Source organism: Nicotiana tabacum, chromosome 24 (assembly GCF_000715075.1).
Source record: "Nicotiana tabacum cultivar K326 chromosome 24, ASM71507v2, whole genome shotgun sequence".
In the NCBI taxonomy this organism is placed as follows: Eukaryota; Viridiplantae; Streptophyta; class Magnoliopsida; order Solanales; family Solanaceae; genus Nicotiana; species Nicotiana tabacum.
The window spans coordinates 92,510,254-92,582,342 of NC_134103.1; the positions used below are offsets into that span (position 1 = coordinate 92,510,254).

Consider the following 72,089-nt stretch of genomic DNA (forward strand, 5'->3'; position numbering starts at 1 on the left):
TCTGGGAGTCATCATCAACAGGATAATGTGCATCATGGGATATCAACACAATATGATTTGGATGAATTTGAGAGACTCGTTATTTTATTGGTTGTGCAATGAAAACGAGCAACTTGAAGGTCATGTCTCTTACGCTCCGCAGTATTTTATTACGACGATGTTACACCTTGTAGTATTGTACGTTGAATTTGTCGTAAGACAATTGACATCAATTCAAGGACAAGGTTATTTGGAGATTATAAGTATTATGCTATTTCAAATAAGTGATGAGTAAATTCGTGAAGGAGACAGGGTAAGCAAATCGAAAAAAATGAGTTTCGTCGAAGTTTGGGAATTTGGGATAAAATACGGTCCAAGCTATACTACCCCATGTTCATGGACTAGTGCCATACAATGTACCACATGACCATGATAGTGAGGTGTATAAGGTGTGCTAAAAATGAGCAATATTTTAAGTATTTTGAGATAATTCTTAATTATATAGGTAATTGATTAAATATTAGATTAGTAGAGAATTAATAAGTTGATTAAGGAGTTGGTGGATGGTTAATTAAAGTCTTTGGATAAAGACTAAGGGATCTAACGTGGCAGCAATACCTTGTCCAAATTATGACTCTTATATTATGAGTGAAAAGGTGGCACATTCAAGTAGTATGTGGCTTAGTCATACCATTAAAAGCCTAAAACCTCTCTAATTCAAAAGAAAGGTCTTACAGCAAAGTGTTAGGCAACGGATATTCATGTAAGGATTCAAGAATTCAAGCAAGAAAATTCCTTAAGCATATTAGCAACGTGACTCTAAATAAGCCCGGTATAATCTTTCTCAAGAATATCATACGGATATTCTCTACTCCGATCTTGCCGTCACGAATTTTGTCACAATTGTCGTGTGTTAGAAGGATTGTCCAGAGAATAGGCTCAGGTAAATTAAGGCTATCCCTTCTTTCCGTTTGGCATGATCCATACGATACAAATAAAACGAGCAAATGCACAACTTCCATAAATGACTATATTCATAAAAATACTAGGGGTATCTATATTCTCGATTTTCTATGTGTCTTATTATTCTATCATATGTTCATGGGTCTTAGAAAATACGTAAGTTGATAAAGTTTATTTCATGATATTAATCAGCGGCATAATGGTCTTATGATGTTTCGAGAGATTTTATTAACGAAATCCTTATGCATTTCATGCATTTATACATGTACATTGACTCATGACCAGATGGCGTTATATACATGTATATTATATGTATATGGGATATGCGAAAAGGTTACGGTGTTATATACGTACCACCACCTGATCAGCTGGTATACGTTGATGATTTGCCCACAGTGGCCGAGATGATATGATGGGATGCCCTTAGAGGCTTGATGATGTTATGAACGCATATACCTATGCATGGTATGACATTTATACGCATATGCATGACATTATAAATATGAAATGATTCACAAAGCTATTCAGACATACATGTTGAGTCTTTTACTCCATGTTTCTCTCGTGTTTATTATTTACTAATTTTTATTCCTTACATATTCGGTACGTTATTTGTACTGACGTTCCTTTTACCCGGGGACGCTGCGTTTCATACCCGCAGGTCCCGATAGACAGGTCGAGAGTCCTCCAAGTAGGCTATCAGCTCAGCAGGAGGTGTTGGGGCACTCCATTTGCTCCCGAGTTTCTTGTTTGGTCAGTATGATTTAGATGTGTATTGTTTGGTATGGCGGGGTTCTGTCCCGACCTTTATAATAATTATGTATTCTTAGAGGCTTGTAGACAGATGTCATGTACATAAGAGATTGTATGGCCTTGTCGGCCTATGTTAAGTGTACGAGTAGTTATTTTAGTCTTATATGCCCGTATGTCTTATGTATAAGTTAGTATTACATGTTGTATTCTACTTATCTCACGGTAGCTTCTCCGGCTCAATTATCTATGATAGTATGATACGAAAAGATATGTTATGTTGGTACTCAGTTGAGTAAGGTACCGGGTGTCCGTCGCGGCCCATCGATTTGGGGTCGTGACAATGTCCTTACTCAATTGCCCGAAGATGACATATTTAATCGGGATCTGGCAGATGCGTAGAGTCAAGGAAGAGAATAGTGATTATGACAACAATGTTGATGAGTCTGGAGATGACACACCCTTCCCTAATGAGGGTGATGATGATGATGAGAACAAGAATGTTGAACCTGATTTGACGAGGGAGCATACTCCACCTCCCGTTAGACCAAGAGTGTACGAGTCCCATGTGTCGTTTCATCCAAGGGAAATTCCCTACCTTGATCATTTTCCAAGTATGCCGAATGTGGATGCCCTCACAAGGGATCTTGACAAAATTCAGACAACAATGTGGGATGAATCTAGAGAAATTATATTGTCAAAGGGCATGATTTTTGCTGATAAAGCACGCCTAATCAGGGCGGTGCGAATGTATAGCATAAATGAGTATCGTGAGATCTTGGTTCATGATTCATCTCCAGAAGTATACAAGGTTATTTGTCGTAGATGGTTTCAAGGTTGTAATTGGATGTTGCGTGTGAGGAAGCTGAAAACAAATATGTGGGTTGTGGGTAAATATATTGGCACCCACAATTGTGAAATCACACATGCAGTGGGAATCATTTTAACTTGAATGTTGACTTGATTTCTCTTGTCTTGATTCCACACATTGAAGCGTCCACAAGGTAAAAGATCAAAGAGTGTATAACATCTGTCCACTGGGTATATGGATGTACCATTACCAAAAGAAAGGCATTTCTCGGGCGCAAACGTGCGTTTGAAATTGTTTATGGTAACTAGGATAAGTCCTTTGCCTCTCTACCCAGGTACATGGCCGCCTTGCAACACTTTAACCCCGGGACTGTTGTTGAATGGAAGCTTGATCGGAGTCCGGGAATACCAGAACACGTCTGGGCATTTAAACTAGCCATTGATGGTTTTGTACATTGTCGGTCAGTAATATTCATAGACGGCACTCATGTCTATGGAAAGTATGATATTAAGTTGTTGATCGTCGTTGCAGTAGATGCTAATGGAAGTATATTTCCCCTAGCATTTGCTATTTGTACCAATGAAAGCCAAGAGACGTGGACATTATTTTTGTACCACTTGAAGGAGCACGTTGTTAGACAACGTTCAGGTATTTGTCTAATATCTGATCGGTATGGCGGTATTTTAAGTTATGTACAGAATTTGCGTGCATGGCAGGAAATGTATGCCTACCACCGTTATTGTGTGAGGCACCTGAAGGTCAACTTCTAGAGGGCTTATCCGAACAAAGACTTGTATGATTTAATGTGGATGGCTGCAACAGATCACCAAGAGTGTACATTCAAGAGGCGGATGGAATTGATCAGGCAGGAAGACCAATGAGCCTATAGTTGGTTGATGCGACATAAGCTTGACAAGTGGACTTTGCATGCGGATGGTGGCAGAAGATGGGGAATTCTAACTACAAATGTGCCAGAGTCTTTCAACAGGTTATTAAAGTCTACACGTGGATTGCCTGTCATTGCCATGGTGCGGATGTCATTCAAGCAGATGGCGGAGAGATTTGTTGAAAGATCTAGAGGTGCATCGTCATTGATGGAAAAGGGTGTTGAATTTATGCCAGTACTAATGAAAAGATTTGAGAGATACAGGAAGCGAGCACAGTGACATTCATTTTTACAGTGTTGTAACAAGCGAAATATTTTTGAAGTTCGCACTACTTTTTATCATAATCGGGGGAATAATACACACACCGTCAATGAAGCCAAAAGGTTATGCTCGTGTGGGAAATGGTCCATCTATCACATGTCGTGCTCACATGCCACGAAGTGCTTTCAACATACAGGTTTCTCGGTAACGAGGTACGTTGATAAAGAATATAGTGTTGCTGCATACTTAAACACATATAGTGGACAGTTGCAGCCACTGGGTGCTGAGCATTATTAGCCGCCGGAACCATTTAAAATTATGTGTAACAAGGATTATGTGCGTCAATGACAAGTGCAAAAATGTGACATATGTTCCTAAATAGGACACGACCGTCGTAAATGTCCTTCAGCTGGTTTGGATAGCAGTGGTAATTCATCTCCCGGTGGAAGTTCATCCAATGTGCCCAATTATCAAGGATACACGTAGTGTCTTGTTGCAGTAATTTGTTGTAATAAATGTATGTAAATGTTCAGCTTGTAAAATGTATGAAATAAAATTATGTTTCCATTGAGGTTAAATATAATTGATATTTAGCATTAATACTTCAGTACAACAATTTAACATACACCCCAAGAAAAAAAATTGTCATTCGCCATTATCGTCGTTGTCTAGCATTATTTCATTGTCACTATCTTCATATTCTTCATCAATATTGTGTACACACCCTTCAAGACCGAGGGCATCGTAATATAGGCCCCAGTTGACACATATTTCTCGTATTTCATCGATATCATCAATAAGACCATTTTCTTGATTTTTACAATAATATGGGACTCCTATGTCCAACGTCTGTGGTAGAAACTTAGGTAGTCCCTCCCACTCGACAACTGTTGGATAATTATTGTCTTTATGTAATTTTTTATTTTCTAATAAATCCTAGTATTGATCCTCCGTTCCTCCCAAGTAGTTAAGATCATCCATTGCATGATGAACAACTAGTGCCTTTTCCATCTGTAGAATCTCCTTCATCAAAGGCCGAATCACTTCTGGTTCATCTTTGTGTGTGTTTGTTTAGAAGGTTGCAGACAGTGCTTGTGACACAACAAGCCCATGCCAGCGACATAGTACTTCATAATCACATCGTTTTGAGTAAAAGAGAACCCATTGTAGTTTTTTGCCCCAAATTCACATACCTTCAGGCTTTGTAGAATACGCTTCGCCCTCAATAATGTGCCTTGCAACTTTGAGATCAGTGTGTATATTGAAAGGCTTATTTTTCAAGGGACGCAGAACACCATACCACTTATCATCAACCAAATAAGTATAGCAACCTACCATATTTTTTTCAAGGTAGGGATCGATAGTGTTAAGACGTGTTCTATGGGGATCTGTTGAACCACCTTCACCTTTTTGCCTCTTCTTGAACCACCTATTAAATGTTAGTGGCATTTTTGAAATGGATGTTGTAATGTTTCTTTAAATGGTCTTTGAATACATATCTCTTGGTTCAATTTAAGAATATGTCTTATGCCCTAAAGAATTATAGCGCGCCACCAATATGCGTTATGTGTATTGTCTTGTCGACCTGAAAAAGTTATCGTTCTGGAAAAGCTATCTTGTACCCTGAAGAATCATTATCACGCGAAACATAGCGCGCCACCAATATGCGTTATGTGTATTGTCTTGTCGACCTGAAAATGTTGTCATTCTGGAAAAGTTATTTTGTACCCTAAAGAATCATTATCACGTGAAACATAGCACGCCACCAATATGAGTTATGTGTATACTGGTGCATTGGTTAGGACAAAAGACATAACAAGAAACTCGTAATGGTTGTATCAGGTCCGAAAGGCTATCTTCGGAATGCCTTTGTCCTTGACTCTTAGTTAATGATACCCAGATCTGAGGTCAATCTTTGAAAAATACCTTGTTCCTTGCAATTGGTCAAACAAGTCATCAATCCTCTTAAGTGGGTACTTGTTCTTAATGGTTACCTTGTTAGCTGTCGGTAATCAATATACATCCTTAGCAAACCGTCATTTTTACAAACAAATAACACCGGAGCACCCCATGGGAAGAGCTAGGTCGAATGAAGCCCTTATCTAGAAGATCCTTCAGCTGAACTTTCAGTTCCTTTAACTCGGTAGGAGCCATCATATACGGAGGAATATATATCGATTGCATATCGGGAAGCATGTTGATTGCAAACTAGATTTCTCTTTCGGGAGGGATACCAGGGAGCTCATCAGGAAATACATCGAAAAATTAAATAATAATCGGGACCGACCGAAGGCCTGCAGGCTTTGCTTTCGCGTCCAGCACTCGCACTAGATGATAAATACATCCTTTCAAAATCATCGTTCAGGCATTATGGTAAGAAATAAACTTCCCTTTAGGTGCTGCAACATCACCCTTCCATTCAATAACGGACTATCCTAGAAAGTTAAAGCGAATAACTTTTTTCCAACAATCCACATTAGCATAACAAGAAGCCAACCAATCCTTTCCCATAATAACAATAAATTCTACCATTTCTAATTCGTTCAAATCAGCTAAGATATGACGATCATAAATCATCACATCGCAACATCGATATACCCGCCTAACTATCACTAACACACCTACGAGCTTAGAAATCCTTGGACGACGATAAATCAGACAATAAAAAAAAATATAACAAAAGAGACACAAACATTTAACGCGGTTCGGTCAATTGACCTATGTCCACAGGCGTAGATGAGCAATCCACTATATAAAAAAAGAGTACAAAATATCAAGAGAACAACTTCATAAAGCAGCACACACAAGTGGCAGTCTAGCACTTGTCCCAAAATTCTCCCCCTAAACAAGACTTTTGAACCCTTTATGGCTATATTGTGGATGCTACTAAATGAGAAGAGGATCCTCAATTTAGAGAAATCCAAAACTTTTTCCTCCAAGAAAAGGACTAGCCAAATATGAAAGAATTTTTTTTTTTCGTAAAAGTAAAATCAATTATGGTAAATATGTTGTTCGTCCTTCCAGAGATAGAAAAATAAAATATGGTAAGAAAATCATAACAAACACCTAACAATTTGATCATCCTGTTGGGAATAAACCCCCATAAAAATAATATTTACGGTAATAAAAGCGAAATAATAACGTAGCACTGAGATACGGTAATTAACAAGAATAAAAGAAAGACAACGATACCAAGATTTTTACGTGAAAAACCCTTTTAAATAAGGGAAAAACCACGGCCCCGAGATGAGCAACTGATATCACTCTGGCAAGGAATTTTACACTTTGCAGGTCCGAGTAAAATACTCCAAAGACTACTACAACACTCAAAAGAAATAACCCTCTTTTGATATTCTCACCTCACTACAATATCGTTCACTCTCTATTTTTCTCACAGACTATTTTTTTATACCCTGTCTGTGAAACCTCACTCTTTCTTTCTAACTCTCAGATATATTTTTTTTATGAGATTGGTGTATAAAATGAGAGTTGAAACTCTCCTTATATAGAGGGATGGCTGCCCCAATTAACCAATCGGAAGATTGGATCTCACTTTACAACTTGCATTATGTAATTTGCAGTGCAAGTTGGTTGCCAACTCTAAAACTTGCTCTTGTCATCATTAGATTCCCTTTCTTTTCTTTTTTTTCTATTAATGGGTGTGGACACTATCAATCTCCCCTTCCAGACTCATTCACCTAAAGGAGGTAACACAGGACTTCTAGCTTGAGTGCATGCCGACAAGTTCTTTGCACAATTCGAACTTGTCTCTTGATACCACCTTGGTCAGCATATCTGCGGGATTCTCACTTATAGAAATCTTCAAGGCTTTTAGAGATTCATTCTCTACCATTTCTCGAATCCAGTGATATCTCACATCGATGTGTTTGGTCCTTGCATGGTACATGGAGTTCTTGCTAAGGTCTATTGCACGTTGACTGTCACAATAGACGACATACTCCTTCTGATGCAATCCAAGCTCTTGAAGGAACCGTTTCAACCATATCATCTCCTTGCCATCTTCAGTAGCGGCAATATACTCCGCTTCAGTTATAAAGAGTGCGACACACGTCTGCAACCTTGACTGCCATGATATAGCTCCCCCTAAAAATGTAAACAAATATCCAGTAGTGGATTTTCCGTTATCAATGTCACCTGCTATATCAGCATCTGTATAGCCCTTCAAGATTGGATCAGATCCTCCAAAGCACAAACAATCTCCTGTAGTACCTCTCAGTTCCTGAGTATCCACTTGACTATTTCCCAGTGTTCTTTTCCAGGATTTTTAAGAAATCTGCTGACAACACCAACTGCGTGAGCAATATCAGATCTAATACCATTGAATACATCAAACTTCCGACAGTAGAGGAATAAGGAACTTTGGTCATGCTTTTCTTTTCCTCTATTGTTGTAGGATACATCTTCTTGTTTAACTTCATATGACTAGCAAGAGTTGTGTTGACTGGCTTAGCATTCTTCATGTTGAAGCGTTCCAGTACACGTTCAATGTACTTCTCCTGAGACAGCCATAATTTTCTGCTTGTTCTCTCTCGAACTATCTTCACACCCATAATTTGTTGTGCTGGGCCCAAGTCCTTCGTATTAAATAACTTGGACAAATCTCCCTTCAACTTTGTGATCAACCCCTTATTTTTTCCTACAATTAACATATCATCCACATACAACAACAAAATAATAAAGTTGTTGTTAAGAAATATTTTGAAGTATACACATGGATCAGAATTTGTCTTTGTGTAAGTTTGACTTTTCATGAATGAGTCAAACTTCTTGTACCACTGCCTTGGTGTTTACTTCAACCCATAAAGACTCTCTCTTATTCAATTTGCACACCATGTGTTTCCTTTCAGCTACTTCAAATCCTTCTGGCTACTCCATATAGATCTCCTCTTCCAAATCTCCGTGAAGAAATGCAGTTTTCACGTCCAACTGCTCCACTTCAAGATCTAGGCTAGCTGCTAAGCTCAAGATTATTCGAATATAAGTCATTTTGACAACATATGAGAAAATTTAGTCAAAATCAATACCTTTCTTCTGCTCGAAGTATTTTACCACCAATCGAGCTTTGTATCTGACCAGCTTGCCATTTCCATCTTTCTTGAGTTTAAAGACCCATTTGAATTTGAGTGGTCTTTTACCCTTTCATCTCTTATTGCATGGCTTTCATCCACCGGTTCTTTTCTGAATGGGACAACATCTCCTTAAGACTTTCTGGCTCCCCTTCATCACTGATGAAGACATAGTCTGTGGAAGGGTACCTACATGACTCTACCCTTGGCCTCTCTGATCTCCTCAGAGGTTGAGGTTGTTCTTCTTCCTGAGTGGGGTGCTCCACTTGCTCGACACCATTATCAAGTTGCTCCTCCTGCTCAATAACCTCATCAGGTTGCTCCCCCTGCTCGGCAACCTTATCGGTCGTACTTTCATTCTTTGTCTTTTCTAATTCATCATCTACATCTCCAACTTCACTTTCTTGGAAGATTACATCTCTGCTTCTAATGACCTTCTTCTTTATAGGATCCCACACTCTGTACCCGAACTCTTCATCTCCATATCCGATGAATATATACGGAACAGATTTATCATCCAGCTTTGTTCTCTGCTCCTTTAGTACATGTGCAAAAGCTCTGCAACTGAACACCTTTAGATGTGAGTAGGACACTTCCTTGTTAGTCCAAACTCTCTCTGGGATGTCAAACTCCAATGGAACTGATGGACTCCTATTGATTAGGTAACAGGTTGTCTGAACTGCTTCACCCCAGAATGACTTAGGCAGTTTAGCCATTCTGAGCATGCTTCTCACTTTCTCAACAATGGTGTGGTTCATCCTCTCGACTACTCCATTATGTTGTGGGGTTCCAGGAACTGTCTTTTCATGTCTGATCCCATGACTTGAACAGTAATCTTTAAATTCCCTTGAAGTGTACTCACCTCCATTGTCACTTCGGAGGCGCTTTAGCTTTTTGCATGTCTCCCTTTCTACCAGAGCATGAAACTTCTGGAAAATTTGAAACACGTGATCTTTGGTTTTCAAAATATAAACCCATAATTTTCGTGAAGCATCATCAATAAAAGTAACAAAATATTTGTTACCGCACATCGATTCAATTTTAATTGGACCACAAATATCAAAATATACCAAATCAAGTATATTCAATTTTCTTTCAGACGATGCCTGAAATGAGACTCTATGCTGCTTACCAAATAAACAGTATTCACAAGATTTTACCGTTGTACCTTTGGCATAATAAATGACTGATTTTTTGGCAAGAATCTGCAATCCCTTCTCGCTCATATGACCCATTCTTTTGTGCCACAAATCTGCAGAAATCTCATCTTGTGCCACGTTTAATTCACCTTGGCATATTTTTGCATTGTCCTGCACAACGTGCCACGAGAAACTCCCTTTGCAATTACCAATGATCCCTTGGTGAATCTCCACTTTTGATTTGTAAAATAGTTCTCGTATCCATCTCGGTCTAAAGCAATTTCCGAGATCAAGTTCATCCATAAATCAGGTACATACCGCACGCCCTTTAGAACCAATGTACATCCAATATTTGTCTTGATACAAATGTCACCAATCCCTGCAATCTTTAAGTAACTTGTGTTACCCATTCTCACAGTGTCGAAATCACCTGCTACATATCTGCAGAAAAGATCTCTTACCTGTGTGGTATGGTAAGATATTGTTGTATCAATCACCTATTATGATTCTGGACCTGACAAGTGCATGCATTCATCTTCCTCATTTATAAAGAGGACAATATTATCATTATTTTGCACCATGACGGTTATGTTGTCGTCATTCTTTTGGCCACTACTTTCACCATTGACCTTCCTTGGATTTGGGCAATCTCTTTTGAAGTGACCTGGTCGACCACAATTATAGAAATTTTTGGCTCTTAATTTGGATCGGTTCTTAGACTTCTCACGAACTCTGGATCTACCATAGTTGCTCGAACTCCTTTGATAACTCCTGCCTCTATCTTCTATGATGAAAGCCTGTCTTTGATTTTCAGGCTTCTTTCTCATCTTCTCATTGAGTAGAAGAGCCGATGTGACGTCTTTCAACTCAATGGTAGTCTTACCGTGCAGGATGGTTGTTGCCAAATTATCGTACGAAGACGGCAACGAGTTCAATAACAAGATGGCTTTATCTTCTTCCTCGATTTTCACTCTGAGGTTGGCGAGCTATGTGATTTGTCCGTTAAACACATTTAAATGTGACAAAAAATTCGTACATTCATCCATGTATAGGGCGTATAGCTGCTTCTTCAGGTACAATATATTTGTCATCATTTTGGACATGTATAGGCTTTCCAACCCTGTCTAAATGCCACGTGCGGTGTCTTCATCAATGATGTTATTTACCACATCATCTCATAAGTGCAACCTGATTGCACTAGCAGCCCTTTCATCCAAGTCAGCCCAATCCTCAGCTTTCATGGTATCAGACTTTTTGGCATCAGCATCTAGTACCTTGTGTAATCCTTGTTGAATGAGCAGATCCCTCATCTTTCTTTGCCATGTTGAGAAACCGTTATCTCCGTTGAATTTTGCTATCTCGTACTTTACTTCTGACATTTTATTTTCACCGAGTATAGTACTACCGATGGTGAATAGTACTTCTGTGAAGGAGCAGAACATGTGCTCTGATACCAGTTGTTGGGAATAAACTCCCACAAAAATAATATTCATGTTAATTAAAGCAGAATAATAACGTAACACCGATATACGGTAATTAATAAGAATAAAAGAGTGATAACGACACCAAAAATTTTACGTGAAAAAAACTTTTGAATAAGGAAAAAATCACGGCCCCGAGATGAGCAACTGATATCACTATAGCAAGGAATTTTACACTTTGTAGGTCCGAGTAAAATACTCCAAAGACTACTACAACACTCAAAAGAAATAACCCTCTTTTGATATTTTCATCTCATTACAATATCGCTCACTCTCTATTTTTCTCACAGACTATTTTCTTATACCCTGTCTGTGAAATCTCACTCTTTCTTTCTAACTCTCAGATATATTTTTCCTCTAAGATTGGTGTATAAAATGAGAGTTGAAGCTCTCCTTATATAGAGGGGATAGTTGCCCCAATTAACCAATCGGAAGATTGGATCTCACTTTATAACTTGCGCTATGCAATTTGAAGTGCAAATTGGTTGCCAATTCTAAAACTTGTTCTTGCCATCATTCGATTTCCTTTTTCTTTTCTATTAATGGGTGTGGACCCCGTCACATCCTATTTAAATTAAACTTACTGAAGATCAGTATTTGAAATAGTGATAAATTGTTTCTAATTACCAAAAAAATAGTGATGAATTATAAAATTTGTCTGATGATGAACTTGATTTTCGCTCACAAAACTTCAAATTTATTTTCAATCATATAAAATTTTTGTTTAAATACAGCTCAACATCCAAATACGATCTTTATTTTCAACTTCTATCAATATTGTCCAAACGCCTAGAATTATCATCTTTCTTACTTGGCCTGTCTTGGTGTCTCTCTTCCGTTTCAAAAAGGAGAAAATGACATAAAAACAAGACTAGTCTTAGACATCATGTTAATTAGAATTTAGAAGGAATTTGATGTTGTATATAGGAGTGTGCAAATAAAACCGACAAATCGCACCAACCCGAAAATTCGAGTTAAACGGAGAAAAAAAATCCGGCTATGATTTGGTTTGGTATTGGGAAAAAAAACCCGACCATAATTGGTTTGGTTTGGTTTTAACTAAAAAAATCAAACCGAAACCAAACCAACCCGACATTATAAGTATAGAAATTTTAAATATATTTAATACATAAAAATATTTATTGTAGGATAGTTTATAAATATTTTTTAAGCTTTTTCATAGTTTTATCTTTTAATGTATTATTTCAATCTTGGACTTATAATTTTTGGATGCTCCAATAAGTTTTATAGTCCATAACTGTTAGTAACTCAAATAAATCCTAAACCAAAATCAAATCAATATTAATGCTAATAAAAGACATTCAATTCAATTGTACTATGAATGAAAATAGTGTTGGATATCTATTTTTTAGTTTTTCCGTGGTTTAGATAAAATGCATCTTATTTTTCTTTTAGTATTTAGTCATGTAAATAATAGTACTTATTAGTCGTACTTATTCTTAATAATTTTAAATTATGTTTGTTTTCGTTATGGCATATTAATAATATTTATTTTATGCAATTTTATTATCTTATTGTTGAATATTTTAGTATAATGCCATGACTCATCTCATATTTATGCATGTTATTTTATTAAAAAATACCTTATATATTTCTGTCTTACTAGGATTAAAGAAATATTTGGATATGAAGAAAAAATCCGAAAAACCCGAGAAAAATCGAGATTAAAAAAACCGACTTTTATTGGTTTGGTTTGGTCTTTAGATTTAATAACACGATATAATTAATTTGATTTGGTTTGGTTTGGTTTGGTAATTGAAAAATCCGAACCAACTCGACATATGTACCCCTAGTTGTATATATTGATCTTCCTGCAGTGTACAATGTACCTTCCTAAGATGGTCTTCTTGCATCTCAAAATTAAAGTGATAGCATCTTTCATTTTCTTTTTTGTGATTCTAAATACAAGTTATAATGGAAAGAGAAAAGCTCAGATATCAGAAAAGAAACCTGGAAAGCGAGTGAATATGGTTCTTCTCCTTAGGCATAGAAAAGTTCGAATTGCTTGATTTTGATCATCAACCCTTTTTTTTTCTACAATAGCAAAAATAATGGCAATTTACAGGACGAAAAGTTGATCAGTTTATTTTGTTGACTTCCATACTAACACAAAGTTGTTTAACAGTCATCACGGTCTCATAAGGACTCTAAAGAGTTGTTTAGTATACTTAATATTATTAGATAATAGGATACAAACAACACGCAGATAAATATTGCCCTTATTTTTTTTTCAAGTTTTATCTTGAACCAGTATTCTAGCTTTTGGTGCGCACGAATCAAGTTTTTAGAATTAATTCAAGAAGCTTAACCTACTCCATGTACTCTTTACAAGCTTGTTATGTATTCTGCTTGAACTGAGAATGTTTCCAATATCGTACATTCAGTAGTCATCACCACCAAATAAAGAGATATGAAGAGGTGGAAGGAGAGCCTTGGAGCAACGATAAAGTTGTCTTTGTGTGATCTATAGGTCACAGGTTCGAGCCGTGAAAGCAGCTACTAATGCTTTCATTAGGGTAGCAGTGTACATCACAATTCACACACATGGAGTGCGACCCTTCTCAGGATACTGTGTGAACGCAGGATGACTTGTGCACCGGACTAGCTGTTAAAACAATTATAAAGAGGTAGTTCTATCAGTTGTTAAATCAAGATTAATACATAAACTAGTACGTAATACACAAAAAACTTAGTTCTAAAATCAATCAATTTGAGCTGGTGGAGAGATCTTCCACAACTTTTGAACTTTCTACTAGTCTACAGGCTTGTCTGAACATCTTAGTGAGTGATTGACATTAAACGAAAAATAACATGAAGATTACGAGGAAAAAAGGGAAAAAAAATGACACGCCCAGTGGGACTCGAACCCACAATCGCTTGATTAGAAGTCAAGCGCCTTATCCATTAGGCCATGGGCGCTTCTTGTTGTTAGTGCTCTTCAGTAATAACATATTTAGCTTTTTGGGCTATGTGGATACTAATATAATACGCAAAATTACATCCGTAACTAGTGGGAGTATTTGATATCCGTGATGTTCTCTACCAAAATTATTAGACTTGATTTCTAGTATGGTCATTGAACTAATAGAAATTGTCTATGAAAGTCACTTTACTTTGTTTTATAACTGAAAAGTTATTATACTTTGCACATTGTAATTTAAAAGTCACTCAACACTTTTAGGGCTTTATTAAATATTATTTTTCATATTTCTTTTCAGCCCAACCATTTAAATCATGACTCGACCGTTCCATGACCCGTCCCATTTTCTCTTATTTCTGTTATAAAAAACGTAAATATTACTTTGTTGTAGTGTATTATATTGGTTCTCATTATAGTTATACTGAATGTATACATTGGTTTAAGCAAAGTATTAAATAGAGAATAAGAAATTTATCTTAACAAACTAGAGGAGTTAAATTTGAAAGTGAAACAAGAAAATTAACAGCGTTGAAGTGGAAGAAAATAAAAAGGAGGAAGGGAAAATGAGAAAAGTATTTATGCTTGAAATTTTGACTGAGAAATATTAATATAAGAGTAAATTAAAAGACAATAGCCTTGATATTTTAGAACAAGAACGCGCATTGCTTATAGTAAAGATAATGTTACTAGACGATCATTTCTAGTCGAACTGATTTAATACTTTGCTTAAACCAGTATGTTGAAAACCAAGATAATTAACATTAAAGTAATATTTATGTTTTTTTTAACAAAAATAAGAGAAAGTGGGTCGGGTGAAAGAGCGGGTTGAGTCACGGTTTAAATGGGTATTTTTTTTATTGTTTAAATGATTGAGTTAAAAAAAATATAAAAAATAATATTTGATATGACCTAAATAAGTTGAGTGACTTTTGAGTTACAATGTGCAAAGTATGATGACTTTTCGGTTACAAAACAAAGTAAATTGGCTTTCATAAACAATTTCCATTAGTTCAATGACCTTCTGAGAAATTGATTCAAATTATTACAATTCAGTACTTGACATTCAAAAGTAATTCCAAGAATGTATGCCCATACTTCAGACAAGACATGGCGCAACTTCGGATTTTCGAGGACATGGTCCTGGATAGGGAGGTGTGGAGGTCGAGCATTAGGGTTGTAGGTTAGGGGGTAGTTGAGCATTTTTCCAGCTAGTCTGATAGAGTTTGGTCTAGGTCTGCTAGCGGTTGTTGTTCATCACACGATTTTTATTTCCATAATTTATTTTTCAGTTTTATTATTGACATACTTATTGCCCTTCCAATTATTTGTTGTCTCTTACGGTGCTGATTCTATTTGTCTGGTTTCTGTTGTTGTTACAGATATTTTCTCTTTGAGCCAAGGGTCTCCCGGAAACAGCCTCTCTACCCCCGGGTAGGGGTAAGGTCTGCATATACTCTACCCTCCCCAGACCTCACTAGTGGGATTACTATTGGGTTGATGTTATTGTATGCCCATACTGTATCATTTACAAATACGGGAGGAACTATCAAAAATTTAATCTGATAAAAAAAAATCCTAGCTTCTTCCTTGGAGAGGAGATCAAAACTTAACCAAGGCTTTATAATTGAGCCTAAACTGGCTTTGTAATGTTTGTTTCACGTGTACGAAATTAGATTGATGATTGCTATCGAAAAGTATAAGAATCAACCATTTAAATTGAGAATTGAATGAAAATGCGACAAAATTATAGTGAAAGCGCGAGAAATTAATTTATTTATGAAGTAATAAAATTATTTGACAACTTAATCGAGTTGAGTCAGCTCGGCCCGAGTTTTGGCGACCCAAGCTCGATTAGCAAACGAGTTGGGTTAAGCTCGATTTTCCCAGCAGATTTGTTACCCATATGTGCAGTTTCTAAATTTAAAATTACCAGAAAAGAGATACTATTCAATTAAAATGGATAAAATACACCCTTTCATCCCGGATATACACAATTTTATTAAATTTGAAGGCTCAGAAGATTGCTCATACATAACAGGACATTAAAACACAGGCATAGAATTATCTTAAAGAAAAACGCAAAAGCAGCACAACTAGCTAATTGGAGCTATAAGCTGATTTCTTCTTATCTGCACATTGGTGGACATAGGCAACATGTACAAAGTTACCTAGTGGTTGTATTGGTAAATGGTGGTAAATACCTTGGCTAATAGTCAATGAGCGTCCAACAAGAAAAGAATTAGCATAAATCGAAAGATTTTTACCCAAAACTCCGCTATGATACCTCCCAAAGCAAAGTACGCACAAATAGAGAAAGTCTGCCTAAGTCGTGCGGCAGCCCCATGTAACGCCTAATTTAGTGTAGCACCTTAGGTTCCGCCTTCTCCTTGTCGAGTTTCGATTCTAATCTCTCTCTCTCTATCTAATTCATTACCCTCTACTACCGATCTTCTCCCAGAGCTCATTCGTGCTGTTTTTTTTTATTTTTGAAAGAAGGGGCAGAAAAACACCGCCGCTGGTAACAATTCTAAATGAAAGAGAAACAAAAAAGTCCTCTCAACCTTAGACTAAAAGACTCACCACTAGAAAACGGCTAGAAACAACATACTTTAAAGGTTTTATTATTGATATTTAAATGGGCATTCAAGGTCTTTCTTCTGTTGAGTAAGTTCTGAACACAACAAAAATTAGTTACAGACATCTCCAAAACACACTGCTTTAGAAAAGCACTTGGAAGGGATACTGAGCACAGACTCCTACGAATGAACTATAGGGAGCCATTAGACTAATTTCATTTTTTCCAGTATAGCCAGTTCTATCAACAAGAATCGCCCGGTTTATGACTGTACCATATAACACATCAGAGTTACCAAAACATTTGTAGAAATGTGTGATGGCTATAACACTCCATCACATCCCAAAAAGATGTGGACAAAAATAGCAGCAGCTGACAACTGCAGTCTAACACCTTAATCTTCAAGTTCGATAATCTTAACCACTGAAGCATCTCCAACTTTCTGGCAAATGACAACACGGTCGTGAGATTTTATAACTCCTGATGCTTTTCCATGATCAAGAGCAACTTTCAGCACTGACTCATTACTTGCATTCGTAGACTCAGCCTATGAAAGAAAAAATCACTTGATTAAACACAAGCAAAAACGAAGTATATGAACATCCAATCAGCCATTCAAACTGACAATTCTCAAGTTTGAAATAGGCATGGAATATATTGACCTCATTAACTAATTATAAGTAGCACGATAAAATGGAAGAGGGGAAACCGCATAAGTATCCGTAGTAGACAGCAAAAACCCATACAGCAGCAGGCAACCAAACAAGTAGTCTAACTAAGAGGAAGACCTAAATGTAATCAAACATATCAATAACAGAACAAGGTAAGACAAACAACAAACATGAAACACCAAAATGATGAGAAAACATACGGGATGTCGAGGATCAGCCAGCATTGGGAAAAGACCTCGGACAATAAGAGATTGCCTTGCCTGAACATGAAGAAATTAAACAAAAGTTACACCAGATTAAGTAAATAAAAAAATTGAGGAAAAAGCAGATGAAGAAAGTAAAAGAACAAGGAGACAGTAGTAGATCACTACATTGGCAGTGAAACAGGAAAAATGTGATCAACAAATAGTGCAGAGGCTTCAATAGTTAATCGTTGCAATTTCAAAAAATCCCGCATATTGTCACATCAGGAAGAAGGAAAAAAAAAGGTGTGTGAGTGCGTGTGTCTGTTTGGGGTTGGGGTTTTGGGGGGGGGGGGGGGGAGGGGGGCACCAACTTCAGTATTATTATTAGAAGTATTTTATGGTGTATTCCAACATCTGATGGCATAATATCAGTTTAAATGAATAGATCAGTCGAACTACTTAATCAAACGATAAGTCAAAATAGGAAACAGAAATAAGTTTCACTAGTAACAATACTCAGTCTCTACTAATGCATTTAACAGACCATCGGCTGATGAACTAGAATTGATAATTAAAAAAACTTTGAGCTCTAGGTCGTACCTCAAATGCACCACTAAAACTCCACTTCAGTTGATTTGTCTTGAGTCGAGGAATTACAACAGACAATACTGGCATTGTTGGCCTATATTTAGCTATTAATCTGTTTGCATGAGCATAAATTACAACTCTTATAAAGAAAGAGCATCAATATCACAAGAAATATAGTAATAATGACAAACTCTACCTTGCTGCCCTTCCAGATGAAGTGAAACAAATAATTACTGATGCTTTCACTTTAATGGCGGCTCTTACCTAGAGAATAAAGGGATATAGAGTTATTGTGGCAAACGCATACCCAATTCAATTTCCAGAAATCTTTCTTTTCTCGTTTTAAGAAAGGCAGTTGCATTTTAAACTTTAAAAAAAAAGTACCGCTGATGAGGCAATGGATTCCAGGTGCGTCATGGGCTCTCCAACAAATTTGACTGTTTTCTTAAAGTACAAGTCTTGGTTGAAAACCTTCTCCGCCTGCACAGAAATTAATTGCTGATTAGTGCTGCTCGCCGCCAGTAGCTCAAGTAGGTCAAAATGGACAAAATGCTGACTAAAACTAGGAGCCATCGCAGGTAATGTCTATCGAAACTATAATGCCATAAATCTTTGCAACTGAAGATCAAACAAAGAAATGTTTCTTCAGAGCTCAAAGCAATAGAGTACCAAAGTGTTGATGACTGAGCAAGTACTATTGACAGGAAGACGGCTAATAAAAGTAGAAATAATGTCAAATGTTCTGAATGCAGGGAATAAGAATACTACAACAACAACAAACCCAGTTTGATCCCATAAATGGGGTCTGGCTAATAAAAGTAGAAATAATGTCAAATGTTCTGAATACAGGGAATAAGAATGTAATCAGGAATTTAAGATGAGTTACTGCTAAAAGGAAAATTTTTTGTGCAAACATGAGCCACACCACATAGACTGCAAAATGTCATCTTTGATAAAATACATGTTCTTCATTAATGAAAATTAGTGTCTATAAAGGAAGGGGAACTCTGGTAAATGAGAGATGAAAGAAGAGATTAAGAAAAGCATACAACAAAACTAAATATTTTTCTAAAAAAAAGAGCTCAAAAGTTGAAAAGTCGTCACACAAGTATACATTTATGGTTATGTAGTAACTGAGATTTGGAAGGCCCAACTAGAGGAGTCAAAAAGATGGATATGTCGATTCTGTTTCTATTTTAGGCTTCATCACACAGTTCTTTAAAAGATAGCTAGGAGACAATTTCCTAAACTCACAAATATCAGGAAAAAAATTACCTCGAAGCAAATTCTGCCAACAGTGGAAATAGTCTCGACAGGGTATAATCCACGCAGAGTCTCAGCACCAAGAAGAATAGCATCAGTTCCTGAAAGTGTTAAACATTAAAACCTCCAAGAAAAACAAGTTGTCTCAATTAAATATTAAAATGGTACATCAACGTATTCACGACTAATTAGATGTTATATAAAAGGGTAAAAGAACCTCAATCCTTCACATATTAAAAAGTGAGCAGAAAAAGTACCATCCAAGACAGCATTAGCAACATCTGTTGCTTCAGCACGAGTAGGCCTAAGATTGTCGGTCATACTATCGACAACACGTGTTACTACAGCTGGCTTGCCAGCCATGTTACACTTGTGAACAGCAGCCTTCTGGAACAAGAACACCTGCAAACCAACCGATATTAGCCTAGTGACTAGAAATTCTACCTGGAATATTACTCACAAGTTTCACAATGGAGTTAGTATATGTTAGTAAGAGAAACCGTGTCAGAGATGGAGCTTAAAAATAAGAGTGGATTGCAACGTGAAAAGTTTATCGTTTCCATGGGACTTGTAGCCAAGTACCTTCACCTCATATACTCCTAAGTTAAGGTGTAGAGAACACTGTTTGAATTCATAATTAATACCTTTTGGAATTCAAATAGAACCTCTCTAGCAATTCCCTAGTGCCAAATCTTTATCAAAAAACATATGTAAACATTAGTGTTGCAGAAGATAGTTTACCTTTTCAGGTGGAAGATCTATACCGAGGTTTCCACGAGAAAGGATGATGCCATCGGCCTCTTTGAGAATCTCATCAAAATGAGTCAAACCCTACATAGATTACACAAAGGAAGAAAGTAAAATATCAAACCCTTGTAGAATTCATTATATTCGTCATAAACAGAAACCTCATGGAAGTTGGTAAAAACAGAAAACAACCTCACTAAAAATACAAGTTTATCAACTAACCTCAACATTTTCGATTTTAGCAAAGATCTGAGTTTGACTTAGATCACCCAGCTTAGACAAGAACTCACGAGCCTGGATTTTAGCACAAGGAATGAAATCAATTTCATATTCTAATGGTCCACAATGAGTAGACAAATGCAAGCTGTCAATGACAGTAAAAGAATCTAAAAAGACATAGAGAAGATGAAAAGTAATGAAAATACATACCTCACGGACATCCTCAGCATGCCTTGTGTATGATAGTGAAATAAAGTCAATTTTGTTTTTCACACCCCATGTGCTTATAACCTGAATAATATTAACATAACCAAAAGTTCGAACTGAATAAAGAAGGATTCCTATAAAAATAACCACAATAGGACAGAAAACAAAGAGCAAAAAGTAGCTCTATCGAGGCAAACTCTGTATGATCAATGATATATGCTTGCTAACAAACTACAAGTAGTAAGATCATACACAATGTAAATGTTAATACAAGTAGTAAAAAAGTGGGACCTACTTATCAAATTCATATATGTCAATTACAACGTCCCAATAGTCCTATATCCAATAGACAGAAACATTTGAACCCACGCGTACTCAAGAATAAGCAGTTATAACTATGCTAAAAACCAAGTTCTCACAGAAAATTATCTTTAATAGTGTAACTTGAACTTCATTATCTGCAGAAGTGATATAGACATGGTTTTTTTTTATCAATGTCATGAATTTTGAATAACTTACCTCTTTGTCTCTATCAGTGAGGGTAGGCAGATCAATATGTACTTGAGAAGCATGCAGAGTGAACATTGACCCAGCTAAAGTGGCAGAGTTCTTTACCATGCAAATGACATCATCACCATTCACTTCATCTACCTGTGCAGCCACATAGAAATATCTAGTCAAAAAATGAACTTAGACCGCTTTTCTTAATCCAGAGTAGTAGATCGTACAATTACAAACACAATTGTTTAACAATATCGTGTTGTTAAACAACATACCTCGAGCCAAACGGATGTTGTTTCACTTCCTGTGAAGAGGTACTGACCAACAAAAATGGTGTCTCCCTTCTTTACAGCCTGTAAGCAAAATTAACAGCATATCTTAGTACGATGGGTCTAAATAAATACAAATAATTATCACGATGTCTATCATCTTGTTCTCTCCACTAAGTTTTACATTGCATTAACAAATAACTGCTCCCCTTTTGGTTCCTCTAAAAACATCAGGGTTTTACTATGAAAGTTCTATAGGAGTCTGAAAGTGGAAAATCAAAGACAACAGATGTGGGCTGGACCTTGGCTAATCCGCCAAAGTTAATTGGCAAAAGTTCAGAAGATGCTTCTTGGCCTTGATGAGGAGTCAGAGTAACAATTGCATCTGCCTTAAGTGAAATAGCTGTCTCTTTTTTGTTGACAACCTGCAACTCAGCACCCACAGTATCTAGCATAACCTGAACAGAACAAAACAACATCTCTTTTACTACCTTCGTCGATTATCGGACAATGCTCAACGTATCTGATTACACTGCCATCAATGTAAGGATTGCACACATAAATAGAAGTTAAGAAAGCACAAACCTACAACTAAATCTTTCTTACACATTAACTGCACAACCCCAAAACAATTATTTCTCCAGTCCAGTCCAATAAGTCCAATCGAGATGTCAATAAAGACCAAGACAACAACAGAATTTACAAATAACCTAACAGGAGGTAGATCCAGGAACTTAAGACCCATAGCGCACAAGGGTGTAATTAAGTAGTGGGATGAAAACCATGTGAGAACATAGTTCAAATCCAAGGGGAAAAAAGGGCAGTCCGGTGCAAAACGCAGGGTCCGGGGAAGGGCCGCACGGGTGTGATGTGGACAGTCTTACCAAGGGTTAGTGGCTGCTTCCACGGCTCGAACCCGTGACCTATAGGTCACACGAAGACAACTTTACCATTGCTCAAAGGCTCCCCTCATTAAATCTGCCTATTAGTCCACATATGTGGTACTCCTAAGTGCAGACTTAGCTTTAAAAAATCATTGTTTAAAATACTTGTGAACCTGCCATACTTCCCACAGAGAACCAGAGTCTAGAAACCTAATAAATCAACAACAACAACAACAACAAACCCAGTGTAGTCCATAAGTAGACCAAAAAAAAGACAAAAATATATTGTTATACATACAGCACAAAGCTTCTTAGTGGCTTTAATAGCAGCCTTCAAGTTCTCCAAAGTCTCCTGGTGATACTCTGAATCGCCCCATGAAAAATCAAATCTTGCCACTGCCAGAACATTAAAACAATCAAAGATACACCATTATACATCTTTCATCAATACAAATCCAAAAAGGGAAAAACCCAATAAATAAAAAGGCTTGAATTTCAATATTACCAGACATTCCAGCTTTAAGACAAGCAGAAATAGCTTCAACGGATCGAGATTTAGGACCCAAAGTCCCAACAATTTTAGTCATTGCTGGGAAAAAATTCTGCAAGATTAAAAAATAAACAAACCCCATCAATTAAAAAACAATCTTTAAACAAAAAACACATAAAATCACATGTAAACATAGATCTGACACAATAAATATGTTAAAAAGATGATTTTTTTAAAGAGACTTACAGCTTTAGATGGCTCTAAGATTGAGGCCATCCTGATGGGTTCTTCAAGTAGTAAGTGATTTGAATGCATGTTTGCTGAATTAATCAAAGACTTTGATGAAGAAAAATGAAAACTTTAATATACTGAGTTGTGAGGATTCAACGTTGAAAGGAGAAAAGAGAGAGAGAGAGAGAGGGGAAGAGGTCTTTTTCTGTTTGGGGTTTTGATTCTTTTTGTAGGGACTTTGTGGAAAGCTGGGGGCTGCTATTGGAATTGGAGTAACTAGAGTTTAGTGCATTCGTTTTCTTTTCCCCCAAGAATTAGAATTTTCTTGCAACTAGGGTAATCAAATTTTTAGGTTTTTCTTTAGTTTTTAGTTTAGTAAAAGGGGGTGCTATTTAGTCTTTGGTATATTCTGTGGATCTGATTCCAACCTATGTCTATACCTATAAAAACTATAATGCACACTTGTATAAAAATATCTAAATTCACTCCTCAACTATTAAGGATGTTTGAAAATTGCCCTCCCTATATTTAGCTTTGAGCCTGGTCAATGTTTTGAAATGATGAATTTAAGGTGTCGAAATACTTTTGGAAAAAGATTTAAATTTACGGGTGTGTTTGGTACCAACAAAAATATTTTTCTCGAAAAATAATAAAGTCATTCCTGAAAAATGAATGGTTTTATTACTTGTTTTTACATGTTTGGTTAGTGAATTTTAGGATCCGTTTGGCCATAAATTTTGCCAAAATAAATTTGAGTTTTATTTGACAAACACATGTTTGGTCATAGATTTTGCTTACATTTTGGCAATATCCCAAATTCCAAATCCCAAATCCGTTTGGCCATAAATTTTGCCAAAATAAATTTGGGTTTTATTTGACAAACACATGTTTGGTCATAGATTTTGCTTACATTTTGGCAATATCCCAAATTCCAAATCCCAAATCCCAAAATCAGCTCAATAGCTGTTTTTGGGCCAAAATATCACTATTATATTTTTTAAAAATTGCCCCAAATTTTTGTATTTTATAAAAGAGCTCACTATTTATTATTTTGTAACAATGTCGCTTCGTCTTCTCGGTCACCTAATAGTGTATCATGTAGTTCATTAGATAAATATTAATTTTGTATCAAATTTATTTATGTTTAGGATTATGGTTTGCGATAATATAATGAATGTTATTCATAATGGTATTGTTGCGTATTCGTGATAGGTTTTAGAACTTGTGGGTATAAGTCATGTTTCATGTTTTTCCAAAATAAACTTGAAAAATATGTTTTGAAAACTGATGTCCAAACACATTTTCATCTTTAAACTAAACTTGACCAAAATCAGATTTTTCAGAACAAATTTGGAATCTATGGCCAAACGCTAGCTTAGTATTTTGTATCCAAAAATTATATTTTGGAAACATAAACATAAAAAATAGAAATATAGAAGAAGCCAAAAAATAGTCCTAACTCACTGAATTCACAGTATTTCCTTAAGGAAGTTAATTCACTCATGTATCTAAGGTTTAGGATTATTTTCTCCCAGGATAGAACGGATAATCACACTAGTATAGCGGTACTTCAAATACTAGTGTACAGCAAATACAAATGGCAGCAGTGAATCACGCTTACTTTGTTTTCGTAAGAAAATAATGTAGAAAGGAAGAAGAGATTTCAAAATTTTCATAAGGAAAATCTGAGAGAATGGCATGGTATTTATAGACAACAGGTTGGGTTCAAAAGAGTTTGATAGAATTAATCTGCTTTCCTTGGCGAGCGTTTCATCAAGCTTTCACTTTTTTGATCGACAAAGAGGGACCAGCCTCGTCGTGGTAATTAGAGGACAGTCAGACTAACTCCAAAAAAAACTATCATTCGAGAAAGCGCCCCCCTTTCTGCCTTTCTTGCTTGATTCGTCTTTCATCTCAGTGTCTTATCCAGAGGACTGACTCTAACTAGGGGGTGCCCTCGTAAAGACTGAAATCTCGTTACGCCATTGCAGGCCTTCGGAGTCGGTGATCTGTTCGGCCTAGGCCTCGTTCCTAAAAAGTGCGTTAGCGCGAGGTTCCTGCTATGGTGAAGTGAAAGATCTTTCACTCCGGGATTAGAACGACTTATGGTGTAACGGAGGAGAGAAGGTGAACCAGCTGGATCGAAGTAGTACATTATACATCTGCCTGCCAGCAACAAATCAAACTTCGTGAAGTATCGTGCTCCACTCAATTGATCGAAAAGGAAGATGTGCAACTCTTTTACGTGGCCTTTCACGTAAAATGACTATTTACGCAAAATAAAATATGAGGAAAAGTTAAATTACCATTACAGAAATTGTTGATTTGTATTAAAATATTAGTATTACAGATTTGACCAAATAAATTTGGTCAAAAAAAAAATCATTCACTTGACCAAATTTGAATCTGAATCTGAAGCTGAACTAAGCGACAACGACGATGCTAGGCTTGACTTTTCCTCAAAATTTTTAAGAGTTAGAAGAAATGTAATTATATATATACCTAACAAATGAGCTTTCCTCCTCCAATATGGGACAATGCTCCTTTGTAAATGAGAGAAATTTAAAAAAAACCATCATTTTTTATTCACACTTTTTTTGAACTAATAGCCTCAACAATGAGTAGAAAACTTTTTTCAGAAAGTATTTTCTAGTATTTGATTGTGAGTAGAAAATATTTATTTAAAAAATATATAATTTAGCCAAACACTATGGGACAGATGTGAAGGTACGAGGGGATTGGGTGGTGCGGGTGGGGGTGGGATGGTTTAGGGTTTTGGGATGGGGTAGGATGGGGACAGGGTAGGAGGGTGGGGTGGGGAGGGAAAGATAGAAAAAGTTTTGAAAAATATTTTCTCTCCTCTTGATAGGGAAAATATTTTCCTTCAATTAGAGGAAGGTGAGTTTATGAGGAAAATATTTTTCAAAATATTTAAACCAAACGTGAAAAATTGGAAAACATTTTCTTGTTATCAAACACACCCTACCTCTCTAATTTTGAATGTGTTTTAAAATTGCCTTCGTTATACTTCCTATAAATAACTAAGAAGTAAAGTTAATTAGCAGAGTATCGTCTTTGATATATTCAATAGCCGCATGAAATCAACTCTTTTTAGTAACAAGAATTCGCATATAACATATGGATATCGAAAGGGTAAAGTGATGTTGCCTTAATAATAAAAAACCAATACTTAATTGACATTAGCGTTTGTTTTTTTTAAATCGTTGGTTAATTGACATATTTGAGAAATAACTTGAAAAAATACATATTGTTTAGAGTTAGAATAAAAATTGATTTTTAATATAAAGTTGGAGGAAGAAAATACTATTCATCTAATATATCTTTATAATGAGTATTTATTAAGATATATATGTGAAGTGATAGAGGGGATTAAACATGAAAAACACCGGTTACAAAGAAGATAGGTATCATGTGATATGCGACCACATTTGCAAATATCTGCATTATAAACACAAATTTTATCTAACTTTACTAAATTGATTATTTTTACAGCTTCAAACGATCGAATTCAAGTATTTTGTTATGTAACAACAAAAAAAATTTAATATTTCGATGAGTGCAACAATTTTTTCACGTCAATTGCTTTAAATAATTCTTTTTGATTTCTTATATATAATTTTTAATAAATTTAATTTATTGTTTCTTCATATCTAATTGACTAAAAATCTACGTGCAACGCACGTACATAGAAACTAGTATTATATTAAAAGCACGAATACCCTTAGTGAAATGTCGTTCGCCCTTTTTACCCTTTTAAAATAGAGTTCACACGAGACAAAATAGTCTTATAATTATTTTTTTAATATTTAAAAATAATTATTTTAATTTTTCCTAATATTTAGAAATAATTATTTAATTGTTTCCCTAATTCTTAGGATTTAATTTTTAATTCGTTCCAATTCTAGAATTCATACGCTTTCAACTCCATTTAGATTTAGGAATATTAAATAAGCACTTTCAATTACAAAACTAGGATAGTTTCGACAACTTTAATTTTATGAGTATTTGTTTCTTTCTTTTTCTTCTAACTTTCGTAGGCCGCTTGCCTTTTATTTTATTAGAATATATTTGAGGTTAGTAAAAAATCTTTTCAAAGATATAATTTTAAGAGCACAAATTATCTCACTAAATAATATTAAAGCATTTACCATTTTATACGTGAAACAAAATAGTAAAAAAAAATGAGGCTACAATTTGCCGAAAATCATTTATAGATGTTTATGAAAGTAAAAAATAAATACAACAAAATAAGAAATCATAACAAATTAAAAAAAAAATTAGAAAGCAAAATGTTTTTGTAAATTTGATCATAAAACTATTTTTAGAAAATATAAGCAATTAAAATATTTTTTTAATCAAATTGGATTTACTTTTAAAAAATATTTATTTAAATGAGAACTTATTATAAGAACACAAGAAAATTAAAACACTACATACGTGGGAATTGATGAAAAGAATAAATTCTAATTTTGATCTTAATATGAATTTATATTCTAAGTCCTTTCAAGATAGTATGAACATAGCCCTTTCATAATCAAACAATTGCAAGTAATACTACTATAGTCATATACTCTTGTTTTTCATATAAAACAACGTCCGGATGCATCCAGATGAAGAATATGAGATGTACGATTATGTATTTAGACAAAAAAAGAAAAGAAATGTAGATTAATCATACTATAACAGCTGAATTAATTTACTTTCGCAATAATAATTTACCTTTGTAATAATAATTTATTCTTTTCAAATATGTTGAAACAATTCCTATGTAGTAGTATTAATTAAAGCAATCGAACAATTTGCATTTTGATCATGAGAAAAAAAATGTCATTTGTAAGTTAGTCAATCATATTTTTGTCTTTTAGAATGCTATCAAAATACAGGATACATGTACTCTAATACTAGTTTACCAAAAAAGGCATGCTTCCTTTTGGTATATTCAGCGGATTTGATTTCTACATCTTTCTGGTCCATGTTTAATGCTTCTCTGGTGCTGTACTTTGTACGTTGTCTCTAATTAATTTTATGTTTAAGTTTTGTATATTATTAAAATGTTAAAATATAAGTAAAAGTCTCTATAAAATAAACAACCACTTGTAATTACAATATAACATAAGCACATTTTTTCAATATCTGAATTGCTCTGCACATATTGATAAAAAGATTAAAGTTTAAGAATTGACTGTAATTAATTACGTGTGAGACATAAATATCTTTTTTTCCCTTTAATTTCATGTAGTGGGGGTTGTATAAGCCTGAATTATGTCTAACTATATATAATCACAACTAATGAATAGCACGGATAGAATAACAGTCCAAATTGGTTACTGTGTCCCTCCCCATCTCCTACTCCGATTAATATCTATAATTCATTTGATTAAACTACTACATATTATGAGTCATATCCAACGATATATTTCTTAATTAGATTTTTATTTAAATTATCGGAAAACTCTCATTTTAATTGCTCCAGCGCATATGTTGAATAATTCTTTTATGCGTTCATTTATCTTTCAGGAACAATCAAGTGGTTCTCCCAGAGAACGTCAAGAGTTCTTTGCCAAATTTCTATTAAATCAATGGATAAGAAAAGGAAAGAATACAATGATAATTAAACCAACACATTGTGTTGAAGAGTTCTAATAGTACACGTCAAACTTCTCTATATGTATTTTGGCTACTATAACGAATTATTGTACCGAGAGCATATGCTATAACAAAATATGAAATATTGATTCCAAAAAAAAAAGTGACCACTATAATAAAATATTATTATAGAGGGCGGTTATTATGAAAAAAATTGATTGTACCACTAAACTATGTATTTTGGTTATTTTAGGCATTATTTGGTTGAAGCTAAAAAAAAAATAACATGATATGCAAGTGTGTTTGAACATAAATTTCAGTTAGACAAAAGTTAAAGATTTGAGTAAGAACTTTATTTTGCTTGAAATACTTTCTAACAAAGTTTCAGTATGTCATCAATATTTTAAATATTAAATTCATTTATTTTGTAAATACTCATGACCAAACTTGTATCAAACATAAATTTCATTTTTTTTTGCAAATAACGAAATACTAGTATAGCAGTATTATTTATGGTCAAACTTGTGGGGTTTACTTGGGAAGGAATTAATCGAGTACAGAATAAAGTACGAAAGGTAGAGGTTACTGTCGTGTCCTTTGAACAAGTTCTAGAAGTAGCATTCTTTTCAAAAGAAAAAACAGACAACAACACATGTTTGAGGTCATTTCTTCGTTGGCTGGCGCCTCTCTTTTGTCAGACTGTTGACGAAACAAAACAAACCAGTAGTTCAGTACTCGCAAAGGCCAAACCTTTCGTTGACTCTTTTCCTCTCTTTTTTTGCACCTGTAAAATATTGTCAAACTCTACGGGTAGATATTTAGAGGCAGAACTAACAGCCGTTTGGACATAAAATTTGATGAAGATTTTTTCAAAAATTTTCACTTTTTTTCAAAATCAGTGTTTGTTCATAAAATTTCTAATTTTTACTTGAAAATGTATTTTGAAAATCGCAAAAAGCTATTTTTCAAAATTTTCATTCAAATCACTCACAAAACTTCAAAAACAACCAAAACTAAAATATATGTCCTCTAATGACCCAAAATATCATCTTTACATTTAATAAGTAATTTTGTGTTCTAAGACCTCGAAAAGCACTAATTTATCATTCCTCGACTTGCGTTCGCAGTCCGTAAAATTTTTTCGGAAAGTTTTTATGTGAAAATGGATTAAAATGTGAAATAGAGTCTTAAAACTCAATTGAGTTAACTTTGATCAACATTTTTAGCAAACAGACCAGGATCAGTATTTTGACAGTTGCGGTAGCTCTGTATCATGATTTGGGACCTGGGCGTATGCACGAAATTTAATTTGGAGGTCCCTAGCTCAAGTTATGACCATTTAACGGAAACTAATAATTTAAAGGCTAAAGATTTTCAAGTTTGACCACGGGGTTGACTTTTTGATATCAGAGCCAGAATCCGATTCTGGAAATTTAAATAGCTCCGTTATGTTATTTAGGACTTGTGTGCCAAATTTGAAGTCATTTCGGATTCACTTAATATGTTTTGGCACGAGATTTGCAAATGGAAAAGTTTAAAACTCAAAGTTCGAATCGAGGTGTGAATTGTAATTTTGATGTTGTTTGGCGTGAATTGAAACTCCGAGTAAGTCCGTATAATATTTCTGGACTTGTTGGAATATTCGGACGAGGTCCTGAGTGGCTCAGATGAGTTTCGGACGAGCCATAGAGCAATTGGAACCTGTTGCCCAGTGCTGGTTCTGGTGTGTCGCACCTGCGACATTTTGTGCGCATGCGTGTGGCCGCTCCTCCGGAATACCAGTCGATTATACGACATTGGGCAGCCTTTCCGAGCTCCGCTTCTGCGGAGAAATGAGCGCAGGTGCGAAACCGCATCCGCAATAGACAAGTCGCTTCTGCGAGGACGACCGCTTCTGCGGTCACTTGTGCGCTTCTGCGATGTCGCATATGCGACATTTTTGGGCGCAGATGCGGCCAGTAGTCAAGCTGCACTGTTCCGCAAATGCGAGCTTTGTCTCGCAAATGCAAGACCGCAGATGCAAAAATATAGGCCGCAAATACGAAAATGCTAGGCAGAACCATTTTTACTCATTTTTTAGTTTAAGTCTCGGATTTTAGCGATTCTAAAGGGGGTTTTCACGATTTTGAATTGGGTAAGTGTTTTATAATCAAAAGTAATTATATTTCACGAATCCATGTCTATATTCATCATTTATTTCGGATTTAGATAGAAGAAATGGATTTTTTGTAAAACTTTCCAAAAACGAAAAATTTAGATTTGAAGGTCCATTTGACATTGGAATTGGATAATTTTTGTATGGTTGAACTCGTAGCGAAACGGGTATTCGTATTTCGCGAGTTTTTCCGATATTTGAGACGTGGGTCCTACTGTCGAATATTTTAATGAATTTCGGATTTTTATCCGGAAAATTAATAAATTCATATGGAATTAAATCCTATGATTCATATTGAGTATATTGAATTGTTTATGAATAGATTTGAAGCTTTTGGAGACAAATTTAGAAGGAAAAGATGTGGTCGAGTAATTGATTGGTATTTGCAAAGCGAGGTAAGTGTCGTGGTTAACCCTGACTTGAGGGAATTGAACCCTTAAATTATGACTTGCATGTGAACGACGTATAGGCGAGGTGACGAGTGTCTATACGTCGTCAAATTAATTATTTACCTGCTTACTTGAAAAATCATAAATTGTTTTAAATCATGAATTAATTATTATAATAATTATTTCTCTCCTATTCTTTGGCAAATATTAATTCTTCAATTTCTGCATTAATTGTTACATGCTATTTGAATTATGTGCCTTAATTGTCATTTGACATTTAGTATATTAAATATTAAACTGCATATTTTCTCTATGATTTCCATAATAATTTGCTATTTGCCTTTGTTTGTTTCATAATTAAATCATAATTATTGTATACTTGTTCTCTTATAATTTTATATTAATTGTTGCACTTATTGAGAAAATTTCTTCTATAAGAATTGGTAAATGAAAATGTTGGAGGAGCGGGTTGCACGCCGCAACAAAATTGATTATAATGATTTTATAGGAGGATCGGGTTGCACGCCGAAACAGAATTAATTAAAAGCCCATATTGGAGGATCGGGTTGCACGCCGCAACAGACTTGATTAAAATGAATATATTGGAGGAGCGGGTTGCACGCCGCAACAGAATTGAATGTGAATACATTGTGAGAGCGAGCTGCACGTTGCAACAGATTTGATGGAAATGATAATTGGTTATGACTGCTAAGTTGGCTTCAATTATTATAAATGAGTTACCCGATATATTTCTATTATTGTTGTTGTTACTAATATTGCGTACATGTAATGTAAGTGACCCGCCTTAGCCTCGTCACTACTTCGTTGAGGTTAGGCTCAGCACTTACCAGTACATGGGGTCGGTTGTACTGATACTATATTCTGCACTTCTTATGCAGATTTTGGAATTGGTCCCAGTGGCATACCATAGACTTGCTCGGATTTCAGCTACCAGAGGAGGCTTGAGGTATAACTGGATGGCGTCCGCTGTTCTGAAGTCCCCATCTATTTTACTTTAGTTGAGTGTTTATTTTCAGACAGCTTTATTTTATTCAGACCTTTATTTGTATTATTCTGGAAGCTCGTACACTTGTGACACCAATTTTGGGATGGTATTTAGACACCGTTGTTTTTAAGAATTATTCACTATATTTTAGACTTTACTTCCGTATTTGTTTCTTTTATTATTAATAAATTTAAAAATTATTTTAAAATGAATAATATTATTCTAACGTTGGCTTGCCTAGTAAGTGAAATGTTAGGTGCCATCACGATCCGAAGGTGAAAATTTCGTGTCGTGACAGTTGGTATCAGAGCACTAGATTACATAGGTCTCACGAGTCACGAGTAAGCTTAGTAGAGTCTGAAGGATCGGTACGGAGACGTCTGTACTTATCTCTCAGAGGCTATGAAGTTTAGGAACAATATCACTTCTTTCTTATTCTGTCGTGCGAATTTATTCTATCATCGATAATTGAACCATTCTACTCTTATTCTCTCGCAGATGGTGAGAACACGTAATACCTCTACCGATGGATAGGGACCAGAACCCCCGGTGGCAACTATGGCTAGGGGTAGAGGTCGAGGCCGAGGTCGTGCTAGAGGCCGAGGCAGAGGCCAAGGTAGAGCTCAGTCCAGAGCTCGAGCAGCTGCACCTATTGAAAAACCTCAGGTGGACCTTCACGAGGAGGTTCCAGTTCAGAATGTACCAGTTGGACCAGTTCAGGTCCCAGAAGGATTCATAGCCACTCCAGTGCTTCAAGACGCTCTAGTCCGATTGGTGAGTCTTATAGAGGGTGTGGATCAGAATGGTACATTTCCAGTGGCACCAACCGTCTCACAGGCTGGGGGAGGAGCACAAACTCCCACTACTCCCGCTCCGGAGCAGATGGCTCCCCAGAATCAGGCTCCAGCAGCCCCGCTAGTTGGGGTAGTTCCGCCAGTTATTGTGGCATAGATCAGTGATAGGCCCGCCATGTCTTTTGAGGCCTTATTGAGACTAGATAAGTTTACTAATCTTTTTCCAGTTCACTTAAGTGGTACACCTTCTGAGGACCCACATGATTATCTTGAATGTTGCCACGAGGTGCTGCAGAACATGGGTATAGTTGAGACCAATAGGGTTGATTTTGCTGTATTTCAGATGACGGGTTACGCCAAGAGGTGGTAGAGAGATTATACATTGGCCAGACCAGTTGGATCGCCTGCACTTACCTGGGAACAGTTCTCTCAGCCATTCCTGGAGAATTTCCTTCCTATCACACTGAGAGGAGTTCCACAAGCAATTTGAGCGTCTACAATAGGGCAGTATGACTGTTACTCAGTATGAGTCCCGTTTTGTGAATTTGGCATGTCATGCTCTCATTTTACTACTTACTGAGGAAGAGAGAGTGAGGATGTTTATTGAGGGACTCACTCACCCTATCAGGCTTCAGATGGCCAAGGAGACCGGAAGTGAAATTTCTTTTCAGGCGACTGCTAATGTCGCGAGAAGAATCAAGATGGTTCTTGCACAAGAGAGAGGCCAGAGGTCTGACAAGAGGCCTCGTCGGTTCGGTGATTTCAGTGGCGCCTCGTCTGAAGGCAGGGGTAATTTTGATAGGGGTCATCCTCCCAAACCGTTTCATTCAGCACTTCATGCATCTCCCGGTGCTTCAGGGAGTCACGGTCCTATTATGCCTTACTATGGACAGCTAGCATTTAGTGCGCATTTAGCTCCTATCAATGCACCGCCACTCTAGAGTTACTACAGCAGTTATCCGGCCCATTTGGGTCAGCTTCAGCTTCAGCAGCCACGGCATCAGGATGGGTGTTATGTGTGTGGGGACATTGGTCACATCAGGAGGTATTGCCCTAGATTGGCGAGTGACAGATCTCGGCAAGATTCTCGTGCCATCATACCGGCACCGGTTGCTTCACCGCATGCTCAGCCAACTAGAGGTAGGGGTCAGACAGCTAGAGGTGAAGGTCAGGCCATTAGAAGTGGAGGTCAGGCCATTAGAGGTAGAGATCAGACCATTAAAGGTGGAGGCCAGCCAGCTAGAGGCCGTCCTAGGGATGCAGTTCAGAGTGGTGGGGCTCAGCACCGATATTATATTTTTCCAGCTAGGCTTGAGGTCGAGTCATCTGATGCTCTGATCACAGGTATTATTCCAGTTTTCCATAGAGATGCTTTGGTTTTATTTGATCCAGGATCTAATTATTCCTATGTGTCCTTCTATTTTGCTTCATATTTGGTTGTGCCTTGTGATTCTCTGAATGCTTCTGTATGTGTATCTACACCGGTGGAATACTTTGTTGTAGTAGATCATGTCTATCGTTTGTGTGTGGTTACTATTGGTAATCTTGAGACTAGTGTGGATCTTCTACTTCTTGATATGGTAGATTTTGATGTCATCTTGGGTATGGATTGGTTGTCCCCTTATCATGCTATATTGGATTGTCATGCCAAGACAGTGACCCTAGCTATGCCGGGGTTACCTCGGTTAGAGTGGAAAGGAACTCCTGGCCATTCTGCCAGTAGGGTTATTTCTTATATGAAAGCTCAGCGTATGGTAGAGAAAAGGTGTCTAGCCTATTTGGCTTATATTCGTGATCCCAGTGCGGATGTTCCTTCTATGGACTCAATACCAGTTGTTCGTGAATTTCCAAAAGTATTTCCTGCAGAACTGCCGGGGATGCCACCCGACAGAGATATTGACTTCTGTATTGATTTGGCTCCGGGCACTCACCGTATTTCTATTCCACCATACTGTATGGCCCCGCCGGAGTTGAAAGAATTGAAAGAGCAGTTACAAGACTTGCTTGATCAGAGATTCATTAGACTAGTGTCTCGCCCTGGGGTGCACCAATATTATTTGTAAAGAAGAAAGATGGCTATATGCGGATGTGTATAGACTATCGGCAATTGAACAAGGCCACTATCAAAAACAAATATCCGCTGCAAAGAATTGATGACTTATTTGATCAGCTTCAGGGTGCCAAGGTATTTTCGAAGATTGATTTGAGGTCTGGTTACCATCAGTTGAAGATTATGGCATCTCATATCCCTAAGACAACTTTTCGAACTCGGTATGTGCATTACGAATTCCTAGTGATGTCATTTGGGTTGACAAATGCTCCAGCAACATTTATGGATTTGATGAATCGAGTGTTCAAGCCCTATTTGGATTCTTTTGTGGTTGTATTCATTGATGATATATTAATTTACTCCAGTAGTCGAGAGGAACATGGGCAGTATCTACGGAGTGTGCTTCATACTTTGAATAATAATCAGTTATATGCCAAGTTTTCAAAATGTGAGTTTTGGTTAGACTCAGTTGCCTTTTTGGGGCATGTTGTGTCGGCAGAAGGCATAAAGGTGGATCCTAAGAAGATAGAGGCTGTTTAAAATTGGCCTAGACCTACTTCAGTTACAGAGATCTGGAGTTTCCAAGGTTTGGCAGGTTATTATCGTCGGTTCGTGGAAGGGTTTTCATCTATAGCAAGCACATTGACCAGACTAACCCAGAAGGGTGTCCCATTCAGATGGTCAAACGAGTGTGAGTTGAGCTTTCAGAAGTTCAAGATCGCTTTGACTATGGTGCCGGTGTTGGTATTACCCACAGGTTCAGGATCGTATGCAGTATATTGTGATGCATCTCACACTGGGCTTTGGTGCAGTATTAATGCAAGATGGCAGGATGATTGCATATGCGTCGCGGCAGTTGAAAGTTCACGAGAAGAATTATCTTGTTCATGACTTAGAATTGTTCACGAGAAGAATTATCTTGTTCACGAGAAGATTTGGAGGCATTACCTCTACGGTGTCTCGTATGAGGTATTTACTGATCATCGTAGCCTTCAGTATTTGTTCAATCAAAAGGATCTTAATTTGAGGCAGAGAAGATAGTTGGAGTTGTTGAAAGACTATGATATCACCATTTTGTATCACCTCGGAAAGGCCAATGTGGTAGCCGATGCTTTGAGTAGAAAGGCTGTGAGTATGGGCAGTCTTGCATATATTCCGGTTGGTGAGAGGCCAGTAGCTATAGATGTTCAAACTTTGGCTAATCAGTTCGTGATGTTAGATGTTTCAGAACCCAGTCGGGTTCTAGCTTGCACAGTCGCTCGGTCTTCTTTATATGAGCGCATCAGAGAGAGGAAGTATGATGATCCTCATTTACTTGTCCTTAAGGACACGGTGCGACACGGTGATGCCAAACAGGTTGTTGTGGGAGAAGATAGAGTTGTGCGAATATAGGGTCATATTTGTGTGCCTAATATTGACGGGCTTCATGAATTAATCCTTAAAGAGGCACACAGTTTTAGGTATTCTATTCATCCACGTACCGCCAAAATGTATCAAGATTTGCGGCAACATTATTGGTGGAGGAGAATGAAAAAGGATATAGTTGCATATGTAGCTCGGTGTCTGAATTGTCAGCAAGTTAAGTACGAGCATCAGAGACCTGTTGGTTTACTTCAGAAGTTAGAAATTCCTGAGTGGAAATGGGAGCGTATCACTATGGATTTTGTTGTTGGACTCCCACAGACTCCGAGAAAATTTGACACAGTTTGGGTCATTGTGGACAGGTTATCCAAATCAGCACATTTCATTCCAGTGGCAGTTACCTATTCTTCAGAAAGGTTAGTTGAAATTTACATTCGTGAAATTGTCCGCCTTCACGGTGTGCCCGTGTCTATTATTTCATATCGAGGTACACAATTTACCTCACATTTCTGGAGGGCTGTACATCGTGAGTTAGGCACGCGGGTGGAGTTGAGTACAACATTTCATCCAAAGACAGACGGACAGTCAGAGCGCACTATTCAGATATTGAAAGATATGCTCCGTGCTTGTGTTATAGACTTTGGTGTTTCTTGGGATCATTTCTTGCCACTTGTGGAGTTTGATTATAATAATAGTTACCAGTCGAGCATTCATATGGCTCTATACGAGTCATTATACGGAAGACGATACCGATCGCCAGTTGGTTGATTTGAATCGGTAGAGGCTCAGTTGTTGGGTAGCGATTTGGTACAGGATGCTTTGGATAAGGTCAAGATTATTCGGGATCGACTTCGCACAACTTAGTCTAGGAAAAAGAGTTATGCCGATCGTAAAGTTTGTGATATTGCATTCATGGTTGAAGAAAGAATATTGCTCCGAGTTTCACCTATGAAAGGTGTAATGAGGTTCGGAAAGAAGTGCAAGTTGAGCCCTAGGTATATCGGACCCTTTAAAATTCTTGAAAGGGTGGGTGAAGTAGCCTACAGGATTGCATTACCACCTAGTTTATCAGCGGTTCATTCGGTGTTCCATGTGTTTATGCTCCAGAAATATCATGGTGATCTGTCCCATGTGCTAGATTTCAGCTCAGTCCAATTGGACAAAGATTTGACTTACGAGGGGGAGCCGGTGGCTATTCTAGCCAGGCAGGTCCGACAATTGAGGTCTAAGAGTTATCCTTCAGTTCGAGTGCAACGGAGAGGTCAGCCGGTAGAGGCATCTACCTGGGAGTCCTAATCGGACATACAGAGTAAATATCCACACTTATTCACTAGCTCAGGTACTTTTTCTAACTCTGTTTGAGGATGAACGTTTGTTTTAGAGGTGAAGAATGTGATGACCCAAAATATCATCTTTAAATTTAATAAGTAATTCTATGTTATAAGATCTCTAAAAGCACTAATTATCATCCCTCGACTTGCGTTCACAGTCCATAAAATTTTTCGGAAAGTTTTTATTTGAAAATGGATTAAAATGTGAAATAGAGCCTTAAAACTCAACTAAGTTAACTTTGGTCAACATTTTTAACAAACGAACTCGGATCAGTATTTTGACAGTTTTGGTAGCTCCATATCGTGATTTGGAACTTGGGCGTATGCCCGAAATTTAATTTGGAGGTCCCTAGCTCAAGTTATGACCATTTAACGGAAACTAGTAATTTAAAGGCTAAACATTTTCAAGTTTGATCAAGGGATTGACTTTTTGATATCAGAGCCGGAATCCGGTTCTAAAAATTTGAATAGCTCTGTTATGTCATTTAGGACTTGTGTGACAAATTTGAAGTCATTCCAAATTCACTTAGTATGTTTTGGCACGAGATTTGTAAATGGAAAAGTTTAAAACTCAAAGTTCGAATCGAGGTGTGAATTATAATTTTGATATTGTTTGACGTGAATTGAAATTCCGAGTAAGTCCGTATTATATTTTTGGACTTGTTGAAATATTCAGACGAGGTCCCGAGTGGCTCGGATGAGTTTCGGACGAGCCACGGAGTAATTAGAACGTGCTGCCTAGTGTTGGTTCTGGTGTGTTGCACCTGCGACATTTTGTGCGCAGGTGCGTGGCGGCTCCTGCGGAATACCAGTCGCTTTTGCGACATTGGACAGCCTTGCCGAGCTATGCTTATGCGGAGAAATGAGCGTAGGTGCAAAACCGCATCCGCGATGGACAAGCCGCTTCTGCGAGGACGACCGCTTCTGCGGTCACTTGTGCGCTTTTGCGATGTCGCAGGTGCGACATTTTTGGGCACATATGCGGCCACTGGTCAAGCTATCCTATTCCGCAAATGCAAGACCACAGGTGCAAAAATATAGGCCGCAGATACGAAAATGCTGGGTAGAATGCATAAAATCGGGTCTTAGCCATTTTTACTCATTTTTGAGTTTTAATTCTCGGATTTCGGCGATTCCAAAGGGATTTTTCATGACTTTGAATTGGGTAAGTGTTTTATAACCAGACATGATTATATTTCACGAATACATGTCTATATTCATCATTTATTTTGGATTTAGATGGAAGAAATTAGAATTTTTGTAAAACTTTCCAAAAACGAAAAATTTAGATTTGAAGGTCCATTTGACATCGGAATTGGATAATTTTTTATATGGTTGAACTAGTAGAGTAACGGGTGTTCGGATTTCACGAGGTTTTCTGGGATTTTAGACGTGGGTCCTACTGTCGAATATTTTAATAAATTTCGAATTTTTATCCGAAAAATTAGTAAATTCATATGGAATTAATTCCTATGATTCGTATTGAGTATATTGAATTGTTTATGAATAGATTTGAAGCTTTTAGAGACAAATTTAGAAGAAAAAACTGTGGTCTTGTAATTGATTGAAATTTGCAAAGCGAGGTAAGTGTCATGTTTAACCTTGATTTGAGGGAATAGAACCCTTAAATTATTTATTATGTGACTTGCATGTGAACGACGTATAGGCAAGGTGACGAGTGTCTATACGTCGTCAAATTAATTGTTTGCCTGCTTACTTGAAAAATCATAAATTATTTTTAATCATGAATTAATTATTATAATAATTATTTCTCTCATATCCTTTGACAAATATTAATTCTTGAATTCCTGCATTAATTGTTACATGCTATTTGAATTATGTGCCTTAATTGTTATTTGACATTTAGCATATTAAATATTAAACTGCATATTTTCTCTTTGATTTTCATAATAATTTGCTATTTGCTCGTGTTTGTTTCATAATTAAATCACAATTATTGTATGCTTGTTGTATTATAATTTTATATTAAGTGTTGCATTTATTGGAGAAATTTCTTCTATAATAATTGGTAAATGAAAATGTTGGAGGAGTGGGTTACACGCCGCAACAAAATTGAATATTATGAATATATTGGAGGATCGGCTTGCACGCCGCAACAGAATTAATTAAAAGTCTATATTGGAGGATCAGGTTGCACGCTGCAACAGAATTGAATGTGAATATATTGTGAGAGCGGGTTGCACGCTGCAACAGAATTGAATGTGAATATATTGTGAGAGCGGGTTGCACGCTGCAACAGAATTGATGGAAATGATAATTGGTTATGACTGCTGAGTTGGCTTCAATTATTATAAATGAGTTACCTGATTTATTTCTATTATTGTTGTTGTTACTAATATTGCGTACAGGTAATGTAAGTGACCCGCCTTAGCCTCGTCACTACTTCGTCGAGGTTAGGCTCAGCACTTACCAGTACATGGGGTCGGTTGTACTGATACTACACTCTGCACTTCTTGTGCAGATTTTGGAGTATTGGTCCCAGTGGCTTACCATAGACTTGCTTGGATTTCAGCTACCAGAAGAGACTTGAGGTATAACTGCATGGCGTCCGCAGTTCTGAAGTCCCCGTCTATTTTACTTTAGCTGTGTGTTTATTTTCAGACAACTTTATTTTATTTAGACCTTTATTTGTATTATTCTAGAAGCTCGTGCACTTGTAATACCAATTCTGGGATGGTATTTAGACACCGTTATTTTTAAAGATTATTCACTATATTTTAGACTTTACTTCCGTATTTGTTTCTTTGATTATTAATAAATTTAAAAATTATTTTAAAATAAATAATATTATTCTAACGTTGGTTTGCCTAACAAGTGAAATGTGAGAATTCCGGGTCGTGATATGTCCAAACACAACTCTAAATTTCAAATGCCATTTTCACTTGAATTTTTTTTTCATCATTTTACAATTCTTATGTCCAAACGCCTACTATAAATTTTAGAACGATGACTTTAAATGCTAATAACTTTAATCTAAATTTAATATATATATATATATATATATATATATATATATATATATATATATATATATATATATATATATATATATATATATATTCTGCATAATCCCAACGCAGTGTTTAAGCAAAAGTTAATGAATTCGACCGAACTCGTATTCGGGCTTCTAGCTCTGCTCCCTGCTAGAATTACCAAAAGAAAAAAACAATCACTAGCTAGATACTTAGAGGCAGAACTAAGATTTTAATTTATAGGTTATAAATTTTAGAACGATGACTTTAATTGCTAACAATTGGATTCTAAATTTAATATTTTTATGTATTTACTGAAAATTTCAATACAAACACAATATTTAAGCAAAAGCTAATGGGTTCGATCAAATCCGTATTCGGGCTTCTAGCTCTACCCCTAGCTAGAATTACCAAAAGAAAAAAACAATAACCAGGCTAGCTAGCATACCCCCTTTCTTTTTATTTTTATTTTTATTTTACTCGTCTAATATTATGTATTACAATATTACTGTTAAAGCTCTGCTGCTCCAATCTTGCCATCATTCCAACTTCTCAAATCCACAAACACTTCATGAAATGTCGAAACATTAGAGGTCAAATTTTTTTTAAAAAGTAGTTTCAAATTGTTCAAGTGGTTTGGGAATAATTCTAAAGGTTTTTTGGACAAGGGAAGGGATACTATTAAGTGACTTTTTCGTATATATACAAGATTTTAAATTTATTTACCCGATTTTGTTTAAGTTTTCATATTTACAGAAAGTAACTAAAGTTTTTTTTACAAAATATATACAAATCCGGTCAAAATCTATAATTTATCTACAACATAAATACAGTTTTTTTTGTACAAAATCCGCTCAAAAACTACAATTTACATACAATTTATATACAACTGATATACAATTATGTAAGTTGTAGATATTTTGTATACCGTTTCTACACTCGACAAACAAAATATATACAATTTATTTTTGTCTTCTTTTTCGAGTTTCAATCTGAAATTCCAACCAAAATCACCTCGAATCTTCACCAAATTCTCTTAAAATTTAGATATAAACTCCAAAGGATATTCCCAATCATTTGCAACAATGCCAAATCCAAACAAAAAAACAATTTTGCAAAATCCAAACAAATTGCCATGTACAGTCGAATTTCTAATACCAACAGTTTAAGAGTTTAGGAATCTGTTAGTAATTAGACTTGTAGCTCAACGTATTCAAGTCAACGTTTTCAGTTTCATGTATAAGACGCTTTCTTACTTTAGAGGCGTTATTATTTGTTAAGGTTTCAATTTTAATTTTATTATGCAAAGGGAGAATTATGCACAAGGTTTTGGATTGTCCAAAAAGAAGACCATAGCTAATACAAATGCAGAGGAAACTAGTGCTGATAGTAGCAATGATTAAGCGAAATTGTGGCATAATTACAGTTGAGTAATATCCGCAAATCCATATGAGCCAGATGTGTTTCATGGTATTAATTGTTCTTATAAACTTTAAGCTAAAGATTCTTCTTGTAAATTCTAAGCTTAGCTAACCCAATTGATGGTATTACTTAGTTGGAATTTTACTGGAAGCTGTTTGGTGAAACTTTTATGTTTCAGCAAATAACTATCCTATTTGAATTTGGGGTAGGAAGAAGAGGGAGAGAAAATGAGTAAGATTGGAATTTAACACATTATTTTGTATATAAATGGTAAATTGTATTGTCTAATGTAATTAAGTGATAACCTCTTTAGGAAGGGTAAATAAGTTTATAATGTAATATAGATAGGTAAATGTCCCCTACTATTAATATCACCATGTAACCCTTTAGTCGCTGTTGGATCTTCTTAGACACTATTATTAAGCATTGAGTTTTCAAATTTCTACATATATTCATCTAAAAAGCCCTATAATATTGAATGGGTTACAGAAAATGGTATTTTAAAAATAATACTCCCGCTGTTTCAATTTATGTGAACGTATTTTCTTTTTAGTCAGTGAAAAAAAAAACGACCCATTTCCTTATTCGAAAATAATTTATCTTTATGAAATGATATATAGTCACACAAAATATATGTGCATCATTTTACACCACAAGTTTAAAAGTCTTATCTTTTCTTCAATTTCGTGCCAGCCAAAATAAATTCAGAAACTCAGAGAGTAATATAACATATAAGAACTATGAGTATCAACCATGGGATGTCACCACCAACAAATACTCCACAATTTGCATATCAAAAGGCAAGCCGTACAAGTATACCTAATTGGTTTGTCGTATTATATGTAATACTAGAAAGGTTGTAGTGGGGACTGTCGTATCTTTTTTATTTTGGTCATTTCATATTTTATTTAGGTAACGGCCATTGGAGACTACAAAGGACAGGTATATAAAAATACCCCGTTATTTACACATAACATGCACTGATCAACAGTTGTTTTCAAGCTTTAGAACATTTGTTTGTACTAAATATAAATAGTTTATTACACTAGTTAGGATTTATAGTAACAAGATCCTCCTTTTGATTTGCAGTTTCACTCATTTTCTGATACTAGCGCCACGCGACTCATATATGTATTTTTTTAAAAACAAATTACAGTGCTCCTTTAACCGATACTTATAAAATATGAGTAATAATAATTTGTATGTAAAGGCGTAATAATTGTTGTTATTCTTTGTTTCGTCCATTATTAAGGAACTTCCTCATAACCTACCAAAGTAAAGTAGTGCTATACGAACTTCCACGGACATTTCTGCATCTACGTATTTTGAAAGAAGTAATTTCTGTATGCCTAATCAGACCGTGGAACTTAAATTTAAGAAAAAGCCAATTTCCAACATTACACTGAAGAGTGTTCTTGGGACTCACCTCGACCCAAAACAACCCTAAATTTCTTTAGGATTGCGATTAAGAAAAAAAAACCTTAATAGACATATGAGAATAAGTTTCCACTCGAGCTAAGATCTTCTCATGAACATACTTGCAACTTCTATAACTGTAGACTAATTAGTTTCTAAGTATATTTTCTCAAAAATACTTTTGGGGATAAACTATTTTATTTTGCTTCTCCAAAATTACTTTTGTGTTTATTTAAAAGTACTTTTTTCCTTCTAAAAGCTGGACCAAACACCTTTAGCAAAAAAAAAAAAATTGGCTAAAAAGAAGCATGCCAAACAGGTAATAGATTTGGTTAAAAGTAGCCTTGCCTCCCAAATCTTGAAATTTATTACTTCTGCCGTCACAGATTTATAACAAAAAGAGCAACTTCGTCAACATAAGTTGTTTCATCCAATCAAACTCTCTTCTTATTCATTTTTCTAGGGCTTTTTACCGAAGAGAGTAGCCCTTCCTAAATTTCTCGACGGCTAGGGACAGACCAGGCCAAATATGGAGTTTGGGTATAGTTTTCAAGCAGTAACACTGCACCTAGACATCATCATGCACAGTGCTACAGAAGATACATAGTTAAATATATACAGCTCAGAAGCTCACATGTAACGAATTTCAACAGTGAGCATAAGGATCAGAACCACAGTTGTCGCAACTCATAAAAATCATACTATGAGAACTCTGCTCCAGAGAAAGCACCAAATACGAATATGCATTAAAATAGTACCACTTCAAAATAAATAAAAAATATTGCACCACGTTACTTCTCACTACTCCCAGCCAATGCCAGTTCATCATTGCATAGAGTTCCAGCAGTCATTGTTCATGCCCAGTCATAGAGTACGCCAACAACAACAAACCCAGTATAATCCCACATGTGAGGTCTGGGGAGGGTAGTGTGTACGCAGACCTTACCCATAACTGGAGAGGTAGAGAGGCTTTTTCTGATAGACCCTCGGCTCAAGAAAAGATGGCAAGGAAGAAAAGGGAAGAAGAAGAGGAAAGGGGGAAGAAAGAAAGAAAGAAGAGGGAGACAAAAGACAACAAGGAAAAAGGGGAGAAAAAGTAGCATCAAATAGTAACAACCAGGGAGCAACAATTTCCAATAAAAGGGGAGAAAAAGTAGCATTAAATAGTAACAATCAAGGAGCAACAATTTCCAGTAGCAATTTTCAAAAAACAATGGACGTGGTAGCTAAGTACCAGATATACTAACAAACTAGAAGAAATTATCTTTCAACCAACAACAAGATCATAGAGTACGCCAATTGTAAGAAATTGTTAACGGAACATATTTCGGAATGTTTAATCTACGAATGTCCCCTCTGTTGTGAAGATAATGATTGCGTTAACCTGTTACCAAAACCACCATCAAGATTCTAGGGATAATCCGGTGAGATTTCCCAAAATAAAAATCTGATGATAGTTGAACTGATGGATCCCAATAGAAGCTGGACCATTTTAGGTCAGCAACATTGTGAAACTCAGCCAGGATTCATATACCAGACACCAATTTGTTAGGGACTGAGGCGTAGTTGTTAACTATGTGAAGCTCAGAACGCTGCACCTGGCACAAACATGCGTGATTCAGCTAGAAAAGGAACAAATCAACCCAGAGGTGAAAGAGATTTCTAAGTATTGGTCATAGTAGCCATGAGCTTCTCGTCCAATCTGTAGAAATGGAAATGCGCGTCATTCAGATTATCATGTTCTTCATTTCAAGCCTGGAGCAACCTTCCAGGAGAGAGTTTCTGCTGCTCCTTCCACATAACTTAACTCGAAGGATTGCAGCAATAACATCAACTCCAGCCGATCAAACATCATTGGACTAAATCACTGAATTATGGAACCTGAAAAGGTCAGCCAGATCCTTATACCACACTAGATCATGGTATTCAGTTGTGATAATCTAATGTAAACAACATGATAAGAAAATACTGATAAATGATGCATCTTTTTCAATAATCAGCCTATCCTTGTTTACTTTTCCCCACTAGACATGGAGCTTCTTTTTGTCTTAACTGATAGGTTGGAATTTTGTAGTATACGTATCCCTCCTTATTGATGTGCCGTAGAAATGCGGCACTTTCTATACTAATTTCATAGACTTTAGCTTACCTTTTAAAGTATTTTGAGTCATTTCTTATGTAATTTTGCAGGAAACCGGACTTGAAGAGCCAAGAACATGAAAAAGATGTCAAAAACCATGAAGAAAACAGATTTGCGACAGCATAAGTGATGTGCGAGCCGCATTTCTATCGCAGAAGCAACCAGCCCAGCCCAGTTTTAAGAGTCAGATATGCGATCGCATAACCATTGTGCGGACCGCACAAATGCAAGAGAAATTCCCAGTAATCCAAAGTGACGATTATGCGGACCGCGAAATCAGTTTGCGGACAGCATAACTGATATGCGATAGAAATTTGGAAGTGCTGAAGATAAGATCTGCGGCGTTGCAACGATTTTGTGGACCGCGGATCACTTCCGCAGTCCATTCTGCGATCTTATACTAACCTGAAGGGCTATTTTTTTCACATTTTGTCCGCGACTTTTGGGCCATTATAAATAGAATAACTAGGTTTTTGTGGGACATCTTGTCTGAAAAAGGTCCTACATTGAGAGCATTGAATACACCACTTATTTTGGAGCTTTTTGGATAGATTCCAAGACTTTGTCTTCATTGTAAGCTTTTATGACTTTCTTTAATGCTTTGATCTTGTATCTTAGTATGAGTAGCTAGATTTAAATACTAAGGTTGTGGACCCTAAGTGGGTGTAATGTTAATGAGTGTTTACCATTGAATATATATGTTAATGGGTGTTTGCCATTGAATATATATAATGGTTGGTCGATTTCTATTCATTTCTCATGCTTCATTTATGGTTAATGGTTGCAAACATTAACTAGTGCCAATTTACTTTATCTTTCACTTGAAAAAGTGATTTAGGGTTTGTAAGAATTGAATAGCAAGAACTCAAGGTTTTAAACCTTGTTTAATAGAATTGCTTAGGAATAAGTAGGTTCTACTTGGCATAAATTGATTGCTCTTAATTGAAACTCATTTATATTTGGAAAAATCATAAAGAGGAAATACTACCTAACTATTGGGAAATATTGGATAGTCATTTAGGAACCATTTGTATATCAAATGACCTCCCATTAGAAATATATCATATTAACACCGATAACATTACATTCCATAGAAGGGGACACAACCTTGGTTTCTCAATCCAATTAATCAATTCTCTTAACAATTCACAACTACCAAATTCTTTCCAAACTAATGGAGCAGAATTACGGCTTTAGTCAAGTGACACACTATTCAAAGTAACCTTTTCACACCAACCTACTCCCTGTGGGATTCGACCCCAACCTAGTTGGGTTATTATATTTGACATCCACCGCCTTACACCATTTATATAGGTGTAATTTGAGCGAATCACTTATGCTTGAATTTTTTGCACCCACTAGTATGCAACTTCCACCCATTGTGATTACTCAACTGCAGGGAATGAAGAAAGTTCAAAATGATCGTTTCTGAGGGCAAAAAAGAATTCAAGGTTTTTAAACCCTATGCTGCACGGACTGTCCAAATGTTGCCGCACCAGTGTCGGATCCTTAAAAAATGCACTACTTTTGGAGGATCTGACACACACCCGGTGACATTTTCGGAGAGTCTGAGCAACATAGGTTAAACCACAGTAACAGAGTTGAAGACTTAAAGAATTTTCTTGATCTATGCCTTCATGATGAATGCGGAAGTAAGCTTGGGAAAACCAGAATTACAATAATCCCTTTCTGGATCTATGCCCTCATGGCGAATGTGGAAGCCAAGTCGATATCTACATTACTCCTAGTGCCCGGTTCAAAGAAATTACATCTTCTCAAATTCGAGCGGAGTACAGGAAGAAGACCTTCAGAGTAGTGTAGGTTATGTTAGAGAAGAAAAAATAACAAAACCGTCGAGGTTCACCCTGAAACAAAGTAGTAAAGGAAGAGAAACTTCTCTTTATGAATCACAATAGAGGGATTAAAATGGAAGTTCCATGACCAAGAGAACAGAAAGGAACCGAAATCTCGCTTGAAGAAATAAGATGACAAACTTGAGTTCCGATGATTCGGTGGTTCATCACTTGGGGAGGGTGGTTGATGGATTAGAGGGATGCAGGAGATTCGGGCAATCAGAATAGAGTGATTCCCGACAAGATTGTTCGCCAGAGAAGATGCCACACAACTGCATGTGGTATCAACAACGATTGAATATGGTGAAACTTTATAGTTTACTCCGCAGCCGCAGATGGTGGATTTCTCAAAATAGGGGACATGGTAGGAAATCTTCTTTATGTGCTAGATGAGGCTAGATAATGCTGCCAGTGAAAGAATGATGAGACATAACTTAGTTTTGCCGGAACGATATTTCGTTGATTTTTCTTTTTTCGGGAATAAAAATAAAATTAAGAGAAGGGATTCGAAAAACCCCCAGAGAAGAATATAAAGAGGTGTTTCGGGAATGATTCGGCTTGATTATTCCCTCAAGTTATTGGGCTTTAAATAGTGATGTACCCATGTTCTAAAGTAGGAAGGAAAATAAAGAATGTATAATTACAAGCTAAGAATCATCCTAATTGATCCATACCTAAGTTGCTCCGACATGGCAGTTTAGGTGTCGTATCCGTGTCGACACGACACTAGTATGGGTGTGGGTATGGGATCCGTACCGGATCTGGTCAAATAATTTTGGGTACTTTGACCACGACGGACAGAAAAGTTCGAGACGAGATACAATTTGATTACCGAAATCAGAACTAAAACTAGGGTAAATTTGAAGAAAATAGCATATCTTATCTAGGAAATCAATCTTTTACTTACCTACAACTCGAGAATAAAAAGGAAATTCACACTTTACAAGCTATACATAAGTATTCCACAAAATTTCTCATAAATTAGAGAGATTTTTATTTTTTTTAATTATTTTTAGCCGGATCCCCGCACCCGTATCCGTACTAGGATCCGTATCCCCGAATCTTAAAATTTACATCTTGAAAGATCCGACCTCTAGATCCGCACCAATGTCGGACACCCGCACCCGTGTCCGAGCAACTTAGATCCATACAGGTTCTAACTGATAATGAATCTCCCTAATCGATATTACCGTTTACAATACCTGAAGGGAGTAAGTGAAGTATCAACACCATATTGTGGATGCCAGGATAGCGGAAAGAGTGTGAAAATTTGGTCAATCAGCAAGTTACAAGGATACACTAGAGAAGGAATAGAAAAAAAATAACCCGAAGCATTAGTGAAATCTAGTGGTGGAGGTGGGATCCGAGAGAAATGCATTACTATAAGCTCCTACATTTTCCTTCTAAGAAAGTTCAGGCAAAGAAGCTTATAGCTGAGAAGTAAACAGAGGGAAACCGGATATCCAATAAGGTATTGCACGAATGGTACTAGCATGCAATGAGCTGATGAGGCGTTTCTCATCACATTAAATGAAAATTAACAGAAGAGCACCTGATATACAAGGGAAGGAGGGAAAAGAATTTATGTTCTTCACGTGAATTTTTTGTTCCCTGCTCCAGATATCTAATAAGGTATTGCACGAATGGTACTAGCATGCAATGAGCTGATGAGGCGTTTCTCATCACATTAAATGAAAATTAACAGAAGAGCACCTGATATACAGGGGAAGGAGGGAAAAGAATTTATGTTCTTCACGTGAATTTTTTGTTCCCTGCTCCAGATATCATGACATTGAAGCAGGAACTTTGCCAAGACCTTTTCAACATGACAAATACCCATCATGGATAGGGATGAGCTGAAGAAAGGGGTTCACAGCATCAAACCTCGGCGTCCAGTGCATTCCGAAAAATGTGCAAGTCTAAAAGGCTCCAAACATTTTCAGTGATCCCATGAGACAGAGCATGATAAGCTTGTTTAGCAGCTTCTTGACGTGCTTCCAGAAGTTTTGCATCAGTAAGAAGGTTGCTGAGAGCTTCAACAAGAATGTGGCCAGAAACCTGACAGCGCAAAGAAGTCTGACAAGGATCTCAAAGAGATAAGATAAAAATCAAATACAAAGTAAACCACAATAAACACTTCAATATGATATTGTCTATGACTCTATGTGTTAATCTTCCAACCCCCCCCCCCCCCCCCACAAACCATAGGTTCATCAGCGCCAATTTATATAAAATCTGCAGTTGGATTCTCTTTTTAGTAAATATTTTGCTGTTGCAAATAAAAAGCTACAGTATATATTTACATATCTCACAAAATTCATATGGAGTACTTTACTTCAATGTATTGTACTATGTAATAAATTCAGAATTTCAGCAAAAGACAATAAACCTAGATTCTTGAAGCTTTTGTCAATCAATGGAGGCTATTGACTTAAAGGTTGTTAATTATAAGAAGTCTTGCTAGTTTTAGTTTCTTAATTCATTTTTTATTATTAAATAATTTATTGAATTCTTGCATTCCCATATTCATAGACACAGATTTTTTTTTTATAAGTATAAATAGGATTTCTGCAACCATGCTCTTTCCCACTTCTCATTAATGGTTATATACTGTGTTGACTCTTCCATTTCTCCAACAGGTTGGTCAAGCCACTTTCTTCAATTTAGTGTTTGACAAGAAGCCTACAAATGTTGACCTTGAAATTTGACTACATAGGTCTTGCACCATTTCAACCACCCCCTTCTTAAAATATTCCTGCCATCCTTCCCTTCCAATGCAAACCATGAATACAGTCCTGTAGAACTCTTGAGCAAATCAACTGAGTTATACTTGTAAAAGAAAAAAGGAACACAAATCAACTGAATTATATAGATCACAGTAAGCTTCCAGACCTGTAATACTGACAAAGGATTCAACCGTTGCATCTGTATTGCCATATAAGAGAAATGACCAATATAAGGACCTGACAATTAGGCCAAAATAAAGAACCGATATAAATATACATTATGCACAGGATGAGAATCAAACTTGGAATTCTACTACAAAATTAACCAGGCATTCCAACGATCAAAAGCTCTATTTAAAAGAAGGGAACCAAATTGACCAGTCAAAACAGCACAGCCTGCTGCAGCGGCTTCTGAAATATTATGACCAGCTGAACCAGGTAGAAATGAACCTCCAATCACGGCTATTGGTGTTAGTCTGTAGAACTTTTTCAATTCACCTACAGAGCAGAATGATAAGAAAATCAGTGACTTTGTTTCATTTAAATTTCTGCATTAACAAGCAAAAAAAGTATTTCATCAATTAAACACTGTAGCTAATCCTCTTTTTTATGAAGTTAAGACTGCACCTAATCTTCTAGCTTATGTGGACAAACATATAATATAAGGATAGATATAATGTGGATTGTGGTATGAGGGGATAGATTTTCTCTCTTTATTATTTTGTTTGGGGTTAGATTTTCGACCTGCTCCTCATATGCAAGCTAGCTCTACTCTGTAAACTAAACACAAGGAAAATTTGTGAGACTCGGAAATTGGAACTTTTAGCTATTTGTACCTTGTTGAAGTATGTGGATCCATGTCATATAGAAGTTTAAACAGGTGGCAAGAGACAAGATCATTAATCGGTGAATACAACACACCCAATAGTTATATTAGACGCATTTTTACCCACAACTTGAAAAAAGCTTATTAACAAGTAACAAAATCCAAAACTGATTCTGATTTCTAATGTAGTTATTACCCAGTTTGTTAGAGATCCTACTAAAGAATTCATAGAAAAAGCATGATGGAGACCATTCAACTACTTCACCTACAGAAAACAATAATGTCACTAACTTTTTGAATGGAAATGCGGATGGCTAAAACAAGTAGATCTAAAAAGAAAATCTCTTAGTCAGCTAGCTTAAAGAATATCATAAAGCAAAAAGAAGTCAACCTAATGTATCAACCACATATATGTTTGTTCCTGGCAGGAGCTTATCGTGACGAGACCTTAATGCCACCCTTACTCCCTCTTTCTCTAGTTCCTGCATAAGTTGAAGAAGACTATCATAATCTAGCCTTGATAGAGCAATTAATATACAAGTTCCATATTCTAAGATAAAGGCCGATAACAGTGGCGGAGGCAGGACTTTCGATAAGGGGGTTCAAAAAAGAAAAAAGTTAAATTTAAAAGCGACTATGGCCAGTGGGAATTGAACTAGTGACCTCACAAAGGTTTTGAACCCCCTTTGACCACCGAGCAATGCTTTTGGGCTGTGGTCAGGGGGATTCAAAATATAATATGAGGTACAAAACAAATTTTGCATTCGGCGAAGGGGGTTCGGGTGAACCCCCTTCCGCCCCCCTGAATTCTCCCCTGGTCGATAAAGGTCTCTTTGACATCCAATCATGTGAACATGAGGACATTTTTAATGGCAAGAACGTGGTGCATGGTCATGGTTAATAACTTAATGATGCAGTCAAGTCAAGTTTAAAGTTCAGGAGAGAAATACTAGAGCAATTTGAAGAGGACATAGATGGATCATCAATACAAATAAAAACATTTATAATAGGCTAATGCACAGTAATCATACCAAATCAATTAGTTCTCCATGATGAGGATGCCGAGGAACAATGATGGTAATGATATCCGGATGTATTTGCTTTAGTGCTTTGTGTACATCCAACATGACTGCATATCAATTTTGTCATAATTTCGTTCAGCAGCACAAAGTAACTTACAGTCATATTCAAGGTCGCTAAACCATGAAGTAGACTCAATTCACTTCTTTTCTGCTCCATCCAAAGAGCAGAAATTTACTCTTCTCAGATTGGGAAAAACTCCCTTCCCTTTCCCTTTCCCTTTTCAATAAGACAACCACTTGATAACCGTAAAAGAGAACATCCTCACATGGATCTTTTTAGAGAAGTGATAGAGAAGTAGAACAGAATTCTCTTCCTTTTTTTATAGATAAGTTAGAAGCAGAACAACATTCTTAAGTTAGATTCAAGAAGAAACAGAGAGCAGATCACCTTAAACTTTGTTAGCTGAAGCGGGAAATCAAGGTCAATCTGAACCACTAGGAATTTTTTACTTCAGCCGTAAATGCATGACAACAGACTTGGCACAGAAACAATCAACTGGGTAGGTATCGATACCCATACAAACATCTGAGTTCCTGGCCCCCAATCAAAATAAACCATCTACCAGCAATCATTTTTCTTCCAATCACTAATGCTCCGTGAGTTTTCTCTTTACTCAGTCATAGACTCATGAAGTCATGAGTGATGAGTTTGAGGGCCCAGCCCCCGTGCCTAGTTCCTCTACCTCCACCTTTCACCACTTAACCTATCCAAAACACCTTAGAGAAAATTGAAGGTAAGGGACTAAACCACAACATATTTTGTTCACACACGTGCCTACATGAACTCAATCTCAGACTACTACCATGGTATAACAGCATAGGATAATGGGGCTTTAAGACTCTCTCATCCAACTCCCTTTGCCTCAAGATTCTTTGTGTTCCTTCATCTTGTCTTTAATACAGGGAAATATTATACATCAAGAAATTTACCTTTTTCTTCACCCTTATGAATGGAAGATGCCATCCAAACCTTTCTGTTCATAAGCTGTACCTGCAACTCTTCCAGAGCTCTCTGATCCCCTTCAGCAGTCTCAATGTTTCCTACAGCTAAATCAGGAAAAAAAGGAAGTGAGAAGTAGGGTACAACGCCTGCTCTCTGGTAAGCAGCGGTAGATGTGACAAATATTCTTGAACCTGAAAAAGAAAGAAGCCATACGTGTATTCCTAAGCCACTAAGAAGAAACAAATAATCACAGTAAACTAAAGGATATACAAAAAAAGAGTATTATTATGAAGTGCTAGTAGCTCCAATGTACATGCAAGACAATAAGATCAGGTATTTTTAGTTTTGGCCATACCATACTTTAGGTCGCCACAAAAATTTATGATGAATGGTGGACACTGCAGCAGTTGAAAACGAATTGCCTGTGTAGTGCTCTGCGTAGAAATATAAATGCAGAAGCTTAAAGGTAAGATTATGCCTTTAAAAGATGATCACAAACACGTCAACGAAAAAACACGAGACGTACCAGTGGAAGAATCAGCAAGAATTTAGAGAGCATCAATGATGTCAGAGGAATAATAAACGATTGAGACCAACTGTCATAAGATTTTGCAGACATTCGAGCATTAAGCAATGCAAGTGCAATCTGAGTAGCATAACGGGAGTGTAAAAGTAGAGAAAGACATATTATACCAATATACAAGTGAGTAGAATGTGAAATACAAAAAAGAAAAAAAGAAGAACAAAATTAATTGATGCTAACCCGCTAAACTAGGTGTCTGAACAATAAAATAGGTTAAATGATATAGTCCTCTCATGAAAAAATAAAATAAATTTCCATTACTTCAGTTACCTCATAACAGAAAAATATAAAGATGATAAAACACAAGCCTTAGCCAAGATACTAGAAACTAAAATAGCATATCTCTAAGTTCAGCAGCATTCATAGAATAAGATGTATTTACCCTTTTCTTTGCGGCACCTATAATGAGGTTTGGCCAGAGCTCACTTTCAATTAAAATGACTGCATTTGGGTTCCAATAACAAAGGAAAGCATCAATGGCAGCTGGAGTGTCAATGGGAGAAAACTGGTACATTTGTGTAAAAAAAAAAAAAAAAGAGACATGTCAGAGGCACTCCTTCTACCTTCTAGCCTTGGTAAGAAAGACACATAAATTGTAATTGATAGTCTGCTACTATAAGTGCTTCAGTCTTGTCCATGGAACTAGGCATCTCAAGAGTAAGATTCAGAAGAAACACGTGTACAGAAAAAGAAATGCCAGAACATCATAAGAATGTTGCAAACGAACAGGGTCATTCTTCCAGTGTGGCTCAGAAGAAAGGGGAAGGGTGAAAAAAATCACAGCAATGGAAAAGATCCTAGGGTCCACAAAAAATGATAATTTAATTGTGGAGGGGAAAAAAATAACATGAGGGGAGGAAGAAGAGATTGTGGTTTACACACCATGATAATTGATTCTTTAAAAAAAAATTACGCTTGCAAATGTTCAAAAATTTGGAATAGCAGTGCCTTGTCAGACAACTCAACTTAGTGATGTCAAGAAATCAAGCATAATACAGTCTTAAGGAAACAGCATAACAAATACCTGATAAATGACATTATTTGGAAGCTGGTGCTTTATCACCTCACTGTAAGAAAGCAAAGAATCAGATACTACTTAATATTGTATTTTTCAGCAGAACAGAAAGTAGAAAACATTGTGTGCGCTGACACTGCAATTTTACACAAAGCTGGTTTTTTATTACCTTACAGTAGGAAAGCAAAAAGTAGATTAGACATACTGACTTTTCTCTTCAATGGAAAATGAAAAAAGAGGTGGAAGAATGTCTCTCATTCTGATGATGCAGTTTCTTACAAGTTAAAAGTTAAAACTATAGGAAGTGAGTAAATTCCCTACACTAGTAGTACGTAAAAAGACCTTGAATTTATTTATCATGGAAATATTGAAACACAACGGAACTCGAGAAATTCCTTTTCTCCTTTGAACCCTAGACTCCTTATATTGTCTCTGTAGATCACATCTTCTGTTCAGCAATAACTATAGTGATCAAAGAAGATACAGAATGAATTCACATCTACAAACTCTTCCAGCAATGAATGAAAAACAAGTTAAAACAGGTTATGACTTATGATACACCTCTTAGCTGTTCTATTGTGCAACACCTGACTCCCCGTAATAGCTTCACCTCCTGACTCTTGTCCAAACTTTTATATCAAGTACTTCTACATTTTCAAATATTTTTGGTTTCAGGTGCATGCTTTCATATATTTTCTTTTCAATACAATATATATAAGTCATCATGATAATACATGAGCTTTTTTTATTCTCTAGAATAAAGACCGATAGCATTCAAAACGGTATTGAATCAAAAGCACTCATCTCGTGTAATGTGCACCACAATTAAAATCAACCCCATATATTTAAATGCTTAAAAAGAAACAAATACAAGACCCTAAAGAAGATGTTCATCCCCCACATTGCTTGGTCTTTCTATCCATAAGAGTTTTCTAATCTTGGGTCAGCAAAAAACATAAACTTTTGACATCAATCCAGAGATTTTTAATGTTTATTTTTCTCGATATTTTTTCCTAAGATTCTCGGGACACACATATTCCGTACAGGGCTATTACCGCAGGTATACAACTTGCATAAATCAAAGAATTTAACCTCCCTAAACCTCCCCAAATCACAGGACCATCCTTTTCATATATCTCCATTTTATTTAGGAAAAAAAAAACTAAACGAACATTACATCCCTAAATTATAGAAAATCATTGTCAGGTGAAAAGACTAACAAAACCACTTTTCTATTAGTGCAAGATGTTGCAAGAAATTTGATAGGAAATAACAAAGCAACAAACTTCAATGATCAAAATAAAAATAAAAAATAAAATAACATTTGAACTTGGAATTCAAATTAGAGACTCACAATGCTGATGTGGTGGTAGTCGTCATTAAGACAGTTACATCAGGCCTCCTCTCTATGCAGCATTTAATCACTGGAATTGCACACATTCCTTCACCTAATTCCACATTATAACAAACAATATAACAGTTTTAAATTAGGGAGTAAAAAAGAAAAAGGAAAAGAAGCATCAACAATTACAAATGAACCAAAGAATTGAGCAGAGTAGCTGGAAAAATGAAAAGAGAGAAAAAAAAATCGGCCACCATACTTCACAATAGACACGGATACATATTTTATTAATTACAAGTACATACACAATGGCGGAAAAAATTAGTGCCTATATAAAACGATTTATGTTATATACACTAACAGTGTAATGAATGTTTTACACCATTAGAGTAATTTAATATGTTATAGCAAGTTTCTGATCATTTATTCTAGGTCACAAATCAATGTTGTTAAATGAAGTTAACTGCAATTACTGTTAGTCCCGCCAATATTGCTGTATTTGTAAATAATAATTCTGTAAAATATAAGTTATCGTAATGAAACAGTAATTAATTCGAGCCCATTGAATTCACAGTGTTTCCTTAAGGAATTTAATCCCCTCCTAGTACCCAAGGTTATGGATTATTTCCTCCCAAGATAGAACGAATCACACACTGGTGTAGCGGTACTTCAAACCCCAGTGTTTCAGCAAACACAAAGTTCGGTAGCAAATTACACTTACAGTTGCTTTGTTTGAAGTTAAAATAATGCAGAACAAAGGAGTAGAAACTCAGAAAATCGTATGGAAATGCTGAGAGGAAGGAGTGCAATGTATAGCCAAAGTTGAGCGTTTTCAGTGGTTGGTGTTGTTGTGTCTTTCTTCAACAGCTGCTGCACATATTTATAGCAGTCAGCTTTGAAGATGAACGACCCTCCACCCTCCATGGTGGAGCATGCACTAGCTTGTTTGTGGAGCAAGCACTTGGCCATGGTGGGAACTGGGAAGAGCATTAGGCGGCTGCTATTGCAGCTGGTGGTCAATACACGGATTGGAACATATCCGTTACAAATGCGGATAATCTTACGTTAATATTTACTATTAACAAATAAATTTGGTCCAAAAAATTAATCAATCAATCGATCATTTGACCAAATCCGAAGCCGAAGCCGAAGCCGTAGCCGTAGCCGAAGCCGAAGCCGAGCGAGCGACGGCGGCGCGAGGCTTGCTTTCTTCTTAACTCTTTAAGAGCTACAAGAAGAGCAATTATATATATACCCACCAAAAATCTTTTCCTCTTCCAATATGGGACAATGTCTCATTGTCAAGAGGGGGAACCTTAAAATTTTACTCAAAAAAAATTTCATTTTCCCTCCATTTCCCATTCACCCTCATTTTAAGACTATTTCATCTTAAATAACAAAAACCTCAACAATCCCCCACATGAATGGGGAATGGCTATATCACGGAAGTATGCATGGAAAAACTGTGTGATTTGCAAGCAAGGATTAATCGCATCTGGATAAGTAGGTTCCCTTTGAACTTTCCGTAGTGAACTTATGTCGGATATACTCGGTCAATCGGTAGATTTGATATCTTTGAACCGTCGAACTTTGGTGTATACCTAGACAATCATAAGTCACACAACCGACCCTTAACCGTCTTTGGCTCTCATTGTTGTGTTCGTTTCAGCCATGAACACCGCCTGGTTTCATAAGTGCGTAGAGAACTGGCCTTACAAAGTTCTCCTTGAAGCGGCTAACACTTCACACTTACATAGGTGATTCCTAAACGTGTCATCCTGTAGATACACTATTTGATATACCCTGTATCAAATTTAGAAATCATTAAAAAGCCTTAATGCTTTATCCTTGGTACTGAACATTGTCTCATCACGAGAACGGACTAAAATTTTATTTGACAATGTTGAACCGTCATTAATGACTTTGTTTGATCTCCTTGAACCTAGATCTTGGGATCTCCAGTCTTCTAGGTAGAGTTACCGCCATAATGACTTGTTCTCGGCCATAGCCCCATTCCCCTTGATGATTTCTCAACTACCTCTCTAGTTCGGCCTTTTGTAAGTGGATCCGACACATTATCACTTGACTTTACATAATCAATCGTGATAATTCCTCTAGAGAGTAATTGCCTAACGGTTTTATGTCTTCGTCGTATATGACGAGATTTACCGTTATACATAACGCTCCCAGCCCTTCCAATTGCCGCTTGACTATCACAATGTATGCATATTGGTGCCAACGGTTTGGGCCAAAATGGAATGTCTTCCAAGAAATTCCGGAGCCATTCAGCTTCTTCACCGGCTTTATCTAAGGCTATGAATTCAGCCTTCATTGTAGAGCGGGCAATACATGTTTGTTTGGACGACTTCCAAGATACCGCTCCTCCACCAATAGTGAATACATATCCACTCGTGGACTTAGAATCAGTTGAACCGTGATCCAATTTGCATCACAGTATCCCTCAATCACCGCAGGGAATTTACTGTAGTGCAAGTCAAAGTTCTGGGTATGTTCTAAATATCCCAAAACTCGTTTCATTGCCATCCAATGAGATTGGCCTGGATTGCTCGTTTATCGACTCAGTTTACTTATAGCACAAACTATATCTGGTCGTGTACAATTCATGATATACATTAAGCATCCCAACACACGAGCATAATCCAATTGTGATATGCTTTGGCCTTTATTCTTTGCTAATGCAAGATTCACGTCAATTGGAGTCTTTGCAACTTTAAAGCTCAAGTGCTTGAATTTTTCAAGTACTGTCTTAATATAATGAGATTGTGACAATGCCAGACCTTGAGGAGTCTTATGGATCTTAATTCCCAGAATTAAATCAGCAACTCCCAAGTCTTTCATATCAAACTTGCTATTGAGCATACGCTTAGTAGCATTTATATTGGCAATGTCATTACTCATTATCAGCATATCATCCACATATAGGCAAACAATGACTATGTGATTTGGAACATTTTTAATGTACACACATTTATCACATTCATTTATCTTAAAACCATTTGACAACATTGTTTGGTCAAATTTCGCATGCCATTGTTTGGGTGCTTGTTTTAGTCCGTAAAGAGACTTAACAAGTCTACATACCTTTTTTTCTTTACCTGGAACCACAAACCCTTCAGGTTGTTCCATGTAAATTTCTTCCTCCAACTCTCCATTTAAGAAGGCCGTCTTAACATCCATTTGATGAATTTCAAGACCATACACTGCAGCTAATGCTACTAACATCCGTATGGACGTAATTCTTGTAACTGGAGAGTATGTATCAAAGTAGTCTAGACCTTCTCGTTGTCTATACCCTTTGACTACGAGTCTTGCCTTGAATTTATCAATAGTGCCATCATCTTTGATTTTTCTCTTAAAAATCCATTTAGAACCCAAAGGTTTATTTCCAGGAGGAAGATCAACCAATTCTCATGTATGGTTGTTCAATATGGATTCTATTTCACTATTGACTGCCTCTTTCCAAAACAATGATTCGGAAGAAGTCATAGCTTCTTTAAATGTTTGAGGCTCATTCTCCAATAAGAAAGTCACAAAATCTGGTCCAAATGAAGTAGACGTTCTTTGACGTTTACTATGTCTTGGATCCTCCTGATTACATATACTTTCTTTTGTTTCTTCCCGAGGTCGTTTAGATCCTTCACCAAACGACTCACATTCCTTTTTATACGGATATATATTTTCAAAGAACTCAGCATTATCTGATTCTATAACCGTATTATTATGAATGTCGGGATTTTCTGATTTATGAACCAGAAATCGATATGCTTTACTATTTGTCGCATATCCTATGAAAACACAATCAACGGTTTTCGGTCCTATCTTTACCCTTTTGGGTTTAGGAACTTGCACTTTTGCCAAACACCCCCACACTTTAAAATAATTCAAGTTGGGCTTCCTTCCTTTCCATTTTTCATATGGAATGGATTGTGTTTTGCTATAGGGCACTCGATTTAATATTCGATTAGCCGTAAGAATGGCTTCCCCCCACAAGTTCTGTGGCAAACCAGAACTTATCAACAATGCGTTCATCATCTCCTTTAATGTGCGATTCTTTCTTTCCGCAATCCCATTAGATTGGGGCGTGTAAGGGGCTGTTGTTTGATGAATAATTCCATATTCTAAACATATTTCTTCAAAAGGAGATTCATATTCACCACCCCTATCACTTCTTATCATTTTTACTTTCTTGTTAAGTTGCGTTTCAACTTCATTTTTGTATTGCATGAATGCGTCTATTGCTTCATCTTTACTATTCAGTAAGTAAACATAGCAATATCGAGTATCATCGTCAATAAAAGTTATGAAATACTTCTTTCCACTGCGAGATGGTATTGACTTCATGTCACAAATATCTGTGTGAATTAAGTCTAAAGGATTTGAATTCCTTTCAACTGACTTATAAGGATGTTTAACATACTTAGATTCCACACATGTTTGACATTTTAATTTTTCGCATTCAAACTTAGGCAGTACTTCCAAGTTAATCATTTTCCGCAAGGTTTTATAATTGACATGACCCAAACGTACATGCCATAAATTATTTGACTCAAGTAAGTAAGAAGAAGCTGAAATATTATTATTGTTTTCCACAACCATTACATTTAGATTGAAAAGGCCCTCGGTGAGGTAACCTTTTCCTACAAATATTTCATTCTTACTTATGACAACCTTGTTGGACACAAAAACGCACTTAAAACCGTGCTTAACAAGAAGTCCAGTAGAGACTAAATTCTTTCTCATTTCGGGAACATGAAGGACATTGTTCAAAGTCATGACCTTGCCAGAAGTCATTTTCAGAAATATCTTCCCATATCCTTCAACTTTTGCTGTTGAAGCATTTCCCATATAAACTGTCTCTCTGGGTCCAGCAGGAGCATAAGTAGCAAAAGCTTCTCTAACTGCACAAACATGGCGAGTGGCTCCTGAATCAAACCACCACAATTTAGGATTTCCCACCAAGTTACATTCAGAAAGCATGGCACACAAGTTATCAACATCATCATGCTTTACTACCATGTTTGCTTGAACCTTTTTCTTGTCTTTCTTCGGAGCACGACACTCCGTAGATTTGTGTCCGATTTTCCCACAGTTGTAGTAGTTTCCACTGAACCGCTTCTTGCTTGGGTTGTATTTCGGACCAGAAGCCTTCTTCCTCTTTTTGTTATCTTCAACAATATTTGCTCTCATTATTGTTGAATTTCCACGGCCTCTCCTTTCAGCAGCTTTATTGTCCTCTTCGATTCTCAACCGAACAATGAGATATTCAAGGGACATTTCCTTTTGTTTGTGTTTCAAATAATTTTTGAAGTCCTTCCACAACGGAGGCAACTTCTCAATCATTGCTGCTACTTGGAATGCTTCATTGATGACAAGACCTTCAGCAAGTAGATCATGAATAATCACTTGCAATTCCTGGACTTGGGTAATAACAGACTTGATATCTACCATTTTGTAGTCCAAAAATTTTGCGGCAACGAATTTCTTCATCCCGGCATCTTCAGTTTTATATTTCTTTTCAAGCGCATTCCACAATTCTTTTGACGTCTCCACGCCACTATATACATTATACAGATTATCATTCAGTCCGCTAAGAATATAATTCTTGCATAAAAAATCAGAATGCTTCCACGCTTCAATCACGATAAAGCGTTCATTCTCTGAAGTTTTATCTGGCAGATCAGGAACATCTTCCTTGATGAACTTCTGTAGACATAACGTAGTTAAGTAGAAGAACATCTTCTGCTGCCAGCGCTTGAAATCAATCCCGGAAAATTTTTCGGGTTTTTCTGCCGGTGCCAACGCCGGTGTTCAGCTTGTCGATGCATTGGCAGTCACCGTCGGAACAGCTTGGTTTTCGCTTTCAGTCGTCATTTTTTCTGTAAAAGAATGACACAAACAAACGTTTAATAAACGTTTTCAAACTGGAGTAAAAATCACGTAGATTTTAATCTCCAACAAAACGCCACGAAGGCTTTACTCTCCAAAACGGGAGTACACAAAACCACAAAGGTTTTAGTTTGCAGAATAATAAGAATAACACAAATACAGAAATAAATATTAAATTCCTTAAGATTGTTAGTCCCGCCAATATTGCTGTATTTGTAAATAATAATTCTGTAAAATATAAGTTATCGTAATGAAACAGTAATTAATTCGAGCCCACTGAATTCACAGTGTTTCCGTAAGGTCCTCCTAGGATAGAACGAATCACACACTGGTGTAGCGGTACTTCAAACCCCAGTGTTTCAGCAAACACAAAGTTCGGTAGCAAATCACACTTACAGTTGCTTTGTTTGAAGTTAAAACAATGCAGAACAAAGGAGTAGAAACTCAGAAAATCGTATGGAAATGCTGAGAGGAAGGAGTGCAATGTATAGCCAAAGTTGAGCGTTTTTAGTGGTTGGTGATGTTGTGTCTTTCTTCAACAGCTGCTGCACATATTTATAGCAGTCAGCTTTGAAGATGAATGACCCTCCACCCTCCATGGTGTAGCATGCACTAGTTTGTTTGTGGAGCAGGCACTTGGCCATGGTGGGAACTGGGAAGAGCATTAGGCGGCTGCTATTGCAGCTGGTGGTCAATACACGGATTGGAACATATCCGTTACAAATGCGAATAATCTTACGTTAATATTTACTATTAACAAATAAATTTGGTCCAAAAAATTAATCAATCAATCGATCATTTGACCAAATCCGAATCCGAAGCCGTAGCCGAGCAAGCGACGACGGCGGCGGCACGAGACTTGCTTTCTTCTTAACTCTTTAAGAGCTACAAGAAGAGCAATTATATATATACCCACCAAAAATCTTTTTCTCTTCCAATATGGGACAATGTCTCATTGTCAAGAGGGGAAACCTTAAAATTTTACTCAAAAAATTTTTATTTTCCCTCCATTTTCCCATTCATCCTCATTTTAAGACTATTTCATCTTAAATAACAAAAACCTCAACAATTACTTGAAGCAATCACTTTTCAAATGACCTGATTGTGTAAATACAGTCGATGCATAGAACTTAAACTCTATATAAAAATACAGTCGATGCATAGAACTTAAACTCTATATAAAAACACACACGCGCGAAATGTATGAATCTGTATATGTGTATGCATATGCATCTATACATACACACTAATTCTTCTTATATATAAATTGGAGTTAGAATCAGTGTAGTAAAAATGAAAGGATAAGGAGAATGACCAAGAGAGACAGCGTGGAACCAGAGGAGAGGGCCAGGGGGGCGAGGGAAAGAGGGGAATCCGAGACGCTCGCGCCAGCGGAGAGGATGTTCGAGGCCTCGGAATTTGCGCCACCGCAGGTGAAGGTGAATCAGCGGCGATAGGCCATAAGTTAGGGCTCTGTAAATCTTGTATACCAATTTACCTCTCTCCCTCCTCATTTTCCCCGATAATTCTGAGCAGTGTTATACTGTTGAGCTGTGAACAATGGAGTCCGCGTCCCAAATGGATTGCAAAATGAGCTAAAACTCTAGTAATGGGTTCCTCTTTTCGCTTTTGTCTATTTCACTGTAGGCCACATCTTGTAACGGCTTTATATGCTTTTTTTCCTTTCCTTTATTGTTTTTGTTTTTTCCAAATATTTGCACCATCAATAATTGAGAATTTACCCTATATTTGTGTCACATTTTGACATATACCCTATTTTAAAAAATTATTGATTTGGTAGCCAGCTGACAAAAAATCCGTAATAATATGATAATTACACCCCTGACAAAAGATATAAAACATGCATAACGCATTAATCGCGTGATCTGAAACCTCATTCGTGAAAAAAGATCTCAGCAGCTTTATCAAAAAACCAGATTCATCTTCAAAATCACACTTACATTAAGTTGTTTCACCTAGAAGCTAACATGTTGAAGCTAAAACTTCATGCTAATATAGCATGAAGTTGTTTCACATTTAAGCTAAAACTTCATGTTAATGCATGAAGTTATTTATCATGCAGTCTACAGCTTTGTCATGAGTTTTATCCGAAACTTCAGTCTAAATATGCTGAAGTTATTTAGTTCATTTGCTAAAATTTCAGACTAAACATGCTTAAGTTTTTTAGTTCATTTGCTAAAACTTCAGACTAAACATGTTTAAATTTTTGTTTTGCAATATGTAATTTTTTAATGAATTTTTGCTAATGCATGCTGAAGTTATTTAGTTCATTTGCTAAAAATTCAGACTAAACATGCTTAAATTTTTTAGTTCATTTGCTAAAATTTCAAACTAAACATGCTTAACTTTTTATCTTACAGTATGTAGTTTTCTAATGAGTTTTTGCTAATGGATGCAGAAGTTATTTAGTTCATTTGCTAAAATTTCATACCAAAATATGCTGAAGTTTTGTCATGCAGTCTACAGTTTTGTCATTAGTTTTATCCGAAACTTCAGTCTAAACAAGCTGAAGTTTTTTAGTTCATTTGTTAAAACTTCAGACTAAACATGCTTAAGTTTTTGTCTTGCAGTATGCAATTTTCTTATTAGTTTTTTCTAATGCATGCTAAAATTATTTAGTTCATTTGCTAAAATTTCAGTATTTTACCAAAAATGCTGAAGTTTTGCCCTGCAGTCTATAGTTTTGTCAACAGTCTTTTATTAAAGAAGGGCAAAATCGTCTTTTTAAAATACTTTTAATAAAAAAAATGGGTACGGATGCAAACGAAAAAATAAAACGGGTATAAGTTAAAAAAGGGGCGACCAAATAGTGCGCCCCATGCAATTTTTACGAGTGATTCTGCCTCCAAGAAGAAAGATCCTGTTTGACCTAACTGTCAAAAACTACTTATTTTAAAAAGTAATTTTGTTCAAAAATATTTTTCGAAAAAAGTACTTTTTAGAGATTAGCATTTTATATTTGGCCAATTCGTTTGAGAAGTACTTGTTGCGATATTTGATATGCGAGTTGTGTTTGACCAATCTTTCCAAAAAGTACTTTTGAGTATCAAATTAAGATAAAGGACAATAAAGATTAGCTTACATTAGCATTATTTAAAAAAGAGAAATCTTAAAATATATATTATGAAAAAATTTAATTACTTTTTATTTTTATGTAATTATATTAAATTATAAAACATAAAGTAATATATATTAAGATTTTAATCAATATAAATATAAGTATATAAAAGCAATAATATTAGTAAGAACGCATGTTCTTACAAGTTACCTTCTATAAAAAACATTATCAACTCTTGAGAAAAACAAACCGGGTAGTATTGCATTATGTGAGCCCGAAAACTAATTGTGGTTTGTTTGGACCTTAGCGACCATAATAGGTAAAAAAAAAGAAGAAGAAAAGACTGAGCACTATTTTATATAGAGCGCGGTGAATAACCGCGTAAATTTGAACTTAAAATGGGCGGGAAGGTATAACGCGCATATATATCGCGCTATAGTATAGCGCGGTTATTCACCACACTATACTTATATAAAAAAGTGTGCCTTCTCCTTCATTCCCCACAGACGCGACCCCACTTTCCCATTTTTTATTCCAACATCCCCCCCCCCCCAATTTTTAACGAAAAAGCTCGGTTGGAACCCACCGGTCCCACAAAAAATGTAGATTCTCGGCATTGTAGCAAGCTAACATCGTATCTTAGGCGTTATCGCGTAGTGAGTTGCTCGTTTCGGCTCCAAATCGAGGTATTCCGACTTATTTTTTGTTAAAACTCATGTATAAAAAATACCTATTAGTTATTTTTTACTGTGTTCTATGTTATTCCGTGATTGTTTTGTGATTTAATTAATTTGTTATTTTTCATCCGGATTATATTATTAGTGTGCTAAAAAAATTAGTAAAATAGAGAAATTGTTATTTTATGAATAATTAATGTTTTTAGTTGTTATAAAAAATGGTAATTGGTTATTTTCTACTATGGTATATGTATTTTCGTGATTGTTTTGTGATTAAATTAATTTGTTATTTTTTATCCGGATTAGATTAATTATGTGCTAAAAGATTAGTAAAATAGATAAATTATTACTTTAGGAATAATTAATCTTATTTAGATGTTATTGTTGTACATATATAATATGTGATTTTAATATTGTTTAGTTCCCTGTAGTATTATGTTGTGCCCGTAATTTTAATGTAGTGTCCGTAATTGTAATGTAGTGCCCTTTAGTGTAGTAAAATGTAGTGCCCTTTTGCGTAGTATCTTTGTAATTATTGAAATTAATCATTTAATTATCTGTTAGCCCCAAAAATATCTGTAAAAAGATGACAGTTCAAACACAAACTCTCTCGAATTCTAGTCAATAAATGTAAGAAAATAACATTAAAAAATAATAATATTTGTCAAACTAAGTATTTTTATATGAATATTTAATAATTAAAGCATGTATAGTTATGAAAATTAATTATTTAATTCTATTATACTCAAAAATAAGTGAGTAAAAAAACAAACATATAAAATAAAAAACAAACATATAAAATACTAAACAAATATATAAAATAATAAACTAACATATAAAATAATAAAGTAACATATAAAATAATAAACTAACATATAAAATGATAAACCAACATATAAAATAGTAAATTAACATATAAAATTTTAATATAGAAAAGGTATCAACCTAAGTAACAATATAGTAAAAATATTGAATAAATTTTAATATTAAAGATATTGCAATATATTTAAAGATGTTAAGCAATTAAGAAGAAAAATACTTTAATTAATATTGTTCAATTTACAGTTATCATCATGGAGGTTCTGTCTGTGCATCCCGGACCTGCATCGCTAGAGCTACTGTTGCTACAGGCCGACCATAGGTCTTCATACATATGGGATGGACAGTGTTTGTCCCAGACATTTCGCACCAGACGTATAGACGATATGTGGTAGTTCATTAGGGCCCACCCACTCCATCCCCGTATAGTTAGACGCCTTCAGGATACAGGTTTCTACAGGATCATAGAGATCGGCCGGTTGCAGTTCGACTGGGCGTTGATCACAATCATGATAGAGCGGTGGCGATCGGAGACGCACACATTTCATCTACCCATCGGCGAGGCGACCATCACGCTTGAGGACGTAGAGGTTTTTTTCGGGCTGCTGGTTGATGGGTTACATGTAGCTTACCCACATGCTTTCAGAGACTATAGGGGATTGCATTACCTGCATATCTTGCAACGGCTCACCGGATTCTAGCCAGCGGAGGAGACGACATTGAGTGGAGCCACTCGTTTGCAGCTGACGCCCGTCCGGCAGCAACTAGAGGCGATAAATGCGGAGATTACGGATGATTCACCGTCGGAGGTTATCGATCGGCATACGAGATTGGTGCTGTTGCTGATGTTTGGTGGTGTACTGTTCCCGAACACTTCGAAAAACCTAGTTAGCTTGAGATTTCTACATCATCTTGAGCGGCTAGATGATTTATCTGGTTACAACTGGGCTACAGTTATTCTAGGTTACCTGTATAGGCAGATGTGTCAGGCGTCCATGGGCACCTAGAGAGACGTTGCCGGATTTTTACCGTTGTTGCAGGTGAAAACATAGTCAATTCATTTCATGATTAAAACATACATAGGGTGAGAATACCTTAAATTTTACGTCCACAATCTATATTAGGTTTAGGCATGGGAGCGGTTCCTTCAGTTTCAGCCACCTCTACCACCCATCACTCCGGATGCACCACTTCCACCATTTCTCCCTTTAGCTTGGAGGTGTGTTGATAGGCGAGGTTACGGACGTGAGGTCGAGGCTCGACATGATCTCCCCTATTACAGGGATTTGTTGGATTTGCTTGAAGGCGCGCAGGTACATGTATTCTTAAGTGTACTTGGCCTGGCTTTATATGTGTTGCGTTTACTCACGATTTATGTGTTTGATTAATAGTTCTTATGGAGGCCATACATCGACGCACTCTTAGCTGGTTTGCCCGATTATTTCTCCCCGCGGCCGAGCTATGTGGAGCTCTTCTGTCCCACTGATATGCCTCGATATTGTCGAGCATCATGCCACCGAGCGAGTCCTTTTCCAGTTTGGTCGACCGCTACTTGTACATATTCCGACCGCTTGGCTTAGGACACATTACCAACAGGATGATCGTTCCAGGGTTGACCAGAAATACTTGGACTGGCTAGAGGCCCAGATTAAGTTTTGGAACCAGAGGTATAGCCTGATTCCTCCACACCCTGCACCTGAGCGTACAGATGGTGAGCATGAGTATATAGGCTGGTATCGCATCGTTACCCGACTTCATGTCGGGAATCCCGTTCATCGCGCTGGTGGTCGGTACATTCCATACACTGGGAGGCATGAGGCACTGGTATGTTATTTATTATACTTACTTATAACATTAAATTATTATTCCGTAATTAATATTTGACATGTTATGCAGGCTATTGGATTACATAAGTTCTACTAGTTAGGACTGCAGATGCTGCAACATACCGTTGAGGGAGCGATAACTTTGCACGAGTATGGCCGCCAGGTTACAGATCTGGTTGCCCAGACATTGAGGCATGTCCGAGATGATGAGCGATTAGGATACGAGACTGCTTATGTGCCGCCAGAGGAGTACCATCACGGGCCACCAGTGGAGCCTGAATATGGTAGACGTGGCAGGCGTATCGAGAGAGGAAGGGGTGTCCTATGAGGTTGTGGTGGTCGGCGAGGAGGGGGTCCCCCGCAAGGTGGCGTTGAGGCACCCATGGAGAATATTAGAGATGATCAGTCATGTGACCACCCTGAGCCACACGATGCTCCTCATGATATGCCGTCATTCAGCCTGCAGTTGTCTCCAGGGACTTCGCAGTTGACCCTGTCAGCTCTATTGTTGATCGCGGGCATGACCATTACGCAGCATGAGTGGGATCAGTATTTTCCTGATCGACTATGGCCATCGATGGTTGCTGAGGATCGTCCGATACGAGAGGTGAATAGTGGGCGACGACTGAGTTACGGCTCATCATCGGGGACTACTGAGGATGTTTCACATACTTCATCTACTCCAGTGCACCCCGATGTTCTGACATAGCAGTGTGTCGCTACTCAAGCGCATTTAACATTCGAGGACGAATGTTTCTAAGGGGGGAAGATTGTTACACCTTGTATGTTCCAAGGTGACGTAATGAATATGATACTTGTTAATCATGATTTAAATGAGTTTAAAGTCATGATATGACTATATATGACGTTTGGATATAATATATAAAGTTTGGGAAAAATCAGATTTAAGTTGCGGAAAAAGAACCGACTAAGGATTTTCCTTGTAACATAGCTCTTTGAGAAATAAATTTATTATATTATATGAGGTATTTTTTGAACATATTATATATCAAATTTAAGGTCTATGAGTCTAGTTTCCAACTCATTAAACCGTTCATTGATACGACATCGGAGTAGTGAGATATCTATAATTTTGTGAGACTGCGCAAGCAGTTCTGTTGGGACCCCCTTGAGATGACCTTCGACCTTACGTTTTTTTTAAAGGTGTTTCAGACTCATTGCGGGTCATTTTTCACCCAAACTTCATCTAACAGCTCTCCAAAACCCTCCCTTATATATATCAAGATCTCAAGAACCAAACTCAGGGGAAATCAGCTCAAATCATCATCAAAGGTGTTAAGGACTACAAGAGGATGCTTCTATGATGTTGTGGTGTGATTGAGGGCTATTGTGAGCTAAGTTGAGACAGGGTTTCGAGTTGTAGCTGCTTTCTAAGGTATGTATAATATCTTCTTGATTGTGCCTAAGGTTAATCTTGTGTTGGTTGTGTTGTTTGAGTGAGAAACCATAAGATAGCACTTGAAAGAACATGGGATGTAGTTGTCTTTGGTTGGACTGTTTTGTGGCTAATTAGATGGTTTGTGGTGGCTGAAAATTATGAAAAATAATTTGATAATGTTGTGGCTGCTGTTGTTAATCTTTTTTATTTGTTAATTAAATTTATTGAAGAAGAAAAGATGAAAAACAAGTGATTGACAATAAAAATTAAGGTATTGGACGTATGAGGCTGTTTTGGAAGGCATTTTGTGGATGTTTTGAACTAGAAATAATATAGTACATATAAGTATGATGTTCTGAAGGTTATAAACTAATTTATGGAAAAATATTTGGATTCAATTTATATTTTGTTGTGAGTAAAAACGAGTTTGCCGCTCAATTTGGTTGTTAAGATAATCAGAGAAACTCATATTGGATTATATTATTGTTATTGCTATTGTTGGTTATAGTTGTTGTTGGGTTGTTGATGACCCTTAGTGGTCTTTGGATGTATTAAAAATAGGGGAGTTTCTGTCCGATTTTTCTTAAGCCATACGACTAGCCAAATACGATGGTATGGCATTATATGTTAACGGCAATATCATTTCACTTGTTGTAGATGAAAGAAGTTGTGTTGAGCTTGGTTGAGTAACAAGGAAGAGATCATACTGGTATGTTAAATCTATCCCTTCTTTCTTTTGGCATGATCCAAATGATACAAACGAAATGAGCAAAATACGCAATTTTTATAAATGACTCTATTCATAGAAATACTAGGGGTGTCTATATTCTTGATTCCCAATGTGAATTATTATTATATCTTCTATTCATGAGTCTCAGAAAAATACGTATTTGATAAAGTTTGTCCGAAAGGCATATTGATTTTATGATATTCGAGAAATCTTATTAACGTATTTCGTATGCATTTCATGCATTTATACATGTACATTGACCCATGACCAGAAGGCGTTATATACGTGTATATTATATGTATATGGGATATGGGAAAAGGTTACGACGTTATATACATACCACCACCTTATCAGCTGGTATACGTTGATGATTTTGCCCATAGTGGCTGAGATGATATGATGGGATGCCCTCAGAGGCTTGATGATGTTATGTACGCATATACCTATACATGGTATGATTTTTATACGCACATGCATGAAATTATAAATTTTCATGATTCACAAAGCTATTCAGAATTACAGGTTGAGTTATTTACCCCATGTTTCTTTCATGTCTTTTATATACTGTTGTCATGCCTTACATACTCAGTACTTTATTTGTACTGACGTTCCTTTTGCATGGGGACGTTGCGTTTCATGCCCGCAGGTCCCGATAGACAGGTTGAGATTTCTCCCAGTAGGCTATCAGCTTAGCAGAATGTGTTTGTTCACTTCACTTGCTCCGGAGTTGCCTATTTGCTCAGTATGATTTGAATATATATTGATTGGTATGGTGGGGCTCTGTCCCGAACTTTATAATATTTATGTACTCTTAGAGGCTTGTAGACATATGTCATATATACGGATACTGAAATGGCATTATAGGCCAGTACGTCATATGTATAAGTCGGTATATCAAGTTGAGTCACCCTATATTGAGTATTTCCTCATTTTTCATTCTACTTATCTCACGACAACCTCTCCAGCTCATTTACCTATGATAGTATGATACGAAAGATACGTTATGTTGGTATTCAGTTGAGTAAGGTACCAGGTGCTTGTCGCGGCCCATCGGTTTGGGTCGTGACATTTTTATCTCATTGATTAGTCATCAGTATCTAAAGCATTTTTATTTTTTTTAAAGACATCATCATTGCCCTTAACGGAGGCCACTTTATGCAATACTAACATGCCAGAGACGGATGATTTTATTCAGGAGCCCGCCGAGACCATGGTATGACCATTACATTTTTTTTGCTAACATGTACGTTAGTAATTTATATTTCATATACTAAAATATCTTATTATTCTGTAAGTTATTGTTGGACCGACGACCGCTTCTACCGAGTCTGCCAGCCTTACCAATGATCATGTTGCAGCGCATCCTCCGATAAAGAGGCAACGTGATGAGAATGATCTTGATAGCGTAGCCGGGAGGGATGGGATGCGCCTCAGGCCAGTCAATGCTTTAAATCATACAGGTTGTGGGACACATTGACATTTATTATT

At 36.5% G+C, this 72,089-nt stretch overlaps 2 protein-coding genes and 1 non-coding gene across 17 annotated transcripts; all 3 read right to left on the bottom strand.

Annotated features, from left to right (window-relative positions):
- Positions 1 to 14,225: 14,225 nt before the first annotated feature.
- On the bottom strand, positions 14,226 to 14,298 carry TRNAR-UCU (transfer RNA arginine (anticodon UCU)). The gene has a single exon. It is a non-coding gene; the product is annotated as a tRNA-Arg (tRNA).
- Positions 14,299 to 16,893: 2,595 nt separating this feature from the next.
- Positions 16,894 to 23,472, bottom strand: LOC107821513 (pyruvate kinase 1, cytosolic-like). The gene is made up of 16 exons (XM_075247067.1): positions 23,145 to 23,472; positions 22,914 to 23,010; positions 22,707 to 22,804; positions 21,827 to 21,982; positions 21,531 to 21,608; positions 21,274 to 21,405; positions 20,758 to 20,838; positions 20,551 to 20,622; positions 20,323 to 20,412; positions 19,839 to 19,983; positions 19,594 to 19,682; positions 18,703 to 18,798; positions 18,515 to 18,582; positions 18,331 to 18,430; positions 17,746 to 17,805; positions 16,894 to 17,421 (listed from the first exon to the last, which is right to left on the bottom strand). Exons 1-16 carry the CDS (start codon positions 23,211 to 23,213, stop codon positions 17,269 to 17,271), a joined length of 1,584 nt encoding a protein of 527 aa, XP_075103168.1. The 5' UTR covers positions 23,214 to 23,472; the 3' UTR covers positions 16,894 to 17,268.
- A 21,291-nt stretch (positions 23,473 to 44,763) lies between these two features.
- LOC107781547 (putative 3-deoxy-D-manno-octulosonic acid transferase, mitochondrial) lies at positions 44,764 to 63,726 on the bottom strand. 15 transcript variants are annotated; one of them, XR_012706480.1, is made up of 14 exons: positions 63,387 to 63,717; positions 56,177 to 56,270; positions 54,832 to 54,874; positions 54,190 to 54,312; positions 53,751 to 53,870; positions 53,580 to 53,658; positions 53,212 to 53,328; positions 52,231 to 52,328; positions 51,591 to 51,681; positions 50,752 to 50,871; positions 50,344 to 50,610; positions 49,685 to 49,705; positions 49,361 to 49,637; positions 44,764 to 45,535 (listed from the first exon to the last, which is right to left on the bottom strand). XR_012706480.1 is itself a non-coding variant. In XM_075247075.1 (14 exons), the coding sequence occupies exons 1-13, from the start codon at positions 63,583 to 63,585 to the stop codon at positions 49,567 to 49,569; spliced, it is 1,443 nt and encodes a 480-aa protein (XP_075103176.1). In that variant the 5' UTR covers positions 63,586 to 63,717; the 3' UTR covers positions 44,764 to 45,535; positions 49,532 to 49,566. The 15 variants fall into 15 exon arrangements, 7 of the variants coding, with proteins under 7 accessions (XP_075103176.1, XP_075103178.1, XP_075103177.1 ...); XR_012706486.1 differs by having other exon boundaries at positions 49,532 to 49,637; positions 50,540 to 50,610; positions 63,387 to 63,716; XR_012706487.1 differs by having other exon boundaries at positions 50,540 to 50,610; positions 63,387 to 63,716.
- Between the last annotated feature and the right edge of the window lie 8,363 nt (positions 63,727 to 72,089).

Coding starts and splice junctions, on each gene's coding strand:
- LOC107821513 (XM_075247067.1), bottom strand. CDS start 23,213: ATGCATTCAAATCACTTACTACTTGAAGAACCCATCAGGATGGCCTCA. Junction 20,413..20,550: donor CTAAAATCGAAAATGTTGAG/GTTAGTTGATAA, acceptor TAATCTATGTAG/GGTTTGACTCATTTTGATGA. Junction 17,422..17,745: donor TGGCTGATCCTCGACATCCC/GTATGTTTTCTC, acceptor TTTCTTTCATAG/GCTGAGTCTACGAATGCAAG.
- LOC107781547 (XM_075247075.1), bottom strand. CDS start 63,585: ATGAGGAGGGAGAGAGGTAAATTGGTATACAAGATTTACAGAGCCCTA. Junction 53,329..53,579: donor TTGTGGCGACCTAAAGTATG/GTATGGCCAAAA, acceptor TTCCTGATTTAG/CTGTAGGAAACATTGAGACT. Junction 50,611..50,751: donor AGGCTGTGCTGTTTTGACTG/GTCAATTTGGTT, acceptor CCTAATTGTCAG/GTCCTTATATTGGTCATTTC.